Here is a 71,826-nt window from a genome sequence, read left to right as displayed (position 1 = left end):
TTAGTTTAAAGAAAAAAGTTCTGCTGGAGCTGCTGTGCACAGAGATGGTAACCCGTGTGTATGTTTGCATTTGTCTTACAGCAGATAGATCCATCCGAACAAAAGACTCTTGCGAATCTACCGTGGATTGTTGAACCCGGACAAGAGGCCAAAAGAGGCATTAATACCAAGTATGAAACTACAATTTTCTGATACAAAACTGTCCCCCTGTTCCTTGTTGTGCCTTGCACGCCAAGCAGTCACAGCACAGCCTTTCCTTTATGGCAACGTTTCAATCCAGCAGAGAGGAAGACTGCACTGTATGGTGGCCTTGTAACTAACAAAAAAGGCTGACAGTCATTTCTGGTGATGTTCTTCTTCCTGCAGCACTGACAGAAGAATGACACTATATGAAGACTTTTAAAATTACAGTCCACAAGAGGAGTGAGAAACCTTATTTTTCACGCAGTTCTCCCTTGTGACTCTGCCACAGTGCTTTCTTTGATTTCTTATTTTAGGATTCTACTTTTTAAAGAAAAAAAAACAAAAGGTCTCTAAACTAATACTAATGCTGCCTATGAGTAGAGTATTTGATTGGGTTTTTTATTTGAATCCTGGCAGTTTTTAATTGAAATAGAACCAGAATTAATAAATAGATTATTTGTGAAACCACTGAATTCATTAATAATTACTGTGTTGAATAAGGAACTCATTAAAGTGACAAGAAATTAGGTACCCTGATTTCTGTGTGCGCTGATTTTATATGTAAAAATTGATGTCCTTTGATCCTCTACAGAAATAAGAACCTCTTGCATTGTAGCAAAGGATCAGAGTTTTATGAATTGATAGAAAAAGGTATTAATAATGCACAGAAAACATTTATTAGATATTTTTATGGAAGAGAAGTACTATAGGAAAACATATGAATATTTATGGAAGGAAGCCAGATTAATTATGAGAAATATTGTTTATTTTAAAGTTAAGTAAACGACTGCTATTGCAGCATTATGAAAATTGTAAGACTTGTAGCATCAGTGCACTGGATGTTCCGTGTAATCAGTCTGGAATGAAAGTGGAATGGTCATTCTACTACACCTACATATAGTTTATGCAGTTCAACATTGCTATAGCCATGAATTCTACTAATATTTTTAAAAAATAATCTCAGTGGTTCTAAAAAAAAAGTCAAAACCATGGATTTTGCTATCAAGATTTCTGTCACAGAAAACTTGTTTGAAAGAGTGTTGATAAAATTCTATTGCAAAACATTTTCTAAATAAAAATATTGAGAAAAAGAAAAAATTCCAAAGTAATAAAAATGTTTTCATGGAACAAAAGTTAAGCATTTGCTTAATATTTGATTAAATAAGATTTACTTACTTTTTCTTTGAAGTGTTTTAATTTTTTTAATGTCTGTGGAGTATTTGTATAATACCATGATGTATATTTATGTAGAACTGAAATTATAACAGTACAAATATCATTATAGGAGAAAAATGACATTTTAACGTATATTGTTCTATCCAGTCAAATTGTGAATCATTTTGAAGTTCATTATAGAGATATTGAAAAATTGTGTGGTTGTCTTAATGTTTTTTTAATTATTATTTCATATCCAGCTGAGGTTTTTCAGTTAGAATCATCAGTTGGTATATTCCAAAAAATGGATAATTGAACTTGGTTTAAACCTGATAATTGTATATGGTTTAGTTACACCTAATCATAGCGCTGAGTGATGACATACTTTTAATACAGTATTCAATTTACTTGAACAAAATAGTTCCTTGTACATATTTTTGCCTATTCACTGTTGATATGTACTTAGTCAACTGACAGTAAAAAAAATAACACTAAAAATATGGTACCAAAAGGAAAATTGTATAGGAGAACAGTAAATAGTAGCCTCACTGCAACAAAGACTTATGTAAATATGCTTGGGCTTCCAGTTATAAATTTTGTAATTTTGTCATTTATTTATATCCTATAAAAGCACACAAAATAAAATGAAGTTGTACAGTCCCAGTGCTTTGTGCATCATTTTATCATTGCTAGAGGAAGTATGTGGCCTGATGCAAAGGGTACTGAAATGTGTGCAAGGTCCTCCCCTCCCATTTCCATGGGCTTTAGATCTTGTACTGAGCAAATCCAGAAACTGCTGTGGAGGCAGTTTTGGTTTGGAATACAGATTTTGTTTACACGTGGTGAATACTTCACACTTTGAAGTCCTTAATTAACTGGTTCTTCCATGCACTAATCAACTGCTGACTTCCCATATTTAATTGCACCCTGTAAAGACTCTTGCAGGGAGTTATGTTAAAACACGTTCACTTCAGGCACACAAAGTACAGAGTGGCCAGGTTTTCAGGGTATAAAACTGGAGCACCTCTTATGCAGCTGAGTGACCCCTAAAATTAAAGGATGAGACAGGAGTTGCAGCACAACTCTAAGCAGATGCAAAGGAAAGGTGTGAAACAACAGGAAGAACTGGCACCTTGCGGGAAGAATTTGATCTATGTTTATCAAAGAGATGTCAAGTAGGTAAGGTGGCACAGTAAGCAGCTGAACTTGTTTGAGAGAGATAATTGGGGCAAGAGAGACTGAGGATGACTAGCAAGACTGATGAAGGATGAGACAGATGAAAGACTGGTAGGGCAGGAAATAAGTGTGAAGGTTTGGGGACACAGCAAGGCACTGAACAGAAGCCCCCAGAGCAGAAAAACTGAAACTAGAAGGAAAGATAAGAATTAACAGACGTAAGGCACTTCTGTATTTGCAGAAACCTGAGACTTTAGAAGGAAATATTTCCCTCACTAACTGATACAGTGTAAGCCAGTTTGAGAGATGTCCACAGACTCCCCTCTGGCATGGGACAGTGATTCAGCAAGGGTATGTGAAAAAACTGGAGTATTAGGATGCTGTAAAACCAATTGCAAAGACTGTCTTACAGTGGGAGGGTGGAGAACAGGCAAAAGAAGAGAGGTGATAAAGAAGTAGATTGGATTTGACATGAGCAGATAAGCAAATTCAAATCAAAATGAGGTGTGGGTGACAAAGAATTTTGAGAATTATTTGGGTAGTGAGGTCTCTAATATGCTGTTGTGAATGGGTGTTTTAGGTCACTCAAAGAAACACTGGCAAAGGTATCAGCAAAAGCAAGTTTAATAAAAATGTGAAAGCATGATGAAGTTCACTGGTGAAGTGCACTCTACTGCTTACTAGATGGTTAAAGCATACAGAGAAAAATCAGACTGAAATCTAAAATCAGTCAATCTATACTAAAGTCAGTCTAAAATTATCTGCATGGAGGCTGGGGATGAGAAAAGGTAAGGATGGAAAAGCGTAAGGATAAAAAGGAATGAGTCACAAGGTTCAGAGTGGACCCCCTTGCCAAACTCAGCCTCAGACTTAACCAATGGTTTAGGCCTAAAAGTTTTAACAGCTCTTAAACATAACAGCACTTAATTGATAGCATAATTTAAACAATTTAAGAAAATACTTTGTAAAATTTACAATGAGCACAACAGTAACTCACAGGCTTAACTTATGAATCTAACCTACTTAAGAATCTAAGAGAGCAACATTCATAGTACATTTGCTATAGTGTATTCACACTTGCATGCACAGAGACCTAAAGGAGTATGTACAAGGTATGTAATACCTGTGAAAAATTCCCCTCGAGTTCAGTGAAGTACTCAGGTCGGATGCCTTTGCACCTTCTCAAAGGGCAAAGGGTTGAGCCTCAAGGAGTGGGGGTCTCAGCCCAGGCTCCGTCACTGGCTTTTAGCTGTGATCCTCCAAGTATAGCAAACTTGGGAGTTTGCTGGGTCTGAGAAGGGTCTCACTCAGAAGGAGATTTCTGGTTGCAGCCCACTGTGGTCCAGGAGAGCTCAAAGGGTCTTACTTAGGACTGCTGTTTATTGGGTCACAGGAGAGTTGGCTTTGAGTATAGTAATTTTCCATCCTGGCCACAATTCGGGTCAGTAACTTTCTGTGAAAATTCAATCCTAAAAATGTTGTTACACGTGCATTGTTATTCAGGCAGGAGAAATAAGTTTCCAAGGCTGTTCGTTAAATAACAGCAGCTCATTAGCCAACATAAGTTCCTGGGGGCAGACAGTGTTTCTGATAAGCTCGAGGGGAGCTTAGCCCAGCTATTATTTATCAAGGCCAAGGCCTAACAAGCATTTCTGAAATCATAGTGTGGGCTGAGGTGGGAGGAGGGATGTACCACTATGTATGCAAGGCAAAAAAGCTGCTGCTGGGAGAAGGATTCAAGTTGGAGAAACTCCTGAGGAAACACTATGTTTGCAGAGCTAGAGGGTTTCCTAAAGAAGATGTTGATGTTGCATTTCAGACTGGACAGAGTGACTCCTCCAAACTGGCCTGGTGTCTATTAAAAGCCAGAAGAGCCACTACTCACAGCTGGCAAGAAGAAACACTCAGCATGTCCAGTTCTGGTACCTCAGTTTGTGAGAGGCTGCTTTTCCTGCAGAAGAAGGTTACACATGCCTTGCAGTTTAAAGCCAACATCTCAGCATCAAAAACTGGCATGGCCATAAAATGGTAACCACTGGGAAGACAATTGGCAGGTTGTCCTTTGAAAAAGAAGCAGCATGCTAGACAACTAATAAACTTGCACTTCCAACTGTGAAATAGTTTATTCCTTCCATTCTAGGTTAAAACAGGCAGTCTGTGCCACGTGCAGAACTCTAATTTTGCCCTAGATTTCTTTCAACATGTCTGTTCAGCTGGCCTGCTTCACACTTCACTGGAGTACAATGTCTAAGATGTCATCAAGACAACAATCTAGAAATAGTAACTTAACTGTCTCCAAACTACCAGCCCAAAAAACAATTGACTCTGTGGAGGAACTGTGTGGCAGTGACAAGTACGTAAGTGAAAGACATGGCAAAGGGATTAGGGAAAATATTTAGATGTGGGCACTTAGATAAGAAGAGGGATAGCTGTTATGTTAAAAAACCATCTAAAGAGAGTGGGAGAAAAAAGGGCTCTTAACTGGCTGGAAATATTGACAGGATTTTCAGCTCACTGGAAAGCATAGGGGTATAATGCTCAGGCTTCTACTGAAAAGCTCTTTAATTGTTTAGTCCTCTGTAACTTCATTAGGTGAAACAGCTTCTTTGCTAAGCTAACAAATGGACTCTACCACTATCAAGTCCATGCTGATTCTAGTTAATCAAATGCTGATTCTAGTTAACTTTCACACCTGTGAGCTGATAACCCGAGCTAGACAGAGGCTGACCACAAGCTCAGCTAATTGAAACACATACACAAGCTTCACTTGTGGCCAGAGTTCGCACTGGATGTAGATTTTGTAGAACTGGTGGATGATTTCCTTCCTGCTGACTAGACAGTCACACTCATCCTCCTTACAAGCCTGAATGCAATCAGCCCAAACACTGCTGTCCTACTGAAGAGGCAGAAAATGGCCTATGGTCCTTGCCTTTCAGGAAGGCTATGCTCAAAATGCATGAATGGGAAATGGCACCTATATCTAGCTCCCGCTCTTATAAAGAGCACAAGCAAATTTCTCTTCAGTTCTACTTAATTTTTATGTAGTGCCACATCTTTCATCCTTCTCCTGTGGAGTCAGGTACCTAGATATATTTGAGAATGTGGGTCTGAGTAAAGTGGTAACAACTAGGCAACCAAAAATGCTACCAGTATGTAAAAGAAACAAAATTCTCTTTCTTTCTCTCCCATATTCTCTTGACACGGAGAGTTTGGATAGGAAAACTAATTTTTCTATCCATCAGAAAAGCCAAATTCAAAATACTTTACAACAGCATAAGAAAAAAATGAAGCTTACTGGAGATACTCAAGAACTGCTTGGACACAACCCTGTGCGACATGCTCTAGGATGACCCTGCTTGAGGAGGGAGGTTGGACCCTTCCAACCTTACCCATTCTGTGATTCTGTGAGGACCTTATAGTTTCTATGTGTGATGAAAAATCTATCACAGATTTAAATTCAAAAGCTCACTTAACTGTAAGATACATCCCTTTTTGTCTTCTTAAATGTTGCAATTCTACTTTCAAGTCATTAGAAGAACTGCTCAAATTCTCCACACCCATACACAAAGCTAAATTTGTTCTAATATTGAAAAAAAAAAGAAAAAGTCATGCTCAGTGTTAAGGATGGGCCAGTGCTTGAGAGAACATGTCCAAATTTGAAGGCAGTGTATTTATTATCATATTTTCTAAACACATAATAGAAATCCAGAAAGAGTGAAAGAAAGGAGATGGAAATATGCTCCAGTACAGAGAATACCTGATAAGCATTAACTTTATCCTATAGTGACACCATGAGGAAAAAAGAAATAGACCACACTAATTTAAAAAAATGCATTAGATGCAGTGCAGTCTTCATTCTTCCAATTGTGATTATTTGATAATGATAATTGCTATGATGCAGAATGTCAGGTTTGGGCATGTCCTAAGCAAAAATATCTCAGTGTTTGTAATTGAGACTAGCACTACTTATTTCTTGAGTTTATGTTGCAAAGAAGACTAATATTTTAAGTTACCTTCCAGACAGTATGTAAGCATATAAAAGTATCAGTGATGGATTAAGTGAACACTTCTGCGTTGGAATTAAGTGAATTTACTGAAACACACCAGTGTTTTGGAATGCTGTGCATGAGTGGAGGTTAATATGAAAAAATACTAGATAATTAACCATGGCCACCTCTCTGTCACAACCATTACATTTCACTCAGTTACACTTACATAAAACTTCAATGGTTACCTATGCCAAATACCTCAAAAACCTAGAAAATTAAACTGATTGCTACAAGAAGTAAGGAAAAAAACCTACTAAAGTGCCAACATTATCCACAGCCCATGATGTGGCAAAAAGTCCTTGGGTGAGAAGGACCTCAGAAATACCAGCTGCTGCCACATATACTACAGAAAAAGATGGGGGGAAATATTCTGCCAATGTGAGTTTGGGGAAACCTGTTTCCCATCCAGAAGTCCAGTCATTGCATGATGCAATCTGCAAGGAAACAAAAAGATAATTCTTTTTGTTGACAAGCCTAAAATGTCCTGCCTTTCTCCCACACATGACAAACATATCACTTCTCAGCCTTCTCTCCAATTCAACAAAACAAATCCAACACAAACTTTACACTGCAAGACTTTTGCCCAACCCAGGAATCATTTTTTGTGGTACTCTTCTAAATTTTGATTGAATCCATTATGTCCCTGAAATACAATTACCAAAGCTATATGCACTATTTCAACTGGTGTCTTATTAATGAAGCAGAGAACACCTTCTCACTCCTTCAAGACAGATCCTTTTTATGTACCCACAGGCCCTTTTTACATACCACTGCTGACACTTGGAGTTTGTATGAATGATACTATACACTTTCATTCCCACACTACCTTTCTCAAGATAGTGGACTTCAGAATGCCAGTGAGGCTGTGACAAAGCTATACTTTGTCCATAAGGTAAGAAAACAGTGCTGTTGGATGTTGAGAGCAGACATGAATCATATTGTGATAGCTGGTTATTCTTGCAATTCACCCTTTAGCCAATTTAATTTATATCATAGAATCATAGAATGGTTTGGGTTGGAAGAGACCTTCAAGATCATTTAGTTCCAGCCCCCTTGCCATGGCAGGGACACCTTCCACTAGTCCAGGTTGCACAAAGCCCCATCCAGCCCAGTCTTGAACACTTCCAGGGATGGGGCATCCACAACTTCTCTGGGTAATCTGTTCCAGTGCCTCACCACCCTCACAGTAAAGAATTTCTTCTTAATATCTAATCTAAACCTCTCTTCTTTCAGTTTAAAGCCATTACCCCTTGTCCTATCACTACATGCCCCTGCGAAAAGTCCCTCTCCAGCTCTCTTGTAGCATCTCTTAAGTACTGGAAGGTGCTATAAGATCTCCCCAGATCATTCTCTTCTCCAGGCTGAACAGCCCAAACTCTCTCTGCCTGTCTTCATAGGCTTTATCATCAAAGGTTTTATAGATCATGGACAAAAACATTAAACAACATTGTACCAATAATGGGACCTATATTTTAATCCATCTAATGTTCTCTACCCGTGCTATGGAATAGGAACTCTTTTAAATCAAAATATGGTGTGATAATAAATCAAATTCGCTAAAGAAATCCAAAGCTCATGTATTAACACTGATGTGTTATAAAAATCACAAAAAATAAAAATCACAAGCAAAACAGTTAGAAATCTGTCAGTAATATTTGCCAAAACCAGTCTTTCAAAAAACCACAACAGTCAATAATGCCTAGAAAAATTCTGTGGTGCTCAGAATAGGCTCTACTTTTCCATATAACCTCAAATCTGCCATTCTACTGTTTTCCTCAGGACTGATTTCAGGTCACCTCAGTTGTTGTGGTCACCTCTCAAAACACCAGAATTGTCATGGTTCACAATCCTTTAAAAATTTCTCATTTTTATAAGGTATGATAAATTTTACCAGGTGTGATTCAAAGGACACTTCATTTTATCTATCTCAGGCATATGGCTATTTATTATTTGGACTTGGCGATTCAAAATTCTATAGTTTGAACAAATGCAGCCTTGCCACCTGTTAAGATTACCAATTTCCAATCTCTGTGATTAACATATTAGAAAGATGCCATCTTTCCAACATCATATTTCACAACTGTGTCACTGGGATCAATAGAATAAGCTTCTTTTTTAATTACATAGGTTTAATATTAAACAATCTCTCATTTACTTCACTTATCAATATTTCAATCCTTGGTGTAAAAACCCCTATCCATTGCTCTTATAGTTTACTTTGTAATTTGCACTCTAAAATATCATAAACATGATCTCCTAAGATATTTGTCTGTATTGCACTGCAGCTTCTACACCTTTTTTAAAGGAATGTCATGTAAGATAACATCTCATTCAGCAGGTTTGGTGGTGTGGTGAAGATTTTTTCACATCTGTGGAACTGTGACTCCTTGGGCCCCTTTCAAAGCTTTCCAGCTTTGACATATCCCACATTACATCCGTGCTCCCAACCATGTGAAAAATTTACTTGCTGGAATAATTCCAAATCTGTAACTCCCTGATCAAGGTGATACCCTGTTACACAAGGAATATGCAAGCAGAGTACAGTCAGCAACATCTGGAAAACTGATAATTTTTTACACCTTGAAATTGCTTTCATAACTTGATTTCATAATAAAGATTTCATAAAGGTTTGCTTTTCAAGAATGTCTCTTCTGATCCAAAGCCAAGTGTGTGGGTGTTTTTCATCTTGCTGTAGTTGATTTAACTTGTAAAAGGAGAGTTAACTTCCTCTCTATAGTTTCTCTCAATTACATAAAAATTCCTGTGAGCAAGTCAGTAAAAGTTTATGACAGATTTAGAACTGCTTGGTGGTAATTTATGAGTACTTTATGTTGGCCTGATTACTGAAATGTTTGTTATATGGCTTAATTTGTTTAACATAGCAAGAATCTGTCAGGAAAAAAACAATTCTGAAAGGGAAGGACAGATTAAGGTACCCAGTTTTCAAACTCTACTCAGTTCTTAAGGAAAAATGCCAGAATTATTTGAATATCCTATTCAACATAGCCTCTAAAACTAGCTTAGAGAAAATAAAAACAAAGTCCAAGAATCTCTAAGAGCAAAACTTGTATTTCAAATGGGAAGTGAATAGTACTTAACTGCTAAAAAAAGTATTGCTTCTGTCAGTCACCACACAAACACCACTGCTACAGTTACACAGAATTTTTGCAGTCCTCCCTTGGAACTGAGTCCTAGAGTTACAATGCCTAGTTGGGATGTTCTTGCTTTGAGGTTCTGACTGTGTTTAGGAACTTTTCATCTTTTCCCTTAGAGAAATCTCAGCAACCATGAACAGTCACTTCAGAAATAACAAAAAAAACCCCAAAACCAAACAAAAACTACTTTGTTAGAGCTCAAACATTCCACAAAACACATTCAAAGCAGAAGACACTCAAGCTTAAAGCCCATTACTGTTTGTCTTAGGTATCAACTTAGACATCCAAACTTCATTTTTGTGAAAAAGATTATATAAAAGTTAAGACCTCTTGTATTTGCTGTTAACTGCTTAAAGTATTCACTGTGATAAATTTCTCATTTTCCAGATAGGTTCCTGCTTAACAAAACAAAAACACAGACATATACATAGTATTATTCTAAAACAATTTCTAATCCATGATAGAAGTCAAATAAGGAGCAAACTAAGTAACGATAAATGGAGGGACAAGTTGCATAAGCTGGAGGCACTGTAGTTTAATTTTTGAAAAGGAGATGTAATTTGTATGCCAAATAAAAATAAATATAGAAAGGATAATACTTTTTAGAGAAGGTGATTTTAATTTCCTAGATTCACATTTTAGCAAAATGATGCATAACACACATATGTAACAGCTTGTTAAATATCATTCTCTTTTTTTTTGCTAATATATGGTGAAGAAACCAGAGACCCAGAACACAAACTGAGAAAATGTTCCATTCTACAGAGCCATTTTGTGATTAAAAAAAAAAAAAAAAGAATAATGAAGTACAACTTTGCTCCAGCAAATCTTCCCCTAACATTACCAATATTAGAACCTGAACAGTGGAACCCCTCATTTAAAGAAGGTTGGAAATAGTAACTAAGAGTAAATACAAGATGTAATGAGGGGCACAAGCAGTGTGAGAAACTGCAACGTGTAAAGAGCTTCACAGCTAGTAGAAGCCTAGGAGGAAAAGTAGACTATAACTCAAGGAATAAACTTATTTTTTCCACATCTATCACAACCAAAAGTTTAACCCTTTGAACAAAGATATTTCTGGGAAAAGGAGATAAAGCAACTGAATTGGTAGACTTCTAGCTTATTGCCTTCTACTATGGTTAATATATTTTTAACCAAGTTTAAATGTTGAAGATATACTATGAAGTAAATTCCAGGCCACATGTAGTTCTATTGCGTTGTACCTGTCTCTGGCAGGTATTCACTTGCAGTGTTACAGCCTTGCTGTGGAAAATGATTCTCCCACAAGTTCAGCTTGGTCCCTTAAACATTCCTTTGAATGAATGTGTGCCCAAAAGATCTACCTCAAACCCAGTGCTCCAGAATATGAAAAACCAGCTGCTGAGCAGGACAGCAATTTAATAGCTGAATTATTGATACTGTAGAAATATTTTCTAAAAAATTGCTATCTGCTCTATAATTTTTGGGGTGGAAAAACAACAACTCTTTGGCTTTGTGAAACTGAGAGTGCCACATCTGGCACTATTATTTCTTTAAATATTTTGAAAATTCAGACACACTCAGATAGCCTTTTTTAAAGCTATTTTTGAATATATACCGAAATAGAGGTAAAATTTAAGCAACATTTCTTTTGTCCAAACTCTTTGAAACTCTTCCTCCTTTAATTTCTCACATTGATAAGACCATACATTTCCTCCAGTCTCTCAGCTGGAAATATAAAATGTATAATTGCTATCCTGTACTGAATATAAACACCACAGCACCTTGTAAGAAATCATGCAAATACACTGAAAAAATTAGGAGCTACCAACTTCTTTAAGTATATCTTACATTACCACTGAGTGCTCAACCATCAAGACATGACTATCCACTTCAGATTGGATTCTTAAGATCAAAATTTTTGATCTGTATTTAGAGACAGACTTCCACTGGCCTATGCCTATGTCTCTTCACTTATCTAATCTTTACCACAAAACCCAAACCTAAACAAACAAAAAAACACTCATGTACACCATGAACAAAAAAACTGTTAAAAAGACAAAACTCTAAGCATTTCCAATTCTCACATTAGAAGTATACCATTCCTCTCATGTATTATTTCAGTGCTGTTAAAACAAAAATACATTTTTCAGTTTTCCTTAATCTTTTTTGTCCTACACTACTTCTGCTGAGAGGCTTATAAACAACAGTCAATACAGATCACAGCATTATATTAAAAGATTAATTAAAGTGGTTCTAACTGGGAAGCACAGAGAGAAATGTCCCTGCCATTGTGTCTCTGGGACAGGAAAACTTGCTCTCAAAACATGTCAAGACTAAGATTTCTTATTAGCATGGTAAAAGTTTGAACCAGCAGGCTACAAATTCTTAGCACACATAAACCCAAATACTGACCCTAATGAGGAAGAGGAGTATGGAACAGTTATCACTATCTTTGGAGAATGTTACAGGCAAATAATATGATTTTTAGAAGTACAAGATCCCTTGTCTCATGTGCTAGAAAGTACCAGTTATCTATAGAAATTAAATTTTCTGTACAATTATAGAGAAGAATTAAAAGAGCTTAATGTCCTAGAAAAGTAACATGAAATAAAAGTTTTAAAAGGTATTTTAAATATCAAGCATACTTTGTATGCCTGTATGCATTACAAATAACACATGCTTTACCTAAGAAGCATCATGTTTACTTTTATACAGTTTGATTGGGTAAATTTGTCTTTGCCTAATTTTGAGTCATTTTAAACATCATGATTTTCAAAATTCATCTGAGTTCACATGTTATTAGAGAAACTGGACAAAGCTAAAAATAAATCAGAAAGATACACAAATAAACCGAAAGAAGTCAATACAGTAAGAAATGAAAAATACCACATAAGCACATGGAGTCTAATTGTGCCATCCTAAGTAGGTACTCAGATGAACCCTCTTGAGTACAGAACAAGAATCCTCTCTAGCCTGAAGGACATGAATCTAACTGTTCTCAGAGCACTTCTTGTACCTACAATGTATGGTTTGTTAAATGGAAACAAGCACGGGAAGCTAATTTGTTCTGTAAACAGTCAGGGCCCAAGAGAGAAACTGCTTATTGAAACACTTCTAAGATACTTCAGCTTTCCCATTCTTCTGAGCAAACACACACATGCCACTTCAATAGTTCAACTAGTCCAATTATCACAGTTGTGCTATATCCCACAAGTCTAACTGTAGGAAGTGATAAAGCTGTCAATAACACATGCAGACTTAGAATCTTACTCCTCTATATTCTTTTGGAATGCACCCTAACAGTCCCAGCTGAGGCCTCTACTAAATCTATTTGCAAGGTTTCTCACAAAAAGGCCTTTTAGAAGAAAGATGTGCAGTAAGTTACTTTGGAAAAAAACACTCTTAAAAGCCAAGAAAATCCAACATCCACATTCCAAACCCACTGCTGCCCACCTCCCCAGAAAAACCTCACACCAACACAAATGTGGATAGCAGCACACCGCACAACAGCTTTGGAAGTGCTGAAAAATACAGGTCAATCTACTGCAGAGTTCCAGTCACAAACAAGCCTAGTCTCAGTTTAACATCTTACTGCATATTGGCAGTCAGTGACTGTGTCGCATTCCTAGTCTGAAAGAGCAAAGTGAAATTGAGCACGAAAAAATAAAAAACCCAAACCACACCAGAAGTGTTCGGAGTATCTGGCACACTCCCTGTTCTCCAAACAGTAAAGGTCATTTGGCTTCTGCTTTTCTTGAAATCACAACAGAAATAAGGTGTCCCAACTCCTCACAGCTCTTGGGCATCACTGTAACCATGTATGAGCCCAAATAAATTTATGCCTCAATAGTAGAAACAAGGAGGAGGAAAGCACAACATGGACAAATACACTCAAGTGTGCTACCAGAGGGAAATACATCCCCAAGGCTGACTTTTCCACTCCTTGGCATTGCCATGGCATCTGTACTTGCTATGAAGGAGAAAGGGCAACCAAATAGTTCAGTAAGGGGTTTATGTTCTAGTAGCAATTGCATGAACATACCTGAATTCTCTGTGATCTACTGGTATTCTGGTTTTACTGGTTTCTTGAAGATGGGTGGAACTGGTCTCGCTGCAGTGTTCTGTTCCAGGAGGGCAGAAAAAAACCACCTGAGTCAGAGTGCTTTCTCAGCTTGGCTTTTCCCTGAAATCTGCAAAGGCATCAGCTTCTGTAAAAACATACTGGGAGAGCAGTGATAAGGACACAGACTATGTCATATCTAGATACAACCTGGGGAATGGGGTCCCACGCAGAGGCTTCACTAAATTTCAAAATGGTAAAAAAAAAAAAACAAAACAAACAAGCCAGCAATTTGCACAGCATTCTAAAATAGGGAGTTTAACTGTATAATTTTCTAGAGAAGGCAAAATAATTTTGGGCTGGGGGGATGTCCCTCTACTGGGAACAGGTTACCAGTTCCAGCTCTAACTCCACATTCCAGCACCACAAGAGATCTATAAACCTTTATACAGAAAAAACTCAGACAGTAAGGGCACAGTTCTATTTCAAATGACTGTGTAAGATAAGAGAGGGGGAAGGAGAACACTGTAGTTAAAGGAATGGTACACCTCCATGCAATAAAAAGCATCCTCTTGAGCAGGTGTATCACACTTAGGTACAGTTCCCAAGGAAAGAGAAAGGAGCTGTGGGTCTAATCGCCAAAGTGAAGACACTTCTACAGAAACTGATAGGCATGGTTAATAGGAAGTGTACCTAAAACTTGTTTATATTAAAGCATATTATAATTTAAGTTAAAAAACTAGATAAAATTGGCAATGCTCATTTGTTAAATTTGAATGTAAATTCAGTTTGATCTGACATTACAAGAATTAATGGAAGCACTAATGTCCAATCTACATACCAATGTCCATAAAAATTGTTTCTAGTCAAATTTCCCATTTCCTTTAAAATACATCTAACATCAAAGAGAACAGCTAAATCTGATGATACAGGAAGACACTTTTTATTACAGTAAACTGTCTTCTTAAACATTTTAAATTAAAGAAGCTGCTGTTCTGGTTCGTATTGTAATAACTTTTCACTTGAATTTTTTCATCCTCTCCCTGCGAATCAGATCTACTCTTTGGCTCTTCAGACTTTTTCATCACTATTTCTCTTCTTCCACTTCAGCTATAAACACCTACAGCCAACTCCATACACTTACATATGTGATCGCAACCATCCCAACTCAATTAACATTACCTTCTATGAAACACAGCTTCCTCAGTTCCAGCAACAAGTACAATGCTGCTGTGCTGTCATTCTTCCAGAACAATCCAAGAATGCAGTATTCATCTCACATTTTGTGCTACTTGCTTCCTACTCATTCAACATCGCAATCATCTATAAACTCTGCTTGTGCACCATTTACTTTCTGCATTAAACCATGATCAGTTTTTCCTATCAACAGGGTTTAATTAGTGTTCTCACAGAAGACAACTTTCTGCGTTGGTTCCTCATGGGAAACACTTATCCTGTCTCTCTTAACCTGGACTGGTCTCTAAGTTCAGTCGACAGGGTTCTGCGCAATAAGGACAGCACAGATTCACATCTTGGATCGAGGGATATTTGTTGAGAGAAGCTTCCTGTTCCATGATTCTTCAGCTATTCAGGGAGGTACTGATGGGCTCTGTACAAATTAGACATTAGAAACAACTCTGTCCTGAACACTGCTGGACATGTTCCAGGACCTCAGTTCACTTTTTCCTCCACACTCATTTAATACTCTGGCTCACCTGTCAAAGTATTTTTGATGTAATTTGTAAAGTATCATTAAGTATCATTATGTTTAGATTGAAAATAAAATCACAGTGAAAGACAATAAAAGAGGTAGCACTCTCTCTCCTTCTTACTATGTATTAAGAAATACTCAAGAATTCAAGTTCATTTATAACTTTGGCAAGTATTGCCTGGATTATCTTTATTGAATATTGTACATACTTAGAAAACAAAACATCACGTTCTTTTCCATTGAATTTCTTCTCTTTACATATCTGCCAGCAGTACTTTGATTATACTGACCCGTATTCAACAGCACCTTAGAAATAGCAGAATTTCAAGTTAAAAAAGAGGAAAAATTGGTGATTGTCAAAACCAGGGAAATACTAAGAATGCATATGAAATCTTCTGAAATGCACACAAAAAATACTAAAAGTGAGAATTTCATTATTCAGTATCAGTTGAGATACTTGCTACTGTACTTTTTACAATCAAGTTGTTAGACAGTGTTTTACTGCCAGCTAAAAAAATATGAAAACCATATCAATGCTTGTGCAGTTGCCTACAGTAGTTGAGGCGATTGAATAGAAAAAGGTTTACTAGGTATCTAAGAAAAAATTGTTACCTAATTATTCACACAACATTTGTCAAGTGTAATTAGTACAAAATGTCGATATTTCACCCTATACGGAATCTATAAATAGACTGTAAAAATTTAAAAAATAAATTAAAAAAATCACATATTACCAGGCAAGAGATCAACTGGGCATAGAATCCCATGTAAACAAAGCTGACGACAGCAAAGTGCCTCCATAGTATAAACTGAATTTTAAATCCAAAAGAAAAGAAAAACTATTAAATTCACACCTTTTTTATATTTTTCAATACACAGCTTTTAAGCCATTTCCATTCTCAGTTTAGCTGGTTAGCTGTAGTCATCCTTGGACTGCAAATGTGGCACTATCTCTTCCACTTCAGTTGCAGTATCCTTTCAGATTTTTCCTCCAGAAAACAAGACTCAGGATGTTCCCCTTAATAGGAACAGCTCAGACGTGTTACAAGCCACTTTATCTCCACAGATTTGAAGCATGAACATTCTTAACACAAATGGGAGGCACTGCTGCTGTAAACTGAACAGCTACTTGATTTGGTTTGAATGTCAAGCACCAAGATGGCTGGTTTCATATTTCAAATGAAGAATGCCCCTCCTTCTTTCCATTCCATACAAAGTGAAAATCTTTGCACCCCAGTAAAAAAAAATGGTTTTGCACCTTATACAGTTGTGTTCATGACTAAAGAATATTTAGCCATCAGCCTCAACACAAAATATAATTTCAAATTATTATACTCTTATTATTTTTTCAGTGATATTAATTTCAACTAATTTGAACAAATCTTAATATAATTTCCTTACAGAATTGGAAGCAACATACTTAAAATGCAAATCAAAATTTAAGGATTATAATAACGCTTATTAAAACCAAGATTAAATGCTAGTTCATTTGAAAAAACATACATAAATGTACATAAATATACAGGAAAACATCATGAATACAACAATGAAATATAATTCACAGCTTAATGAGAGCCAGACACACATTTAGCAGAATTTTGTTTCCAGCTTAAAAAATTAGTTATCTTTGCAGTGTTTGGCACACTGATCAGAATTTCTGTAATACATAAAGAATACCAAGATTATCAACAGTCACATATACTTTGAAATTAGGAGACACATGTATTGACTTGAGGTTTGTTCCATTTGTGTAGAAGGTTTGTAAGGATTCTCCAGTAGTTGCATTCCACCACTATAAAAAATAATAACAGTTTTGTTAGTAGGACCAAATTCTTTTTCAGTGAGATTACAGTTTCTAATTATTATTTTCTAGAATATGCAGTAAGTACTAATAGCAAAGAAACTGAGAAACCTTCAACCATCAGTTTACTGTAGTCTGAAATTTCACATTTCTCAGAAAAACTATAGACCAATGCAAAATTGACTTAAAAGCAATCCAGCACCAAGCTGTTACTCAGTTGTGCCAATAAGAAGTTTACCCTCTATTCTTGCAGATTTTGACTGAAGCAGCAAAATATCACAACAGATTACCGTCAGTTCTGATCACCTAGAAAAGCAGATGGTATTACTAGTTTTTAGCTTACTCATCTCATGAAATATGTAACATTACAGTTGTGTGCATAATACAGATTGGCAACTACACAGCTATAATGTTCTGATTAAAAACACTGTCCCTACGGTGGTTGCCATTTGATGAAGACACCCAAAAAAAGAAAGAAAAAACCAACCAAACAAAAAATGGATCTTAATTAGCTCCTGAACCTTTATTGGTGAATAAATGATCAGGTGCTGTGCCAGGGGGTACCACTCACACAGCAAGTTTAATGGTTCACAGCTGGATACACCTTATCTATGACTAAGATGACTCATTTGTTTAAAGGTATCGTCCACATAACTCTACAGTACAACTCAGTCCAGTTCTTAGGGATCCAGACTTCTGAAATGTTCTAGAATTTCACTGACTAGCATCTCCCTACAAAATGGTTGTGTGTTTTCAGGCACATCATACACATCCATCTGTAGATCTTGAAAGAGAAGTAGAAATACAATACTTCGAGAAGACATGGTGATTGAATATGGTCCCATGACTGGGAAAAGACAAACATCATACCCACTTTCACAAAGAGCAAAGATGGTCCTGAGAACAACAGGCCAGTAATCTTCACTCTAGTGTCTGGGATTATTACAGCACAAGTTTTCGGGAAGCCACGTCTAGTCATGTGAACAACTAGCACAAATGTACCGAAGATAAATCATGTTAAACCACCCAATTGACTTCTGCTGGCAATAACGGCAGCTCTCCAAACAGCATGGAAAGAGCAGTGCATGTGAATAACCTCGACTTTAGCTAAGCCTACAGCATGGTCTCCCACAGTGTCCCTATAGTCAAACAGGAGAGATAAGGACTGGATGAGGGGAATACAAGGTAGGTAACAAACTAAGTGTATACTGCTAGGTTCAAAAGGTAGTAGCCAGCAGATTGGTTACTGTGTGTTGAGCCCCACCTGAGTACAAGAAAAACACTGACAAACTGGAGCAAGTCCAGCCCAGTTTGTCCAGCCCAATGGTCACTGAGATGGCTGGACACCTGGAACAGATGCCATAGAAGAGAAACAGAGCACTGAATTTATGTAGGTGGTTAACTGCTAAAAAGAGGATTAGAGATGACAGAGTCAGACTCTACTTTCAGGACCCAGAGGTGACCCTGTTGGATTGGGGAACAATATTTGATGGGGCAAGGCCCTAAACAACTTTACCTAAACAACTTTACCTAACTCTGCAAACCAATTCTAACAAGGGGCTGGACTAGATGAGTTCCAGAAGTCCCTAACATCCTAAACAATTCTACACTCCAAGAAGCATCACAACACCATACTGCATAACCACAAGACAAAATGGGGAGGAAGCTAGAAACAGAAAGTATGTCTTGTTCTTTAATATGAAATGAACATCAGAAGATGTTTTCAAAGCTAAGTTAGAAAATTCAACTGTCTTTGTTAAATGATTACTGACTGACTTCAAAGAATTAGTCTGATAGCACGTCCAACAGCTAGACACGGACCAACAATAAACTAAACTTCATCACTCTGAGGTGAGAACTTCACCCCCTGTCACCTCACATACACACAGAGTTTCTAATAACTGGTATTGGCTATTACATGAGGGGAAAAAGAACAACATAAAACCTCATGAGAAATTCACAATTACAAAGAACCATTCACAGACTGAAAGAAAGGCCAACTCTTCCCCTTCCCAGAGGACATATGCCTGGTAGATGCCTGAACCAATGAGAGAGTTTGAAAACAAGCCTGAATTCTTAAGAGACCTTTTCAGGGGACTTGCAGATACGAGAAGGAAAGAAGTGAAATTGAAGCAGCTCTGTGTTAAGTGAAATGTTCCAGATTTGTTTCTTTGAATTAGTCTTCATTTTCCTTTAGAATTTACAGTGTGTTTCCATTTAATTTGGTATGTTAGGATATTTTATTATTTCAAGGCTTACCTTAAGATAGCCTCCAGATGACACAAGCATTTTACTGTCAGGAGAAAACGAGAGGTCTGTTACCCAACCCCCGTGAGTTGGTTCTCCTTCATCTACAGTAACTGGGGAGCAGAAGTGAAGTAATGCACCTGCTAAAATGTCCCAAATCTAAAAGAGAAGGAAGATTACGCAAATAAATAAACTTAACAAGAAAAAAAATCTAAAATAAGGATATCTGAAATGTATTTTTCTATATTAAAAAAACCTCTTGTAAATATGCATTCTCCTTGAAGTGACAAAATAATCAAAAAAACAATTCTCCTCTTAGAACTGTATCATATATGGAGGATTTAACCACACATGTGATTCACAATAGAATTATTAGTAAATCATGTAAATTGGTTCCTTATTATTCATAGAACATAAATCTATCAATTTGTTTACAAACTACTGCCTCATGTGACAAACTTTGTTATTTTCAACCCCCAAGGTTCACCACAATGCCAACAAATTAGACATGCAGAACACAAACTATAAGAACTTTTCTGTCTGTGAGCTGAATATCAACTGAATTATAAAGTAAACATCAAGATTAGAGAAGTACCCTTATTTCTCCTTTGTCATCTCCAGTGGCCAATAATTTGTTATTAGGAGAGAAAGTACAGCACCGCACACAGGCTTCATGACCTTTCAGCTCATGAAGAACAGATGAGCTTTCAAAGCTCCATATCTAAATGGAAAACATTACAGAGGAGTGAAAAAGACAAGTTCAAAACCAATTATGACCTCTTTCTAAAAGGCATTAGTATTCAAATATACATAAGACTTTTCATATATATGCATATAAGTGTGTGCATGTATGTAAATGTATTTTACTGTAGTCTAGTTTTCTTTTTATTATCTGAATCACACAAGAATGTGCTTGCCACAAATTACTGAATGACTGCAAGTATATATCTTTCCTTGGAACATAATTTTTAATGAACTCAATTTGTTCACAAGGAAGTTTAACACTGTTCATAGAAACAGGATTTATCAATCAATTTAAAGTTATATTTTAAAAATCTAATGGAATGCTTTTAGAATATAATGGGGCAGCCCCAGTCCACTGCTTTGTGCACCTGACTTCAGAACAGGAATACCAGAACCTATTGACAGCACTTTTCTGGAAGTTTCAGAGATTTTTCTTAACTTTACAAATTAAGAATGTCAGGCTATCAACAAATCAATACAGAGAAATAAACAAAGTGTTCTGCACAAAATTGTGCATTAAACATGCATTTTATTTGTACATAAGCCACTAGGACAGCTTCAAGTTATATCCAAGATCAATTGTGAGTGACTGTAACAGCTTTAGAAACATGTTGATGGATACAAGAAATTTAATACTAGAAATACAACAGGATAACTTGAATAATCACTAGTTATCTCAAAATAAAAAATATAAATTACATTTCAGGACAAATAAGGTATCATTTTTATCTTTGTACAGAAGGTAACCAACCTTTGCAGTTTTGTCAGCAGAAGTAGATGAAAATTTACTACCATCAGGTGAAACAGCACAGGAAAGAACAGCGCCTCCATGACAAGCAAAATCTTTTTCTAGGTTTCCAGTAGTGATATTCCAAACCTAATCAAATATACAGGAAAAACAGGTTACTGTTGTAACACAGTAAAAAGGTTAAAACACTTGCATCGTACACAATGATATGTAAGAGACAAACTCAGCTAGCTAGTTCTAATATGGCCAACACTTTATTATACTTACTGCTATAGTTAAAATACAACAACAGTGTAAATCTTACTAAAAAGAAAATTCAAAACTTTGTCTTTAAAGTCAGCTTACACTTTGTGATCAAATCAATAAAATTCACACAAAGTGCAGGAAATACCAAATGTTACAAGAGAAAGTAAAACATATTTGACGTGATTTGTCAATTCACATCCCTTTACTTACCTTAACAGTTCCATCAAATGACCAAGAGAGAACTTTTGAATATTCCAGAAGTCTAAAATCCTTGATTGCTTCCATGTGCCCTCTTAGAAACATATGTTCACTCAACTGCCAATTCCATACCTAGTTATAAAAATTAAATATTTTTTTTAAAAATTGTAACAACAAACATAAGTTAAGAAGAATAAACTAACTGATTGATTTTTATATCATATGACTAACAAAAAGTTCTTATGGTGGTGGCAATTAATTAAAATGTTAGATATCGAAGAGATCCATAGTAGAAATGCTGAAGATTGAGGGTGCCACAGAATTTATTAGTCAAGCTATGAGACAGTCCCCATAATACACATATTATTTGATTTTCAAAGTGAATTTGATACTTAAAATTCACTGGTAATTTAAAAAGAAAAAGCAAACCAATAACTTATAAGTACCCAAGAAGTCTGGAGTTTTAAACCTTTGATTATTGCAACAAATAAACTTATTTTGTCTGGCAGACCTCATATTTTGCATACTTAAGTTAACTTTCTTTAATATGTTTAATGGGAATTTCTAATGAAATGCCATTTTGCTTTGCATTTTTATAGCAAAATGACACTTGTATTTTTAATTCAACTATTCACTTAAAAATGAGCGTAATTTTGTTTTACAGGAGCTATTAAGCATCAATTTATTTTAAATGACAATGATTTAATAGTTTTCAAATTGATAGGTTTCCTGCTGCAAAGAGTGAACAGAAAGCAGCTGCGTTCAGGTGACAGTCCTGGAGGTTTAACTGAGGCGCTGCCCACAAGAGGGAGCTGAGGACTCAGCAGAAAAGCTTCCCACGTTAAGCCTGAGAGAAGGATCCTAAAGCTGAGGACCAGCACCCATTTGTGTTCTGGAGAAACTCAAGTTTGGTTGTAAGGACTGAATGCTCATTAGTAGCCGGACCACGTGCTCCAGTTTAGGAATCCCATCAGCATGCTGCAGCTGATCTGAAGCGCAAACTAAAGCACAGTAAGCATAAAATGAGAAGGATGTTCAAAAGTGCATCCCTGAGGTGAGCTAAAATGCTAACGTAGACACATCAGAATGCATCTCCGAAGCCAAGCTACCTTGCTGAGAGGCAGAGGTTACTAATTTGAGACTACATTAGTGCAGTCACTCTATTTCTAGTATTATCTGTATTCAGCACTCTACTGGACTAGGTGAGCACATAAGCCTGCTCTGAGACCAGCCTTTTTACCTCATTCCCTAAGAGAGTATAAACAAGCCCACTTGACAGATCTACCACATGCAGCCAGCTCTGGCTCACATCCCAAACCCTCACTTCAGAACTGCTGAGTTGTCTTGTTTGACAATTAATGTTCCTTTTACTCTTCTCAAAGCAGTTGGTGCTTTTCTATCATCCACAGCAGTAAAAACAGAAAATCTAATATTCACTCTCACATAAGGTATAAATAAAGGCTACAGTTTCTACACTCTCTCGTATGGAGCAATACAGAATACAGTAATAATTTACTGAGTTTACATTGTGTACAGTATAAAAGCTCTTTACTTTCAGTAAGTTACAACATGATCTTTTTAAATATCTTCCAAACCTGTAGAACTGAATCATGAGCACTTGAAATGAGAGTCTGACAATCAGATGTGAATTGACAATGCTGCACAGATGTCCTGTAGGCCTCCCAGGACTTCAGAACTTTCCCATCTGACAACTGTAGTACCTTTAAAAAGAAGAATGCAATAACTCTACCTATTTTACATACTTGAGGAAAACGCAAACATGCAAATTCTTTTTTAAATAACATGAGATTGAAAATACATGATTCTCAGTCATTGGATTAGAACAACTAAAAATTCCCATTAGCTTAGTTATTAGCTTTGAATTACTACATTGAAGAACATCATTGTACAAAGTCATTCAAGTGACATATATTTAAAAAGCACCAAGAAGAGTGTTTTCCTACTATTGTTAAAATCAAATTTAGGATTTAATACCTTTATTGTTCCACTTTCCTGTCCAAAAGCCGCAAATTTAAGATCTTCACTTAAGCAACAGCAGGAAATGGGGGATTCTTGGACTGCTGTCTGCATAATAACATTGTCTGTATTTCCATTGATAAGCTGTAAGATAGGAAGTTAATTATTACAATATTTTAAAATTTAAACTTAAATAAATTAAAACACAGAGCTAAGAATGCCAAAGGGAACAGTGTATAAATTAGAAACTTAAAATTAAAAGAATCAGTTACTCTCATAAACCACTTGCCTTGAAGGTCAGTGTAACTATTTCCACACAATGTTCTCTGAACAGGACAAGTTTGCAGAAGGAAATTCATCTCAGTATTAGAAGGCTTTTTAAAGTTTAAAGTTCCTGACTACAGGAAACAGTAACTCAAAATGCTACTCCCAAATTCCAAAAGCCATATAGCAAGCTTCATGCTCAAATTTGCCTTGCCAGCTAGATTTAACAGCCCATGTCAAATGGAGCATAAAATACTTTAAGTGCATCCTGTAAGCACGACTTCAAACTTACTAGCACACACAATACACCAAATCTCAACTCAGTATTGTCCTCAAATCAATTCCCTGGGGGGCAGGGGGGATCTTTAGAATACAGTAATCTACAAACATAGTTTAAAAAGCTATCAGTGTGAATGAATGTTTAAAAATGAACATATTGCACATCAAAAGGTGAGTAAGACACCAGTTCTGAGAGACAATAAATTACAAAAGGTAAAACATGGTTGCAAGAAAAACTTTGAGAGATGTGATAGCAGGTACACTGTTAAATCACAGTACACGTGCAATCTGTCTTTTCAGTCAATTTTTCTTCTTGTGCAAGGATAAAAAATCTATTGCCTTTCTACACTGCAGACTTCTCTCATGACTGCTGTCTACAAGTTGTCAGAATATTGTATTTAGGGCAGAGAATCTAAGCACTGTCTTTCTCTAGGAAATGGTTCAAGTAAAATTAGAACAGAAATACACTATTTATAAACATATAGATAAGGTCTACTAATTCAAATGAGAGCCAGACTACACTATTACACAGTAGTTGCTACAGATGTTACAATTCAAGAAGATTAAAAAGTATCAAATGTCCTAAACTGCTCCTGTACATAAGCAGGTATAACTCCATTTGCTGTGGTTTCTCTCAGCCCTTCATTGCAGCAGATGAAAATCCCATTAACTGACTTTATTTGATATATTAGAGAATCATGATTTAAAAAAGGGTGGTGTGCATGCACTTGCTATCGCGGAACGGAAAAATATATTTTGGATGTTGGTGTACTTAGCACTTGGTGTGGGGGGGCCCACAGTAATAAGACTGTACTCACTATTTTCTTCAGCACTAATCTAAGGCTATAGACAGTCCTGGGCTCACACCTTTCATTGCCCCAATTTGAGACAATTCCCTCAGCTATTACACAGGGATTCTGATGTGCTGTGTAACACCTGGTCTATAGATGCTACACCTGGTCTATAGGTGCTACACCTGGTCTATAGGTGCTACACGTTACACGTTGCTCTGCACATCTAAGCCACTTGGAGGGCCCAAAGCATCCCTGGTCACGAAGGGAGATGAGTTTTGTTTCTCTGCATCCACTTTCAGTTTCAACATTAGTGTAGAAATTTCCCCCCAAACTCCATTTTTCACTTACTAAACTAGGCAGAGTTTCGAGATATAAAGATGTTATCAAACATTGAGTCATCTGCTACAGATTCAACTGCTGAAACACATGAACAAGCAGCTCTTTCAGTACTTCCTTGGTTTCCTAGCAACATTTGCAGATAACGTTCAAATGTACTAACATATTGAGAAATACAGCTTACTTGTAAATGCTTCTGATTATAAATTGCTAAAATCATCACTTCACCATTGTGAAATACAACATCTAGTTCACTTTTCAGCACAGCATCAGAAGACTTGCACACCTTCTTTGTTTCCCAGATCTGTTGAAGAACACAGTATTTCATTAGCTTTATTAAAGAATTAGATATAAAACGTGCTGAGTAGGAGTACCTGTAAACCAAAGGCTTATAACTTTGGACGTAACACTGATTTTTTTAAAACAGTGAAAATCTTGCTTCCGCTATTTTTGATACTAGGGAAAGTTGTGCAATTACTATAGAGATTCCAACAGATGAAATAGGACTTTTTTTTTCAGGATGACTATGAGACTCCTCTGTGTTTAGAGTCATAGCTATGAAGTCCAAAGTTTTCTAATCCAAAGAGCAGCATTGAAATCCAATTACGAAAAATACCAAGTAGATATTTCTATACTTAACTGCTTTCAAAATTTCAAAAATGTATGTGTTAATTTGAGAGAAAGGGAAAGGTTAACATGGTAAACTATAGTTCTACTTTCCCAGGGTTTTAATGAGACATTAGAATTACAGAACTCTATCCTAAATATTAACATGCAAATATATCTAACAACGAAACTATTATCAAGTCTGCTATGATCTACAAAAATCTTCACAATTCCTGATTCAGATAAAATGTAAAACAAAATAGAAGGTTATAATTACTCTTGAAGAGCCACCAGACTTAAAAAAAATCATGTAGACACAGAAGAAATTTAGATAAACAGTAAATAAAGTAAAAAAGCCAGTTTGTTTTACTGTATATGTAAATTATTTTAATACAAATACTTAAATTTCTATTGGCTATAAGCATACAAAATACATAAGTGTGTTTTACTTATTTTATAAGATATATAATTTTATAATAAAAAATTCCTTAAACTAACAATTTTATTTTATTTATATGAATATATATATAAATAAAATTAACATATTTCAAAACAGAAAGAAGTCATCTTACGCGTATTGTCTGGTCATCAGATGATGTCAGAAATAAAGATCCATCTGGCGAAAATGTCACACAGTGAACCCAGCTCATGTGTCCCCTGCAATACGCCACTTTTGACAGAGATTTAATATTCCATAACTACAGTAAAAATACAGCATGGATTTAGATTGCATTTACAGGAAAAACAGTGCAAGTACACTTAATTACTATGTCTTCCAGTATTTTCTTAATTCTCATTCTGAAATCAGGTGTAACAAGAACTGTGTTCACTTATCACATTTCAATGGTCAGGAAAATTGAATCCACAGCCTCTTTGACTGCTATAATTTTGAAAGACAAGGGGCAAAAATAAAAGAATAGAAAAAAATCACAGCATAAAAAAACAGAAGTTCAACTTGGCCATGTAGATTGCTAAACCAAACAACAACAATCACCTCAAACCAACCCCAAACCTGATAGCTGTATGGACTTACTCTAGCCTTGCTAGTCCCAAAGTTATTCTAGATGTTTCCTTCCTTTTTATTGAGTTGCCACAGTCTGTACCAGCATATAGGAGGAGAGAGGGTTTGGTTTGAGTTAAACAATACTCCTGAGAGTGACAACAGTAACTTTGGATACATTTAGTACACTAGTATTTTTATATAAATTTATATATAAGTTCCAAAATGAACATGTAACTTCAAAACATTATTTCCCAGTTGATACTTTACATTGGAGAAGCAAATAAAAATTACAGAATGAAGCACATCAAAAACCTACATTTGTTTTATCTCTGCATACAAAAAACTATTAAGACAAATGTAACATTTTAAAATTACAAGTAGTCTTTCCTTGTATACTGCAGCAAAGACAATTGCTTACCTCAACAGAACAGTGAGACAAAGCAACTGCTACTAACTCATCACCAGGACAAAAGTCACAGTATTGGATCGTACTGTGATGACTGACGATGACTTGCGTTAACAAATCACATGTTTCAGTATCAAAAAGCTGTGAACACATAGTAAAATAGTTGGCACCCAGTCTGAATGACTTCACTATCAACAAATAGCTTATATGCACAACAGTGTACATCCTTGAATTTAGGAAGTATTTATCTCAGTCACGAGTTTGTTGCCGACATATTTTTACACACACTTGAAATCACACACCTTCTCTCTGAAACATCTTAATAGCCTGGAATTTCATCAGAAACTGTAATTTCAACCTATGTTGTAATATACTACCTCCAAATAATTATTACAGTGAGGTACTTACCAAAAGCTTATTTTTGGCTACTACCAAAATCATGTCACCATTTCTGGACCAAGAGCAACATTTTACTAAAACCTCCACGTCATCTGGTTGCTCATCTACATTTTTGAAGAAATCTTTTATCTCAATACTTTTCAGTTCATTTCCTGAGCATGCTGCCCAAAGCTGCAATAAACAGGAAATAAATGAAATCTCTTTTCACTGATGTAGGTGCAGAATACAACAGGAGAGAGCTAACTCACAATCACTTCTAGGAAAAGAGAGGGGCAGGGAACACTATACACGAAAAGCCCCTTGCTACTTTCCCCAGCCAATAAATAGCATTAGAATATTCACAAGTCCAAGTGGTTTAGACAAAAAAAGAAGAAAAAAAAACCAAACAAACCACAAAGAAAATAGGATTATGCTGTAGCAGAACCCTCTCCTTGGCTTTTTCCATCATATTATTCCAGGTACAATGCTGTCTCAACTTCTACTTAGCAAAAGAATAAACCCAAAAATAATATCTGCCTTGCAACTCTATATAAACAGTCCACTCACCATGAGAAATCTGGTATACATCTAGCTTTGTACCTTAATTTCACTGAAGAACCTACCAAAAATCTACTGAATATTTCTGACCCCTTCACCACACTTTTCCTTCTGAACAACAGCTACAGCAATCCTCCTTTCCTGATTTAGCAACTACACAGAAACATAACAGTGTTTTAAGAATTGCAGTTCTGAAATAGCACAGTTCTGTTGCAACCAAAGGCAATAACAATAATGCATTCTCAGAAAAACACATAAGCCTCTCAGTTCTCTTCTAGTGCATACATGACAACAGCACATAGAAATTGCTTTTAACTTTTATGTCTCCTGATCATTTTCAGAGATGACAGAACTTTCAGTTAATCTGAAAACTTACTACTATTTCTATTAAAATAGTTTTCACTCTCCCCTCAAGCTTTCTTAACAAAGTGCATTAGGGGGAAAAATATTCAAAATGAGGCTACATAGTATTTCTTTGAAACTACAGGCAGCCAACTTTCTTTTCTTGGTACTGGACAAGCCATTTAAAAATCCTGCATTACAAATAGGACCAACTCTTTCAGGATTTGATTCATTAAAGCTTATCAAGCAGACACAAAATTTTCTTTGCATTTTATACAAAAATACCCCCATCCATCATCAAAACAAACAGTTGATTTAAAAATACACTGTGTACCTTTACTGTTCCATCTGTTGAGCAGCTAGCAACATATTCATCATTTGGTGAAAATCTACAGTGATTGACAGAATTTTCATGACCTATCATCGTATTTCTACAATACTTTTCATTCACATCCCAAAGCTGCAAGAGAAATAAACATGTAAATATCATCATATTAATGAATTACGTAAAGACAGATCGTTCATGCTCTTCTCAAAATCCTATGCTGGCAATCAAAACATCAATTTCATTTCTTTTTTCTTAGTTTTACCCACATGCTCATGGACTGGATGCTATGCCCCAGGCTACCCCACAGCTCACCTCCATCTGCTAACATGCATGAAAACTATTAACATCAGAATTACATAGATCTAGTTAAAACTGCACTGTACAGTGCAGACAAAGCCCTTGAACAGTGCAAAGTTGCAAAATATGCTGAGTTGGAAGGGACCCACGTGGATAATCAAGTCCAATCCTTAGCCCTGCACAGGACCATCCCCAAAAGTCACACCATATGCCCAAGAGTATCATCCAAATGCTTCCTGAACTCAGTCAGCCTTGGTGCTGTGATCACTTCCCTGGGGAGCCTGTTCCAGTGCCCAACCACCCTCTGGGCGAAGAACTTCTTTCCAATATCCAGTCTAAACCTCCCCTGACACAACTTCAGGTCATTCCCTTGGGTCACCACAGAGAAGAGATCAGTGCCTGCCCCTCCTCTTCCCCTCACAAGGAAGCTGCAGACTGCAATGAGGTCTCCCCTTGGTCTCCTCTTCTCCAGACTGAGTAAAAAGCTTTCTCTTTTCAACTTTGAAGTTCAGAATTATGTAGCTTATGCATATTAACAAAAATGAAATCACTCAAGTTAGTCTTGAATAGTCTGAAAATCAGACTTGTCACATCCATACTAACAAAGTTAAAAAACCATTTTGTATGGTTTTTTTGTTTAGGGCTTCTGCTCTCCACCCTTCTCACATGCACTGATTTCCAAGTCTATAGCCCACACCTCCTTTCTCCTATTTATAACAAAACAAAAAAGAAAAAAAGAATGCAACTGAGCATTCAAGAGAGAGCTCAAAACAAGAACAGTCACTTGCACAGTGTTCTCTAAAAATTATTGTGCATACTTCAAATCTGTTATTCGTTACTCATGTAAGTCAAATTGTTTAAAATTTTAACCACATCAACGTTATAAAAATAGTAATTCTAAGCAAGTCCCTTCTAAATTTACCTGTTATAAGGTGGCAGACTCAGGTAGTAAATGCATCTCCTGAGACATTCAGGAGATCAGCACAAAAGCCTCTTCTTTCCACCTTGACATCAGATCATAACTGTATTTGACCTCCAGTTCACACAAAGTCTTGCAAGAACTCTTCAGATGAGACTTCACAACTGCACGTTACAGCTGGAAGTGACAGTTGTTTCCCCCTCACACCCCGAAAATCTCCCTCCTTGCCATCTACTTCCAACAATTCTCTTGCATTGGGACTGGGTAATAGTGTCACTACAGGGAACCAAACAGGCAGAAAACCAATCCCAGCAGAGGGTTTTACAGAGCTGGCTCCTTGAATCATACCACTGCAGAACAAGGTAAGTACATGCATTGCCTCAAAGGCAAGAATACACTGTCAGGGCATCTCTGGTACCAGCTAATGAAATTATCTGCCTATTTGTACTGTGAAATTGCACTCCTTATTTGCCAGTGTCTAGATTTTACTGATTCTTCTGGTTTCCCCTTTCCCTCAGATGTAGACTTAAATTGCCCAGCTTCTGCTCTTTCTGTGTAAACATACTGTCTCCCAGTCCAGACACTGAAGACCAACAGTTAACTTGACGAAACTGTGTACTGATTATTATTTTGCTGGTTTCCATGTTCATCTCTGTACTATGCCCAGTAAATTTAATCAAAAAATGTCCCTGCTACACTTAACACTTTTTTTCCCCCGTCTAATCTTTCAACATCCAGTTTTTTACAGTATTAATGTTTCCCAACCTAAATTTCAGCCTTCCTTTTTAATTATGCTGTTTTTAATTAGATATTTCACTCCCATTCCCATTCCCCCCTCTGTCTTGCCAAAGCCCTCATACTCTACCAACAGAGGACTTGCCCATTCTCCTTTGCTCCTATTCTGCCTTTTCGAAATCTGACTACAGAGCTGTAGTCAGTACTCTTAATCAGTTGCCATCTCTCTTCTACCAGGCTCATTAAAAAAACCCATAAATTTACAGTGTTTGGATATACTTATACATCAGTAATTATCCTGTTATGACAAGCAGCATGAGAATCATCTCAACCTTTTCCACTTACTTTGATGAAAGTGTCATTTGAGCAGGTGGCTAGAAGATACTGACCACTTCTGTTATTGAACTGGCAGCAATTGACCTGCTCTGAGTGTTCCTCGTACACACGCCTACACTGGCCTGTTCTCGAATTCCAGATCTAGACAGAATTGAAGGATGAAAAAGACTTTTAAATAAATTTAAGGTAATTAATTTAAAAAAACCTGGAAGGTATACTTAAATACAGATAAAGGCCTAAAACATTCTTAATAACACCTCAAAAATGTTTTGAAGATAAAGAGAAAGAATATACATCTGCAAAAAGAAACAAGAAGTTATGAGGGGAAAGGTCATAATTCAGACTACAATCTGATAAATACTGGAATTTCACCAAGATTTGGCTACAATAAAAAGGAATTAAAAATACCAAATATTTCACAGGTAACAGAAAAAACATTAAAAAGCGTATTATGGACAGATTCATCTCATGTTACGAATAAGATTGGACTCAAACATTATGTTCTAGTTAAAAAGAATCATATCTCATAATACAAGTAAAATAAGTGGTACTAGCTGCAAGTATGATGGTAACATTAAGCATATTTTGCATATGTAACAAGTGGGACTTTTCTGTTTGTCAAGTACTGAATTATCCATATAAGATTTAAGATAGTTTAAAACACCTTTAGTCTTAAGAATCTGCTCTGTCTGAATTGGTTAAACAGAAATTAGAATTATTAGTTTGAAAAAAAAATTGCCTGCTCCTCATTCCTTTACCTTCACTTTTTTATCACTTGAACAAGTTGCTACAAATTCACCATCTGCAGAGAAAGCGCAACAAAGTATTTCATCATCATGGGCATTTATCTCCAGGAGTCTCTCTCCACTTTCTGCTTTAAACACCTATAACAAGAAACAATAAAACCTTATAACTTGCATATAATTTTAAACCACAAATATAAGGGGGTTTTATCTCAAATAGCTCTCTTTATGTAAACTCTTCAAAAAATTGGTTTACTTTCGAAAGCACTCATATTTTCAGAGACAGTAATATAACTATAAAAATATTTAATTTGAGCTTTAATTTTGCAAGGATGATAGAAATTGTTAGGGAGAGAAGTAGTGAAAACTGATACTTAAAAATATTTCTGTTCTATCCTCACTCTTTAAGCCCAGAGCCATGTCCTTTCACAGTATTTCTTAACAGTAACTGCAAAACACTATCTATTAATAAAGTCTAAATTATTCCTAAAACTAAAAATTCCAGTTTTAAATGTATGTGATGTTCTTCTGTGGAAAGTACGAATTTCATCAGCAATTCACAATTTGAGGAAAAAAAAAAACAAAAATAAGGGAAATGAAAGGACAGCTGGGGAAGTGTCACATACTAATCAATTTCCCCAAATTCTGGGATTTACAATGTGGGGTGGGCCAGGGGGAAAATCATGTCTCCCTTTCCATCTTAGGTTAAATATTCTTAATTATTAAAACAAATCACAAGGTGTTCTTTATAGCACTGTTCAGGATACTACAACTGTGAAATCCCTGTTTTTTCCTTTACTTTCTTATTGAATGGGTATGTAAATGACAATGAAACGGTTCGTATTTTTTCAAATAAGAACATAAATACTGAAGTAACAGGAAATCTACATTCACAATAAGTTCTGCAGAATATCTGCTCTTAATCTAGCAATTGTTTAAGTAGCTTTGAAAACTGAAAAGCTTAGGCCATGATTAGAAAAAACGTGAATAAGTTCGAAGTTAAACAATGAAAAAAGGATTATCGCCAATTTTCCTATTACTTCTTCAACAAGAGTTTAGTTTAAATGCAATCACAATCCACAGGGGTTTTTTGGGTAGAAAATTAACATAAAAATAAGCAATCTGCAGTGTCAATAATGAGGCTATTAAGTACAGAAGCCCAGCACAGTAACTTCAGCACAGCAACTTCAGCACAGCATGAGTACATTCGCCAGACATCTCCTTAAGTGGATGCCATGATCATAATACTGTAGAAGCCAGCAAATAAAATAAAGAAATTAAAAGGACCAATAACAACACACTAAATAGCCAAATGAACAGCAACTAAGCACCAGTGATATTACTGCTTTAGTATTCAACTTCTCAAGCATCCAAAACAATACCGAAGGTTTGCAGAGAAGTTGTTCTTTTCCCTTACCTTTAGCTGTCTGGAATATGGATACTTTACCAGGTTACTGGCTGGCTGATTGCTAGTTCTCTCGAGAGCTGGCTGACTCCCCTGCAGGCAGACTGCTGGCAAATTTATATTAGTCACTTTCCTCTCTGCCTCCTCTAATCTGCTTCCTAAGCACTTTGGGCCCGTTTCCAATCTAATACTGTCTTCAGCTTCAGGGGTTTTCTCCACAGATATATTTCTTTTGCATAAGACATTTTATTAATTAAGCACCAAAGAGGCATAATGTCCGTTACCATCTCAAATAAACAGTAAAGCTGTAACTAAAATATCTTACTGCTTCTCAGTACTGTAGAAGGTCTACTGTGACTGGAAATAACACTTTTTGCAAGCAAATATTAAACAAGCTGGGGTGCATTACTTAGGCTGTGAGTTTTTCCATATCATTAAAAGGCATCTCACATTCACACATTAAAGTAGTAAGGGTATAAACCCTAAAATCACACCATTTGGTTTTTGAACTAGAAAATAATGCTTACTCTTCCAAACATGCAACTTGATGTTTATGCAATAATATATCCTTTTCAATCATTTGTCTCCAATTATGGTCCAGATCCAAATATTTCCACATAACATCAAAAAAAAGCAGCAGCAGGACTGTTAACAAATGTTATCAATATGGTACACAGCATCTCTTTTCACTCATGCATAGGTATCTTACCTGAAGTGTTTTATCTGCTCCACATGATGCTATTCTTTGTCTATCCTTAGAAAAGCAGGCATGGTAAACTGCATCTCTATGTGGACGAACAACGAGACGGTAGAGGTTTTTCAAGGATTTTTTATTCCTACAGGGTGAGACGATTGATTCAGATGAGTAGGATTTCTAGTGCCTTTGTACTATTCAAAATCCTCTCTAAAAAGATTAACACTTTTCCACATATCTTGAGCAGCCAAGCTTTATCACAACCAACCAACCAACCAACCAACGCACTCTATCTTACCTTTCAGCTTCCATGCTGAAGTAATAAGGGAAAAATAAATTCCAACACTCAGAGTTTTTTATCATAATCATCCTGTTTAGCTAGGTCTTAATACAGAAAGCTGTCACTGTAATAAGATGACTTTTGGTGATGAATGACCAAAACATCTCTCTCTATTCTGTTGATTTCAGTCATGTTCAGCATGTCTCCCATATCCAAGGTGAAAACCTTAAACTGACTGGGGATCAGTTCTTCTGAACTGTGCATCTTCCAAGCAGTTTTCTTAGAATTCTGCTAGCTGTGCTAAATTAAATAACCAAGTATTCAAAGAAAAGACTAACCTGCCAGGCTATTACTATAATTGCTTGATACAGAGTCACTCTGTTTTGTGACCACCAAGTACTACAAATATCAGAAGAGAAACATCAAACAGAAGAATCTAAGAGAGTTACATGGTCAGATGACTATTGGACAATGCTGGTAAAATGTTTAGATATGTATATTTTTTCCTTAAATATACTTCCAAAACCACAATAACAGCAAAGAATTATTTAAATAGGGGAAATTTCAAGATTGCGTAGAGATTATAAAGTATTTCCCACCTCACTATTTTCAAAAACTTTGCAAGTTAGCACAAATGCTCTCCTTTCTTTAGCTGTACATTTCACTATAAAACCAAAAAACATGCTGTAACATACCCAACACTTGCACTACAATTCTAACTATTAAAAAAAGCATTTAAAAAGTTTCAAAGTATCATGTTTTCATCTTTGTATAGTTATTTAAAAGAACAATAATTGAATTCAGATGTAAATATATTACTATATTTATTTCTGTGTAATTATTACTAATTTGTGGCCCTACATATCCAGGGTTCTTGAAAATTATTTCACTTTCTTTCCCCAGAAAAGAAACCTTATCAGTTGTTACAAAGGTCCTTTTATTAGCCATATGTTGTATTTAGTTGTACATCAAATGATTTCCTTGGATCAAGGGATCAGCACAGCAGATGGACTGCATCTACTTACATCCACTCCAAATAAAAAGTTCCTGTTTCTCTTTGAGCATGTAGCTTGGCTTGTTGATATACCTCTGATGTCTCTGGTTGGCAAAGACCCAGCTGTATAATGTCAGGAAATGGTTGCCGTCCAAGAAGGTGCCCATTTAAAGAGAGAAATTCCTGGAAGTTCTCACGAACTGTGCTATCCTAAGTACAAAGCAGATAATATTTGATAACATAGATTTATCTTAGTATTTATTTCCTAAGTGCCCTTTGCCTTTTTAAATTTCTACACAGTAAATACTCTCACAGAAGCACTTAGCTCTATTTTTATATTTAGTTCTATTAGCAAGTACATACAATAGACTGAAATATTTCATTATCCTACTCAGGAAAGCATAATCTCCTTATTTTTCAAATAAAGAATATTGGCAACAACGATTTATTCAAGAAGCAGTCAGTGTGAAATATCACAAAGACTATTCCAAGTGGCTAACATAATTCTACACCTCCTCAAAAGCAGAGTACCTTACGTACCCACCATTAGGTATTGATCACTTTGGTTACTGAGTTCCATGGCCAATCACTTACACACTGAAGTTAAAACTGAAACTGAAAGTTTCCTTCTTTTTTATCTTCTCCAAGTTAAAATATAATTTAGTATTGGTTTTGTGCTTCAGTTTTTTAACCTTTCTATACACCTGACATATATACATATATCCAACAAAATGCAATTACAAAATAGAGAAATATATTTGGAACAGACTGATCATTTACCTTTTAGTATCATACCTTTTGATCCAGGACTGAACTATATTCTACATATTCATGAATCAGATGAGCAGGCCCTACTAATTCTGTTTTAGCTTTAATCCAATCTAAAGAAAACATAAGATCACGGAGCTCCTACAAGAAATATAAATTTAAGTTCAGAACATAAGTTTCACAATAGAATCTACTCAGGGGAAAAAGAAAAGGACAGGAAATACATGAGGTATTTAATATGCTCTGGTATAACTGTCTCTAGTTGAAAACAAGAGACATCTTATTTAATCAGGTATGAAAATTCTGGGTTATAGAAGGCTAAGTTTGTTATTTTAATGCAAAGGACTGCTCTTTGATACAGCTACTCAGAGAAGGAATGCGAGTACAAAGCAATTCTTGACTTGTAGCACACAAAACCTGGTTTAAGATACAACTCTGAAAAAGCTTCTTCTAGTCCAATCTAGTAAAGATCATTGCTAATAGTGATTGTTGATCTTCCTAAGAGAAGCTGAATTTGAACAAAAGCAGAAAATCTGTTATAGCTGCATTTCACTTAAAAATGAGAAGACTACTTAAAAAGGTGATCTGAAACTGCAAATGGAATTATTAGAATAGAATAGAAAATTTCAGTCGGTAGGGACTTACTATGATCATCTAGTCTAACTGCCTGACTGATAGCTAAAGCATGTTATTAAGGGCATTGTCCAAATGACTCAAACACTGACAGGCCTGGGGCATTGCCCACCTCTTTAGGAAGCCTGTTCCAGTATTTGACCACCCTCTTGGTAAAGAAATGCTTCCTAATGTCCAGTCTAACCCTCCCCAGGTGCAGCTTTGCACCATTCCCTCAGTTCCTATCACTGGGTACCAGAGAGTAAGAGCTCAGAACCTTCCTCTGCACTTCCCCTGCTCAGGAAGCTGTTGAGAGCAGCAAGGTTGCCCCTCAGACTGGGACCTCCCCAGACTCATAAAACCATTGGCAGATGATCAGGAGGAGTCTTGCCATAACATCCTTTGTGCTCTTGGTTGTATCAGATCAGGCACTGTGGACTTGTGAATATTCAGCTGATACAGCCAGTCACTTACAACCTCAGTGTCCACAAACGAAAAGTCACTGTACCCAGACTCATGTTCCTCCAACCCAGGGGGCTGGGCAGCCCAAAGTCTGTCAGTATTATTAAAGATTGAGGCAAAAAAAAAACCAACATTGAATGCTTACACTTTATCCCTATTAGTTAGATGACCATCTTCAACAAGTATTGGCCCAATGTTTCCTTTAGACCTCCTCTTGCTATTAATGTACTTAAAAAAGTCTTTCTTTTAAAAAAACATACTTGTTCGAATCAGAAAAACTGCTTAGAGACAACACTGCACAGGCTTTAAGTATATTTCAATTTAAAGACAGTAAATACCACAAGGATTAAAATATTATCATGGTTAAACAAAGGAAAATAATACCTCCCAGCTTTATTAGCCTCCTAACAAATTGAAACCATGCCTAAATAATGAGAAATAAGCGGTACATAGAATGCAAACTCTAGGAAGCATACAGTCATAATGAGCCAGGCTAAAGAACTCTGAGAAGCTAATTCTACAAAATGTAGAAAGGCTGCTAATAAAAACATTTTTAAAACACACTGAAGTTAAAGAAATTAAGATAATTAAATAAATATGATCCAGAAAAACAAGATTTGTAGCCCACACTAATTATGAAGGTTCTAGTAAGATATAAATCCACAAAGTGTATTATATGATGAGTCAGATGAACCATCTCGAAAGAAGTTCAACTGAAAAGGTTTGAGTACATGTGAAATAAAGCAATCAGCAACCAGTATGAAATGCTATTCAATGCATTTGAGACTCAAATTCAAGTGAGACTACTGAATTTTTAATACTTCTGCATGATTCGCATCTTATTCTAGCTGAATATCTACAGTACAGTAGGTAGCAAAATGACAAAGTTTTTTAAAGGTGCCAAGGCAATCTTGGGAACAAGAGATTTGCCCATCTACCTCTTGATGCATTTTTTTTTGGCTATTGAAATCAGCTAATGAATTTTTACATGCAAATCCGCATGACGTAAGAGGAAAAAAACTAACAAGACTTCCGAAGAAAAAGGTAACTAATTGATAAAATTCTCTGACTGAATCAATTTACTTGTATTGTCATACAATAAAGCGAGCTTAGGTTTTCAAAAAGGTTTAGAGAAGATCTCTTATCAAAGCTTCTTAAAATAGGAAAAAGAAAATACAAGCTATTAATATATAAAATAAGAAATCTTCTCAAACGAAAAGACAAGATACAAAGGGTAGAAATAAAACAGGTTTTGTAATGGACAGTGATTATCAGTAGGTCTCCTAAAGACTCTATGCTGAGTATTCATCTAGATGCACAAAGGCCTAAGGGAAGAGAGGCTGAAGTGGGAAAAGGCCTAGAGGGAAAAGCAGAGGTAAGAGTGGGTTAAAAAGGGAAACAGAGGACACTTGACAGAACCCACCTGCTGCATGTTGGCACCAGCCATATGATATGCTAGGAAGTTATACCAGTACATGCAGTCCTCTTGGGATGGAACAGGCATCTTCAGTTTGTAATATTTCTTGTACTGATTTACTATGTTTCTATGTAGCTCCTGTAATGTGAAGAAAAACATAGTTTCAGTTAAATCTTTACCAACATATGGGTTAGTTTCAGTATTAAGGAATTATAAGTATTATTAAGATTATATTTTAAATAGTATTAAGGAATAATATCATTTCTCAATCACAATATGTCAAGAAATGAAATAAAAAAAGCTTACCTTTCCAAATTGTAGGCCCTACCTAATTTACTCCTTAAGACTTCTCCAGAAACATTCTCTGGATATTAAAAGGCAGAAAAGAAAGCTGTTAACCTTCCTTCTCAGATTGATAATAGCTATCAAATCTCTCTTCACATTAAATGTGGGTAGCTAACAAAAAAGGACCCTTATATACGTCGCTCTGAAGCAAGGCTAAAACCTTGCTTTTTCTTCATATTTACTCTTTCTGCTTTGTCCTTCAGAACCGAAATTTTCTGGTCCCAATTTATATGTCCTCTCCCTGCAGGTATTGCCTTAAATTGAAAAAAGGAAGTAAAAAAGCACTTTTCTGCATTAAAGAAAGAACCTCCTCTTCTGGTAGGGTCTTTATGACTTTGGAATCAGCAGTGGCACATTACATCTCCTGCTGGAATCATCTGATAGAGAAATAATGGATACAGTCTTCTCTCAGTTTACTCTCCTAGGTCCAAAGGGAACCATCATGAAATCATTCCATAGTTTCAAGCTGAAAATAAGTATTTGTAATTAATCAGCATTAAGCTAAACTGCATCACGGACTATTCTATGAAACTACTCGGGATATCATTTGACAACACAACATTTTCTGAAGAATACCCAGCTTTGAAGAGTAAAGTTAAAAGTAAGCAGATTCATTAATATGCTACCTGAAGTTGGTTGCGATTCTTCTCTGTGAGAAAGTCAAGTTGAAGATCGTGTAAATAATAATGGAATGACTTCCCATTACGATCACAGAACAAGAGTGATTTGTTAACAAATTCCTGCAGTATATCTTCAACTTCTTCAGTTTCCATATCCCAAAGAATACAGAGAACCTAAAAGATATTAACACAGTAACAGAGAAAAGAATGAGAACTAAGTCATAATATGACTTATGAATATCATAAAAGGCTACCAATTAACTGACAAAAAAGTGTATACTAACAAATACAGACATATTACAAATAGTAATCAATTCAATAAATCACCAATTCTTTCATACCAAACCACAGGGCAGATACTACAAGTTATCCTGTCTTTTGTCTATTTGCGCTGATTTACAGTGATCATATCTTTTTGTTAAAGGAGACAAATTTCACTTAACAGTTTTTAAACCTTCCATTTTAAACCTACTTAAAGAGCCATATGCGGAATGCACATTAAACATTATGAATACATTTATTCAGTTATGATTTTTTTAGTTTCACTACTAACAATACAAGTCATGATACAGTAATGGACCAAATCTACCTAATCTAGCAATTACTATTAAGTTACACACAACACAAGTTACACATGACAATTGTAAATTTTATGAATTCTTTAAAGTTGTTGCTTGTATCTCACTAAAACTGACAAGATTTCTGCTATTATTACCTTAGTAGGTACTTTAACATCTTTTGGGAGAATAGAGAGGTCTCTATAGTAGTCTTTGTAATTGTCATTTAGTTGCTCAACACTTATGGACATTGCTTCATCAAGGGCTTCGTAATCATAAGAAGAAGATTTTCTTATTCTTTTAAACTGTTTATTCTGCAGCTGTCTGAGATAGTATTCCCAACGACTAGGGAAGTCTCGTAATAATGCACCTATCAAGGATATCACAAGAGGAGAACCTGAAGGAAAAGATTAAATCAATTTTAGAGCTTTTCAAGGAACACGAGCCGACAGTCAAGTCATTGAGTAAATCAGGTAATTTTCCCAACACATTGATCAAATTCTTGAGTTGTGGAGGACAAGCAGAACGTGTAATCCATGTAGACATCTGCAAACTCACGAAAGTTAAGTGCAGTTGTAGCGCACGAGGAAAATACGCTGAAGAAAAATACTTGAAAATCAACATGGGACAATCCTATTTTGCTTAAAAAAACCCAAAAAACATTTGACAAGCACTTGTGTTTTACTTAAGGTATACAATATTAAAGGATGTTCCCTCTTCTGTTTGTAAGTCTAAATCTAGAAGAAAAAAATCCATTCAGTGATAAATGATATGTTGAAGAGCGACCAGTATACCTTTGCATTCTCTTACAAGGGAGTTAGCTTGTTCTGGCAGTTCTGATATTTTCATATTCACAAATAGGGATAAAATCTCCAGTCCTTTCTCATGTGCTAGTCCACTCTCCACATGAACCTCAAATTTATTGCCTAGACACAGAAACATGGACAAAAGTTAAAAGAATGTAAAAAATCCCATGGAAATTGAAGGAATTTTCCAAGTAAAACTGGGAGCAAAGGACCTGGTTCGTGATTTTTTGCATAGTATTTTATAGGCTTAACACTAAGAAGAGTATAAATTCTACTTATCAGAATCAGTTTGCATCAGCAAAACAAAAAAAAGACTATAATAATTACAAATGCCTTATGGGCAGTGACTACTCAACAGTGTAGAGATAATCAGGTTAACAACATCATTGTCACAGAGGTTAATTTATCCTGTTGAGAATCACTGCACTCTTCAATGCAAACATTTAACTTTCAGGATAACATATAACTCTTACTTCACAAACAGCATAAAGTCTTACAGAGCAGAATTCTAAAACTTCGCCACAAATTGACCAACAGAGATTCTACTAGATTCTTTTAAAAGTTCACAAGAACAAATTGTAAACACACATATACACAAAATCTGTGGTGCAGAAGAGGAAACTGTTCCTTACCAGCCACAGCATCTGTTACGCTCCTGTCCCTGCTGGTGATAAGAACCTGACATTGATTATCGAATGCTTTTAGTACCCAGGAATCCCAAATGTCATCCAGGACCAAAAGAGATCTAGTGCAAGAAGAAATATTGCAGATTACATATCAACTACTAGTGCTAAAATAAAGTATTGCATTTTAGTAATGAAAGAACATTTTCAGAATTTACAATGTATCACTGCACAATTTTTTTTTACATTAATACATAAAATATCTTCAGAGCATGTCCAGAGGAGGGTAATGAAGCTGGTAAAGGGCCTAAAAAATAGATCCTATGAGGAGCAGCTGAAGGAACTGGGGTTGTTTAGTTTGGAGAAAAGGAGGCTCAGGGAGAAACCTTATTGCTCTCTATAACCTAAAAGGAGGTTTTCGTGAGGTAGGGGTCAGCCTCTTCTCCTTGCCTCAAGTGGAAAGACAAGAGGAAATGGCCTTCTATTGCACTAGGGGAGGTTCAGATTAGATATTAGAAAAAAAAAATTCACTGAAAGGGTGGTTAGGCATCGGAATAAGTTGCCCAAGGAAGTGGTTGAGTTATTGTCTCCGAAAGTGTTCAAGAAGCATCTGAATGTGGCACTTGGGGATAAGGTTTATGGGTCATTATAGTGGTGCTGGGTTGATGGTTGGATTAGATGATCTTGAAGGTCTCTCTTAACCTTGATGATTCTGTGATTAAGCACTGTACAAGAAGCTGAATGCAGATATTTCAAAAAGTAAGTTTTTACCATTTATTATTTTATAGCTACACCTGAAGTGCAAACAATAACGTTTTGAGAAATATTTCCATTAAGAGATGCCAGGAAAAATAGAAATATTTACTCTGTTTTTCAAGTCACCAGGCAGAAAAGAGTTGTACAGGACTAGATAACAACTCTGCTTGACACAGGCTAGTGATAAGTTTTGTGGGAGAAAGCATTTCAGTTTCCTTTTGACTCAAGAGTTTTCAGTTTTATTCTTGTATCTTTGGAAAGAACCTCTTGTGAAGGAATTGTCTTGGATGATGAGGCTATTTTTACAGAAACAACATTTTATAGTGACTACACATTCAAATCCTCTGGCTAGCCACATTTGCAGGTTAATACATCGAATTTCACCAAAATAATTTATAGTAGATTTCCCTACACCTGCCTATATATGACAAAGAAGTTACTGAAAGTCGATTTTAAAAGGTTTGTTCCAAGAGAGCAAAAAGTCAAAAGTAGACGTATGAAAAGAAATGCCAGTTATTTGCATTCAGTGAGGTTAATTATTGAAATCTAATCTTACAAATTGTTTATACTTACTGCCTTTTTTTTTCTGGAATTTTCTGCTACACTAGTTATTGGTTAAGTCGTCCAATTCCCACTGAGGCGTGCCAAGACTTCCGCATTTTTGTTCAGCTAAATGGTGCTTATGCCATCGAAGCTTATAAATAAGGATCTGATCTTTCTTAGAGAAATGCATACACATCATACCCCATTTTGAAAGTTGCATTTAAGTCTTGGATACCCCATCTCATTTTTATACAACTCCTCTATTAATATCCTTTTGATAAATCAAAGAATACCGTCACAGCCATAAATGACTCATTTTGTGGCACTTTCACACTTGAAAATATGCCGGGTGGCACGAATTTCATGCTGGCCTGATTTTATGTTTTTAATTAATCTGAACACTTCAAAGTCCTCCCAATATTTTGGCACCAGCGATTTTCTCCTCCAACCACACCAACAAATCTTAAATCCTAATTAGGATTATTTAAAAAAAGAAAATAAACAAAGAAAAACCAAAGCAAACAAAAAAAACACCCTAAGCAGACAAACACAAACCCCTGTGGTAATAATGACAGGAGATTAAATTCTGTAATTTCTTACTTTAAAGTATATCATAGTTTCAATTTCTTCATTTGACTAATTCTTTAATCCCAAGAAACATAATGGATTCACAATGTGAATCCTTTGCCTAGTACTTTATTCCCAAGAGATATCCTGGGTTGACTATTTGAATCCAGAAATAGTTAAAGTGACTTTTTGTCACCGAAGAGAATTACAGTGCAGAGCAAGCTCCTCCACCAGATGCAGAAAGAGTGAAGCTTGGTTTTCAACACACTTGCACCTTATGAACTTCACTCCCCAGTACATTTCCTTCTACTTCCTCCCATGCCCACTGTGATGTTGTGCACAAATTAAACATCCAAATTCTTCTGTATTCAGGAGTTTTGGTTTGTTTGTTAATAAACAAGAAATAACAATGGAAATGTGTCAATTAAAACAACCACTTCACATATTTGATGAAAAAGTGTACTTTCAGCTGAAAGTGCAGTTTGAACTTTTCCTATAAGATTTCCACAAGGAAAAAAAAAAAAAGAAAGATTTCTTGTGGAAGACCTGGTGATATTTTTCACATCTTTTCTTCACAAGAAAAAGCTTTTTTTTTCTGTACAGAAATGCCAGTATTCTACTCTATGTCATCTATAAAGATCTACTCCATCTACAAGATTGGAGTATTATTCCCAAGATATCTCACTGAGGTGCAGGTTTGTTTACTTTAGTACAGATTTTCCCAGAGACTAATGAAATCCCCAAAAGTAAAAAAAAACTATTGCTCGAAGATGAAAAAAGCTGTGCAATGACTGAGATGCTGCTTAATTAAATCAGGCCACTTTCCCTGAAGTTTGAAAGAAACTGCTTTCTCGGTGGTAAGTGATCACATCATGAAAACCTGCTTTCACTTTAGTACCTCTAGGCCAAACACTTTTTAGACATCAGCTGTTCTGGAAAGGAAAATATTTCTGCAGTGATACACATCCTTTTTTTCTGCTGTATGATCCTCACATATCAGTAAAGCACTATATGCACACAGTGAGAACAATGAAAGTTAGAGCAATTCTTATTTCCAACGGTTTGTTCCCAACTTTCATTATTCAATAACTAATACTTTTTCAAGCAAATATGACTCCTGCACAGTCGGTTAACGTATTTTGTTAGCAGAAGCCTAATTAGTTTAAGTTAGGAAGTTGGTTAAAAAAAAATACACATCACAGAGACACGTAACTACAACACAGACATCTTAGATTATTAGATCGAAGTTACTCTGCAAAGTTTTAAAAGAATAGTGTTTGATTTTACTGACATCACCTGGGATATTTGCGCAACATCAGCAAACGAAGACGATCTTTAGCCTCCTCAATGTTAAGTGGTGACCTTTGTGAAAGCGTCAAGTCATGTTCTAATCTACTACAGAGATTCTGAAGTTTTATTAGGAGCCCTGCTTTGTCTTGTTTTCCAACAGAGATCCAGTGAACTCCTCCTGGAAAGTAATCTAACAAGAAAAGCAATATTAATTGCGCTATACATTTAACATCAGAAATATTTAATAGCAGCTTACAATAGCAATCGAGAACTCAACATTAATTAAAATATAAACCTCTAAAGTCTATTGCAAGCCATCCTTGCAACTCTAGTATTAACACCAAAGGATGATTCTACAAGATCACTATTGTTTATTTTTAAAGGAACAGGCTCTGTAGGGCAAATTCCCACAGAAATTTCACACCACCACTGATACTGCTGTCCCTCCTTTGTACATGTCTTCCTGCCTGTCCCTCAACAACCCCTTCTGTAGTCTAACTTAGTATTTATAGTTTTAGCCCTGTATTACTGCAGAAGTTCAGAGTTTGGGATGTAAAAATGATCCCAAAACAGTCATCAGAAGACACCTAGAAGAGTCAGCTGTAGCAGCAGATGCTGTGGTATCTATCCCTACATCATGATTTTTTAATGTGCAAGTCCTACTTTCTCCTCCTAGTGTACTATGCAGGGAAAAATAAATAAAATAAGAAAAATACCATTAAATAGTTTCATTTATGATCTGCTTTAAGCTAAGGTGATACTACTGTAAGCATTCCACAAATGCCTGCCATTGTTAAAATTTATGCAAAAGTCAGAGCAAGATTTTTTAAAAGAGGAGTCTAAGGACTTTATCACCAATGCCCAAAAGGAATATAACTACATATATTATTTTTCATTAACAGAAATAACAATTTCAAGTTAATTAAGGATGCATCTACTATCATAAACCAAAGCAGATTCTAAGGTGAAAAGCTATTCAAAACATTTTTGCATAAACTAGTAAAATACTTAGTGGTCCCAGAGCACTAACCGGTCATGAAACTTGTATGTTGTAAGCAAATATTCCAGAAGCAACTAAGGAATTTAGAAACCTGAATCATGTTCAAGATGACATACGATACTGCACCATATATATCCAAAACGTGTATACTTGCAGTAATTTTTATTAAAATATAGATGTTTTTCTAAAAGTACCTTCCAAGAGCTGATGATCCCTTAAAGCTTCTGCTGTTAAAACAGTCTTCCCACAGCCTGCCATTCCATAAACTGTGACCCAGCCTGGATCACTTCCCAAGCAGTACAGTTTCTTTTTAATAGCATCTACCAGTTTCGGTCGAGTGACAAACACAACTGGTCTCTGTGGTACGCCTCCTTCGCAGAGAACTGTCTTCACTAAAGTTAGAAACAAGAAACATGAAAATAAAAAGTGAATTCTAAATGCGATGCCTCTTCAAACCCAACCAAACAACTGCTCGCCCAAAATAACTAGCGGGCTCCCTCCCCACCTCATGTCCCATAAAAATGCTCTAAAAACTGCTGGACTCACAACATGAAAGACTGAAAAAATATTGCTTTTTAGAAATAAATTACTTAAAAGCCCCCTACCTACAACAGTATTCCAATTAACGACCACATGAGGCAAGCTAGTTACATCAATCCCTAGAAGTTAAAAGATAATTAACAGCTCCAGTGGAAACTGTGGCCAACGCAGGAGCTCAACATTACTATACCAACAACCAAGTCACTTTCTCAGCAAAAAGTTACCACCCTATGGATGCAGCAGAAAAAAAGGATGCTGTGTAAGGCTTTTACTTGGCACTTAACAGCACAGCACCGTGGTCCAAGCAAGACTTCCACTGATTTAAGCTGAGATAGCATAGCGGGAAAGAAAATGTACACTTTATCTGTCCACTTTGTGGCCATATGGAGTAGCATATTACACTGGTAAACTTTCATTATCTGAGTAAGATTTCCAAAACTCCACAAGGCAACTTGTCTTTACGTTCAAGCACAGGGATCGCTGTAGTTACACTGACCATATGAAGTCATTCCATCCATTGAACTCTTTCTGTTACCAGATGAGACAGCAGGGATGCCATCCTGAAGAAGTGCAGCTAGATCTCTGTACCCTTCATGAAGCAGTGCATTATAAAAGGATCTATATGAATTATTATCTTTTGTAAGAATAATGTTTATTAGCATGGCTGCTCGCTCCTTCTGTGTATTCTAGAAAAAAATCCAAACATTAAAAGATGTATTATACAAAACTAAGAGACCTTAGAAGTCATATAATCTATAACTCTGTCAAACTCTGTCAATTATAGATTATTTACAGTTAGAGAAACAGCCTTTAACTTGACCAAGCCCTTAACTTGACCTTATGAAGTGCAATAAAAACTGTGTGCTGGATTCATTTGATGAATCCAGGAATTAGATAGACAGAAATTACTATTTTTAAGAAGGATGGTAAAGCATGTGACTACACTAGGAAGATAAAGAACAGTGAAAGATGACTCTACCTGCTGTTTCACTCTCTCTTCCTCCTGTAATGTTAGCACTTCGTCAGAAATCATACGATCCATAATATAAGAAGTCTTGATGTCTTTTTCCAATGCTTGACGATTCATAAGCAAATAATTTCTACTCTTGACATCCATGTTCCTTCCATGTGAAAAAGGAAGAGGGGGGAGAAGTCAAGTAAGAACGGGAACATAATTTACAAGTATAAGGAAAGTTTTAAAATAGCTTAGGAACTTTGGTTTTAAAGTCAGAAAGAGTAGTGAAGCAGCTGCATTAGTGGAAAATATGTACAGTACCTGATACGTACTGTTAATTCTGAAAATAAAAAGTCTGAGTCCTTTCCCCCATTTCTATGAATTTATGTTTATGAACACTTGGGAGCTACAAAACCACAGACTTTGCAAGCTTCTCATATACTAGAAACTTGCTAAATGTCTCTATGAAAAGGTTTTCTCAGCACCCACTACATCTCTCAATTTTTTTCAAGTCCTTGGATCATGCGACTGGGACAACAGGATGAGAGGACTGGTCTCATCACACAAGATAAACTAATTGTTGTCTCCAAGTTCAAGACGCCATACAAGCACACAAATAGTGACACGTGATGGAAGATGGAGCGCCCAACACTACCAATGACTTCACTATGCTGATATACATACTGATCTGACACCCAACGCTATAAACTTTCATTCTTCCTCTATGTCATAAAAAACCCCACATGTCCGAAGACAACAGAAGGTGAAAACTATTGTCTATAACGTAAAGGTTTTCCATTACCCATCAGCTGCCCCTGAGAGTCCCCAGTGACCAAAATCATCTCTCCGATCACACTCCTGACAGAAAGCTCCGTAAGCAAGTTCAAACTCCTCCATGGAGCAACTACGCAGGTGCCGGCAGAAGCATTCACCTTTTCCGATTGCTCCCTCCTTCAGGAGCTGGGTAGAACATCTGCCTTTGGATAAGCCCGTGCTGGAGCGCCTCTTCCGCCGTACCGACAGAATTTCCTACTTTCACTGAAAATTACGCGATCAGGAAAGCCTTCCCCCCACCTTTATCCCACCGCACCGCTGAGGTAACGGGGACGCGAAAGCTCCCCAGTCGAAAAACGTCCAGGTCAAACAAACAAACAAACAAACAAACAAACAAAATAATAATAATACCAATAACAACAACAATGAAGACACACGTGAAGCGAATACAAAAGAAATCGCCGCACAAACACCCAAAACAAAAGCTCACACCCGAGCCGCCGTTATCAGCCGCCCGGAGAGGGAAACAGAAAGGGGAGCGCTCAGACCGCCCGCCCGTCGCCGCTGTCCCCCACCCCGCCCAGGGAAACCCCGGTCTGGCCTGGCCCGGTCCGTCCCTCCCACCCTCTCCGCTACGCCGCTCACCTGGCGGGCAGCGCGGACCCCGGCAGCGAGTCCCCGCCTGGCCCCGCGGAGACGCCACTGCCCCGCGACCACTGCGGAGGCAGCGCCGCGACGCTTCCTCCTTCCGGGACCGGGGGCGGGGAAGGGCCGGGCCGGGCCGCTGCTGCCCAGCCCCGCGTCCAGCAAAGCCCGGCGCTGCGCGGAGCCCAGCTGTGTGTGCCCAGCTGTGTGTGCCCAGATCGCTCCCGCGGCGGCGGCCGGGGGGCGCCGGACGTGGCGTACCGGGAGGCGATGCGCCGGCCCCGGCCAGGGGAGGGGCTCCGCGGCCTGTAAACGTGGTGCCTGCGGGGCAGCGCGGCCGTCCCCGCCCCTCCGCCCTGCAGCTGAGGCCGGAGGAGCGCTGGGGTAACGGAGGAGCGCGGCGGCGGCCGGAGGGAGCGGGGAGGGTGGCGCGGGGTGCTGGGGGTCGCCAGGGCGGGGTGGTGTCCGGCAGGGCTGCCCCGGGGGCGGCCGGGGTGCTCGGGTTTGCGGGGAGGGACGTGGGGGCTCTGGAGGGGAGGGGGCGGGCGGTCGCCCTCGGTGTCCCTGACCCAGCGCGGGCAGGGCTGGGGCGGCCGGAGCCGAGGGAGGGAGGCACGGGAGGGTCTCTGGGAAGCTGCGGTTCATCCCTCTGTACAGCACCGCTTTGCGATCTGAAGCCGTCCTTTTAAAGCAGGGCTTTTTGGTTTTTTTTCTCTATTAAACTATTTCCCTAACTACCATTCAGATCTCTTTTTTTTTTTTTTTTTTTTTTTTTTTACTTTAACTTCGTAATGCTCTCAATCTCAAGGTGTCTTAAAAGTTACAAAATAGCGTTTTTCTGTTTTTGGGGTTTTTTTTGAGATTAAGAGGTGTTTTTTCCTACCTACTTCAAACTTAGAGCATGCTGCCTTGTGTTTGTGATTCAAACAGCCCTAAGCTACCTGCTCTTATGACAGATTAGATTTTAAACAATATTTTTTACGTTTGTGTGTGACTATGCAAGTGTCTATAAATATTTATATTTTGATATGTGACTAAGCGGCAATACTGCAAAGTGATCGAAAAAGCAGCACAACAGTTTTGTCTCAAAGTGTGCTAAACCGAATCCACCAAGGATCAAGTCTGTTTTGAGCAGTACTGTGGAAGATTTTAGGCTTAAAAATTCCACTCTGTACTTCCACTTGGTTGGTAAAATATGAGGCTGAAGATTACTTGTTTCTATTCAGACCTTAATTTTATTTAGAACAAGTTGTAGCTTTTCTTTGATCTAGATGCATAATTTAATTAATCTTCTGAAATTTTCTGTTATTGACCTTTTATTAACTGATGTTTATGATTTTACGGATGATATGAAATCATTACAATAGAACTATTTCCAAATTAAAGCTTGACTTGCAATTTCATTTTTTAAAATAAAAAGATAACTTTCCCCCTTTAATGTGGTATAGGTAATAATTATTTTTAAAAAAAATCTACAAGTAAAACACAAGTCCATTAGTGAAATTGCTGATGATCTTGTGACAGTCATCAACTACAAAAAGAAACGTGCTTTTAGTCTTTGTGATTTTCAGTATATCTTTAAAATTTCTTATTCTACTCCAGATGAAATATTTCTGGAAAGGTGAAATTAGCTAAAGCTTGAAGAGTTTGGTTTTAGAAAATATGAAAGGTGGGCTCTATGCTATAGAAGGCAAAATGAAAGTCTTGTGACGTTTTACAAAAGTGCACATAACTAAGAAACATAGTAAACACTGAAGGAAACATTTTTAGGGGTGTATTTGTGTACTTTAAGGGTGAAAGTTTATGTTTGAGAATGATTAGAAGTTAAGTAGTCCTTTTTGGGTTTGTTTTTTATCCTAGCTTTCTCTTTTGCTTCTGCTTTTTAAAACCACAAAATGTCTGAAGTTAAGCAAAGGAAAAAAGGTATTTCTTCGTCTAAGACCAATGAAGGTTCACAAAACATTGAGAAGCAAAGTAGTTATGGGAAGCTGACAAATCCCAGGACGAGCTATAATCAGAGTTCCTTTTGGATGGACTCACGGACAAGCTTGACCATAATTTCCCTTGCTGTTTGCCTGGTGGTGACCTGGTAGGTAACCCTCTAAAGCAGGTTTTAGTATTTTCTTTTGTATTCTGTATGGTATTCAGTCACAGACTGTATGATTTATGTTTGAATGCCATGCTTGAGTTATGTGACTACATGAACTTGTTAAAGCCAGAAAGATCAAGAAAAGAATAGCAGTATTCACAAGCATGGAAATATGGATGTACAGTAAGTTATAATAGAAGCTCAATTTATTATATCATGTTGAAAGTTTAAAAGGTGCCTTCATGAATTTTAAGTACCTGCTTTGGAGACTACATCTAACTGAAGAGCAGCTTAATCTGCCAATAAGTACAACAAGGCTCATTTGGCAGGTCATAAATAGACAGTAGAAATGAAACAGAGTTTTCTGTAAATAAATTGCTCAGCAGTGTGGTAATTGTTCCTCAGGTGGAGTCTTCAAGTAAAGGTTAAATACCTTCGTTAAAGATGTTTTAGAATATCTTATCAGCATCAATACCTTAGTTCCATCAGAAACTGAGCTTCATGCAAAAATGATATGATGAAATTCTTAGAAATCTAGTGCCAGAAATTAGTTTAGGTTATTCACTCTAGACATCAATCCGAAAATTAAGATAAATTTTTTATGTTGATGTCACCTAGATTTCATTATCTAAATTTTTGTGAAACAGAACAACGTAGAATAAAATTATTACTTATGCTTCTGCTTACTGTTTTATGTATGTCTGTTTATGTCTCTTTTGCATATATCTATAGCTTTTATTGCCTAACTTAATCTTACAGAACATTTTATGTATTTTGAAACTTCTAATTGTAAATAATAATTAATTTACCATAAATTATAAATATAAATTTATGAAAGCACAAGCATTTGAAGTAAGCTCTGTTGTTCTAGATAAAATTGTTCTAATACAGAGAGGACCCTTGCATAGTCTTCAGAAGACCTTGTTTGGGGATTAATAAGCATCCAGCAAAATTCAGGGGTTTTTGCTTGGTTGTCTCATTGCCTTTTTAATTAGACAAAGTTCAGAAAGCATCCAAGTTCACAGTAAATGAATCTAGAATATGTATAAAGTACAGGATTGAGATCTTCACTGCCTGTTCAAAGCTGGCATCGTCATTACAGTAGCTGTACAAGCTTTGCCACCATGTGTTCTTGGGTGGTTACAATTAAACGGAAACTAGCCTTTCTAAATTCAAAGATTTCCATGCATGCTTTTGTGATGTTTTGTAAGAAAGTCCAAATTTCTGTGCGTGTGGTTTATTTCCACCAGTTAAATAATACTTCATCAACAAAATATATTGCGAGGCAGTGCATCATGAGTGTGTGACAGTCTTCTTGTGCCAGTACTCTGGACATTTTTTCTGTTTGAATGGCAGTACAGTGTAAAAAATGAAGTAAAAATGAAAACATCTATGGATGTTTCCTTCTTTTCCTGCCTCTTTAGGAAGATAACTCCAGTATGTAGACAGATCAACTTCATTAAATCCTGATTTTTATTTTTTTTTTCCTCTTACATATTGGTCTAGCAGATTCTGTGAATAGAAATCCCTCCAGTAACAAATTGCTGTGAATCAGGTCCTGGAACACTTAATATCTGCTAATTATGTAGTTACGTTTTCTGTTTATTTACTTGCAATTTGCAGGTTTCTGTTTCAGCAGTCAGTTCAATTTACTGATATGGAAAGAAAGTACAATTTCCTACAGCAAGAAGCTGAAAAAATCCTGGATGTGGAAAATAAAGTAAATTTAATTTCTGAAAAGGTAATAGTCATTAACATCTTAATTGGAAAATCTCTCATGAACATTTACCATCATTTTACATTGTTGTTGTCAATTTCTCTGTTTTAAAATAAATTTTCATAATGTGTTCTACTTGCCTGTGAATAGGCCTTTAGAGAATATTTCATGTGACAAAACAAGTCTATCCATGCCATTGTTCAAGTATGTAGATGTAGTGGTTTTATCTCAGTATTATTTTTTAAACTATTTTTAAAAACTTAACATTGATGCACGTACTTCAGTCTACCAGTACTTTTTTGTGTACGATTTCAACATGTGTTGATTTGAAGAAAATTTACAGGCATTTTTATGCAGTAGACCTGTTCTAATAACATGAAAACATAATGAAGTGATAGATAAGAAAATAAAACAATGAAAAAATATTATGATGTGTGACATTATCAAGTAGAAAACTTGTGCTGACTGCCAAATTATCCCCAGTACCTTACAGATAATGATGGGATCACAGCATGGCTTATGCCAGTTATTTTGTTTTAGCACTGATCTCAGAATGATGTCACTTATACATGATGTAATTTGGATATTTATATGCTACACTTAAGATTGCAAAATGTTGCATGGCATTTACTGTATTCTACACGCAAAAAACAAACATGGAGACAAGGGACTGACAACAAAGAAAATGGCATATATTCTATAGAAATGCAACAATAGACATACCTTTTTACTTGAGCTTTTCGTGATAGGTTAATCAACAATATTTTAAAGATGAAATATGAAAACAATCATATAGGTCCTTTGTAACAAGTACAGTGGCTTTTAAGGGACTTTATTCTCTCTTAAATAAATGGAAATTGTTTTCTATTCTTACTTTTGTTAAGTAGACATGGACATTGTTTTGTGTTATAAATGCAGCTTGCGTCTTCTGAAAGTGTCCTGCAAGAAGCTGCTTCATCCATCTCTGTGATGACTGATTTTGAGCAGGAAATATCCTCTCTTCATAACATCATAAATGATATTCAGAACAATGAACAGACTCTTTCTCTAAAGATGCAGAGCATTAATAAGAAGTTCCAAAATGTTACAAATTCCTGGAGAAGAAGCTTGGATGAAATGAATACAAACACTAGTGGTTTAAAATCTGAAGCAAAGTTCATACATACAGAAGTTACTTCCCAAATTAATGAAGTCGACCAAAGACTTAAATCCCTTTCAGAAAGAGTAGAAGATTTGGAAGACAGTACAGCCAGAAATATTAGAACAGTAAAAACGCAAGAAGATGATGAATTCTCTAGAGTTGAACACAAGTTGGACTTGCATGCAAAGGCAGTTGAAAAGCTAGAGGAAGAACAGAATAGTCTGGTAGCCAAGGACACGGACCTGAATCAGAAACTTGCAAACTATGAACCTAAAATTGAGGAGTGCAAGACTCATTTGCCAACAATTGAAAATGCTATTCATTCTATTCTTAGATTGTCGAGTGAATTGCTAGGTATGGAGAAAAAGATACAGGACTTGACAACACAGCTGTTCACTGTGGAAAATAATATGTTGAAAACGGTTTCTGATACAATGGCGATGCAAAAGGTTCTCGAAGGCATACAGTACAATGGCAGCTTGTTGAAAGTGCAACATGAAATAGCAGCTTTAGAAACAGTAGTGCCTGACATAACAGTATCTTCAAAAGCAAAAGGAGTAACTTTAGAAAGCTATAACGTAGGAGATGACCAGAAGGGGGATAAGTAAATTTGGACTTAGGTTTTTCATTGATGAAAAAGCACTTTATTTTAAATAATGTGATTTCAGTGTATGTTAAGGATATGTCATTAATTTAAACAGACATTGGATTAGCCTGAAAGGCAAACTTATAATAAAGAGGCTAGAGAGCAAGCCATACTGTGTTGAAAAAGGAAAGAAATATTTTCTTAACTTAAGGATTATATTCAGCTTATTTATTAAAAGATCCTTTTCATTTAAGGAATTTGAAGCAAAGTGTTTAGATTTAAGGAAAAAAACCCTAATATTTTTAGTTTTCACTACTTAAGTTTCTGTTGTTATTACTTTTTGTATTATTTTCCATGGACTTGTAACACAATGAACAATTAATCACGTATTTCTCAGTAGAGAAACATGTACCTTCCTATAATGTATTGTATACCAGAACGGTTTGGGGCTTATGGCGTAGGCTTCTCAATGTGAGAATTGCTATTGGGATCTATGTATTTTATTATGTGCAGGAAAGCACTGAGTACATTTTTAACAGCTGAAGCTTAGCTACTACAGCATTACAGAAAACAATAGTGAAGAATCCCCTACTGAGAACATTGCCTTGTATTTATAGGCAGCTGGTATTTACATAGCAGCTGGTGCTATCATTTATTTCTTTGACCCCATGAAAATATTCTCCTTAGACCTCATTTCCAGCCTTTTCAAATGTCCTAAAATCACTGGCATTGCTTTGTTCTGCCATTGAAGTCACTGAACTACATATAGACTAAAGTTCTTATTAACAGATATTCCTGTTAGATTCTTCTTCCATCATTTAATTTACAAGTTTGGTGTGATCAGTCACTGGATTAGTTTGGGGGTTGTTTGTTTGTTTTGGTGCTGTTAGAAACAAATTTTAACCTTTTATTCTGTAGAATGTTCTCTATTAGGCATTACATTATATGTCTAGTATTGCTTTGCATTTCAAAGGGAAAAAAAATTAACAGTGCCACTGACATTGTTTCCCAAAGTTTGCTGAACCAAGAGCTGCAAAAGTAATTAATGAAATCCACGGAGTTAAGTACTTGGGATCAGGGAATATCCAGTTTATCCATAGATCTACTTACACATATTATCTAATAGGTCTGATAGCTGTTCATTGAAATGTGGATCTCAGGGATAATATAATTTTTTTGTCTACAGATTTATATCTTGCTAATTTTGTATTTTGGAACTCAGGAAAGTAGTTTGCTTAGTTGAAACAGTGTGAACCCACAATATTTATGACTTAATCAGACTTAAGTTAAATTATTCTGGTTTTGTACATTCGTTTCTCTAGAACTCCACTGAAATCTTCACTAAAGAGGTAAAAGTGCCCATTCAAGAGACTATGAAACCAGCATTTCTCAATGTTATAAAGCTGTATCAGTTTTGTATATTTATTGCTTATGTATAAATTTGTGTCTGTTTACAGTCATATTCAAAATAAAAATACATTGTAGTGAATTGTCCTGTCCTGGTACATAATCTAATTCAAAATAAACTGCTCCTTTGGAAAGGGTACAGAGTAAATACTTTAGTGTTCCATGTCCCATTAAGAAAAACTATTCTGTAAAGAAATGTTTTTTAAATACTTTTCTGAAGTGTGTTCTAGTTATAGTGTTTCTACTTCATATCTTTTTGGGGAAGGGTGGCTAGATTATCAACCTTAACATTATTGAAACCTGAATGTACAGGAATTTGAACAGGAAATCTTGATCCTTAGAGGGCATTAGCTAGGAAACAAGCACAACTTTCCACAATTTTGGTCTTTTGCTTTTGAGCAGACAGTTCTGAGCTAGTGAGGAATGACCAACACTATTGAAGAGCTAAAAGTATTTGTTTCTTTGGTGGTATTTTTACTGCTAGCGTCCAGAAAAGGATTAATATGAAACTAATGATAGCCTCTTAGAATGTGTTTCAACTTGCCCATTTGGTGTTTTTTTTCTCTCCAAGTTCTACCCTGATTTTTTGGGGATTGAACAGGATAGTATCACTCACATATTTTCCTTTCTTCCTCTCAAATTTGAAAACCAAGAACCAGTCATTTAAAAAAAAAAGTGAACTAGCAAATCCAGGCAAAAATCCAACAATAGCATGAGTGTTCTCTCATTAAAGTAGCTTTTACGGAGACTTACTACAAAAATTCCTATAAATGGAAAAAGATTGCATTTGATGACTTGTGTTTTCAGAGGTCATGTGGGAAAGTCATATAGCACCTTCCTGTAATTTTTTGTTGTAATAGAAAAAGTAGTAACATTTTTTATGTATACTGTCAGGAAAAAAAAATTTTGGTTGTGTTGCAACAGAAGCTGATTTCCTAGAGACAGGATTTGCACTCAATTTGAATATCAGAATAGTAAGATATTTCATTTGAGTATAGCTTGAATTATGATGTGAGTTGTTAAGCTAGATATATTTTTGTATCCCTCTAGTGTGAAAAGACTTGGAACTTAATGGAACAGCTGGAAGATCTTGAAATAATTTCTCACATAAAGCATCTGCAGGAAGATATTTATACAATGAAAACATGGTCTAGCAGCATAATTAGAAAACAAGAAGAACTGCAGAAGAATTTAACAAGCCTTTATCATGCAGTTTCAAGCATTGAACAGAATGCAGCTTCTGTAGCAAAAAACATAACGTTGACAATCGTGACAGTAAAAACTGACATAAGGCGCATTTCAGGCCTAGTCTCAGAAATGACTGCACTGACAGATTCTTTGCAAGCACTAGAAGATAAAGTAGAAAAAGGTGAAAAGACGACAGTAAAAAATATAGGTGACCTCCTTACCAGTAGCATTGACCGAAGTACAAAAATACAAAGCTTGGCATCCAGTAATGCAAGAAAAATCGAGCAAATGAAGATGGCATTGTCTGAGTTAAGGAGTGATTTTAACAAGCACTCAGATAGACTTTTGAATCTTGAAGGTGACAGAGCAAAAGTTCTGAAGACGGTTACATTTGCAAATGATTTAAAACCCAAGATGTACAAAGTTAAAAAGGAGTTTGCTGTCTTGGAGCCATTAATAAATGACCTAACGCTGAGAATAGGAAGATTAGTGGAGGAGGTACTACGACGGGAAAAGGAAATTGCTTTACTGAATGAGAAACTGGCCAATCTAACAAGAGTTCAAACCGAGATCAAGGATGTGAAAGATGAAATAACCAAGATCTCAGACTTGAACTGATCACTGAAAGACCACTGCCTAAAGAATAGTGTTTGAGGAGTTGTTAACTTCATCACATGCAGTACTAAGAAGACAGACAGTATTTAAAGGCTTCATTTAGAAGCACACTCAAACTTGAGGTTTGTCCTATTCCTTTGAAAAGGACAGGAAAAAGTCATACTGATTTCAAGGGAGAAGTTATAAAGTGAGCAAAAACCATGTCTCTCTGCATGTATTTGTCTTTCTGAAGAATGACAAATGCTACATTTAATAAATTGTTTTGTGCAATAAAGCAGTGTTAAAACACAAAATTATGTTCTTAGCTTTGGAGTTTGCTTTCATGAAGAAAGCGGGACACAAGACTGACAGATCTTCACTTTTCCTTTCCTGCTCCAAAGGAGGAAATAAAATTGTGGCTTCCAGCAAAACAAGAGTTAGTCAAACAGCAATAGCAATTTGTCTCAATATATTCAGTCTATGATTTTTGTAAACTAAAGTGTTTTCTTTTTTAATAATATTTAATGAGGTAAATGCAGTGAAGCAAGCAACGCCCAGAAGTATTGCTGATGCCTTGCAAAGAGTTTGTCACACAGTTAGATAGAGTAAATTGTATAAGGTTTCCTGTGAGGCTTTATAGTTGTAAATCGTAATTACTGTGCAGCACCATTCATCTTTAAAACACAGAATCTCTATAGGGACAATGCTCTGAAAGACCTACTAACCCTGCTGATGGCTTTATCACCAGTGTCACGGTGTCTGTTCAGGAATCCTAACAGTTATTCATTCATTATTTCTTAGTCTGCAAAATACTATAGTGAGTAGCAGAATTGCAAAGAGAAGCTACTTACATCCCCCAAAAGGCTACACTGATATGAGCCACTGGCAGTATTTCTGTGCTGAAGAACAGGAGATCTGGGACGTTTGAAAATGCAGTAGGTAGTAGACTGAAGTAACAACATAGTGAGAATGCGTTTAGCAGACGAAGGGCAGGGGGAAAGTACATTCAATAGGAATAAAAATGACTATAAAAACCTATTAGGAGCAATACAGCAACTCAAAAAATCCCTGTAAATGGAATTATATCAAGAAGTGTCAGTATATGGTAAGGCCTTTATAACTTCTCAATTGTTTAGTTGGTCATACCTGAACATCTTACAGCTAGTAGACTCTTGATTGAATGGAAAATATAACCATTCCTCTCCCTCACCATTCTCATCCTCATTCAGCATTCCATATCTTTTGGTCAGCTTCATGTTGCTGGTCTTCCATACCCCTTCATTGCCCTCAGTCAACCTCAAATACTTTGTTTAAAATCTTCCTCTTTTTGGTAAATGTCTATTGCTCCCAATTTTTTTTACCCCTTTCCAGTCCACCTGACAAACCACAAAAATAAACCTGTCAAAAGACAAATGTTTCTAGAAAGCATCCACAGACACCCTTTACCTACTCCTGACCCTTTGCTCTTTCACAAAATTCTTAAGTGAGCCCCTAAAAATAACCAAATGGCATTTAAAGGAGACAGAAAAATCAACAGCCAGAACAGTCAGCCATGCTAAAGCATGTGGTGTATATACCTCAAAAAATATATATGCACATACACCATGAGAGTTTGAGGATTACATAATAAATATATCTCATCTGTATATTAAAGCCTGCTCTTCAGTGAATCCACCAACTCCATTTTGGTTATTTTAGTGTGCAAGCTCATATTGCATCAAGGAGAGCACTTGGCACAACAGACATGGTTACAAAAGGAACACAGATACAGCGGAGTGAGAAATGCAGTTCACAGTTACCAGTGGATTAACAGCATCATGGGCTACAGTAATTTAATTTATTTTGTTTTCAACGTTATGAATGCACCATTTGTCGTCAGTAGCCAGCAAAAACCTGGAGAGGCAGAACTGGACAACCAGCAGAGTGCTATCTACACAAGTGATGTGGAAAATACGCTCCAGCCGCACAGTTAATCAGAGCACTCTTGACACAACAGAGGTCTGTCTGCATGAAAAGAGCACTCTCTCCTTGGAACATTAACCAGAAAATAAGCCAGGATAAACAACCGTGGATTTCAACCCGCAGATGAATAACCTCCAAATTCTAGAACACATCTACCAGGAAAAAGCAGAATAGACGGCCCTGTGCATGGTCTCTACGGCAAGTTCAGGACCATTAATTTCCCTTTCCCTTCAGATGTATGCAGACCACCCACCCTTCCTTCCCAGGAAGTGCAGGTCTAAAGCATTATGATCCTTTCAGAAACCTTTCCTGCTGCAAGCAAGAGAAAAAATTTAAGTCATAAAGATTACTTGGAAAAAATATTTTAAAAAAATGTTGGCACATCCACATGTTGTCCTCATACATAAGGAGAGCAATCAGTAATTCTGCCATAATCTGCACAAGTATTACAAATCTCCATTTGCCCTTCAAGCACACACCTCCACTGTACCAAAAAAACTGAAGAGTTTTGCAATTACACTGCCCTAAGGACAAAGGCAAAGCTCTTTCTACAGCAGAAAAGGTGAGGCAGAGAGTGAAGTATTTTTCAAAAATTTAAAGCAGGCTGCTACTCACCTTATTTTAGTACTGTCAGTGATGGGGAGAGTTATCAGCTCAGGAAAACTACAACCCCTTACTAAGTTTGTTTCTAGGGTCATTCAAAGATACTCTCTCCAATTTTACCAAGTGATTGAGAGATTCAGATAACAATGAAAATTACAGCTATGGTACTTAAAACAGATCATCCCATGGAGCCCAACCCGTGGTGACACTCAGGAGATCTTTGCTTTTAATTTAGTTTGTAGGCACAAAACTGGTCAATTAATATTCTTGTCAGCAACTTGCAAGGAAAAAACCAACTCAAAAGCCAGCAACAGCATCAAGTAATCAACAATGAAAAATTACATGAGCAAAGCAATCCCAAAACATTAAAATCTACTTTTAGACAGCAGAACACCTGCTCAGCCAAGAATTTCCTGCTAGCAACATCTTTCTCCCCATCATCTGGAGTTACAAAAATTGTATTCTGTAACAAAGCCACATAGCTACTAAGCTCATCTCCCCAAGGTACTCATATTTGCTATAAAAAAGCAGGATGTTTATTGTTTTCACTGTGAACCACATCATTTCTATATAGAAATGTAAATTAATTACAACTATTTGTATTATTACAGCCCATTTTAAAATGATATGCAACAAACATTTCAGCAAGTATCAGACATTTGATCTGTGGTACAACCTCATACAAATACTGTGTGTGAATGGAGTTGTTATTCCAAATTTATATAACTATATGCTTTAAACCAGAAAACTCAGCTCCAAAACCATCAAGGATGTTTTGTCATTCATAAAATATACACAAGCAGCATATATATAATCCATGTTTTACAAAGCACTTTGGGGTTTAGTGATGGGTCTGGAGTTATCCAAGTTCAAAATGGAGTGCTCCTTTTCGATACAGGACTTGCCCTGCAATGGAAGAGCGAGTCCATCAGAAGCACCACTGCTCCCACGCCCCAGCTTCCCAGACTTCGGAAAACGTACCAGGCATTATGCACAAAGCAGTTATCAATGACAAAGTTGACCTTTTAAATGCATTTTAATACTACATTTTTCCCACTGAAGCTTATTTAAAATACCAGCAGGTATTTTAAGAAACTTTAAGAAACAACATTTTATATGTCGAACCCTTTCCGAACAAGCATCTGAACAAGCCTATGGCTGAATGTCAATGAAGCCAGCACCTGCAAGACAATTCTCTCCCCCTCTTGAGTTTTCCACTGAAACACAACACTGCAATGATCGCTATGTATATTTTCCCTTTCTCAGTTACAGAAGAGGAACTGCTGGCTGCTTCTTGTAGTCTCAGATCTACTTTGATAAATCTGAGCATCTTTACAAGGACAGTTTCAGGTCTACCCTTGAGCAATGAGAAAACAGACTTAAGATTCTCCTATTGCTGCACAAAACAACTGTGCAACATTGACCCTATTCTAGGGAAAAATTGTGCGATTTTGCTCAACATATAGAACAAGAAGCAGTCTTGTGAAATGTAGCTCAGCATTGGATTGTTAGACAATCAGGCTACCTCACTGCATGAGCCAAGCTTGTCTCACTCTTCTGCCAGCCTTAAAATTTGACAGAAGTGCTTCACTTCCCCCAGAATTAGAAGGAACTTGAGATGTTTTACAGCAAACAAAGAAATATCTACTGAGTTAAAATATGCTTTTAAAGAAACTGATATTCGGTACACAAAAGTGATACTGTTTTTTTCTAACAAGTTGTACCACACACATAAGTTAACTTCAAAAGTTGATTTAACATCTATGGTCTTGATACAAGATCAAGTCATACTAAAGGTTCTTCCCCAAGAAAGCTCTTAGAAGCATTTAATGACTCATTAAATAACTTCAAAGCTTCCCACTCACTACAAGGAAACAAGATTTACATACTTTTCTCATTAAATAATTCTAATTCAACGCCAAAGTACTTGCACAAATGTTTTGTTTAGACTTAGGGAATTTGACTTTGCTGTGTAACGCAGTTAAGATACCAGCCACTCTAAGAGTGCCTTTATTAGTGTCCTGGTGACAGGGAAATGGAGAAGTTTTAGATTTTATTCCACATTCTGAAAGGCAGCAATTCAAAATAAGGCCCAGCTTTCTTGTTCAGTATAATCATCAAAATCTTGGAAGTTGGAGGGTTTTCCCAAGGGGTGAGAAACTTGATGCTAAGCAAAACAATAGCAGGCACATCAGACTCCAGCAAGAAGCAGCAGTCAGTATATTTATTTATGCTATTCCAGTGGCACCTGCCTTAATTGTCCTTTTAGCTCTGAAGGAACCAAGTAAAGAGGAAGGAACAGTACAACATACGTGAGTGCCAATGTAAGTTCAGTATCATCAGCTCACGTGCTGTAAGGCAGATAATATCCACAGTTTTGCACAAAAGAAATTTCAGCTCCAGCTCTACTATTTGAACAAAGTAGTACTGGAGAGGGTGAAGTGATTATCTGCTGTGGGTTACTGAACAAGTGAAATGCAGAGGGCAACGTTATCATCCTTCAGTAAAAGACTGCATGACTGTCTCCTCTTGCATGCCTAGGAACCTAGATTTCTTCACATCAGGGTCCAAAAAAAAAAAAAAAAGGTTATGACTCCTTGCCCTGCGTTCAAGGGCACGGAGTGCATGGTTCAACCAAAGCTCAGCATTAAACTGATTCATAAAAAAAAAAAAAATTAAAAACTACAGCCATAGCAAACATAGGGAAAAGCTGGCAAGTTTTTCCAACTCTCGAATAAAAGACAAGCCATTTTTATCTTATTGGAAAGCTGAACTATGGTTTTAGTGGTTAGATATATTTGAAAATCTTTATTAACATCAGCATTTTTTTAGTTAAAGAGGTTTAATTCCACAGGACAACCAGAAGGACCAAGTTCTTTGGTGTGGTTCAAAGCCAAGAGAAGCAAAAATTAGTCAAGTAAGCATAAGTTAGTTAAGTTGGGATGACCATCCAAAGGCAGAAACAGCTTTAGGATGTATAAGATTCTTTTTATCTCTGTGGGGAACACCAGTATTACGACCAGGATGCCCTATCGGACTGCAGTCTCATCTCAGCTACTCAGGAGTTCAGGTATTCTACAGTAACAGCTTATTATAGGCAAATGATCAGTGGACTCAAAGTGCACAAGACTGCAGTTCGTTTCTGCAGTTCTACAAGGACACGTTTTGGCACTTCTCTGGAAACAGTGAAAGCCTAGTCTTGTTACAAGTGGAAGAGTAACACTTCTCTGATTCCTAATGTGTAGAAGAGAGTCATTTTTTAAACTTTTTTTTGTGGGGGAGAGGAAAACAGGGAGAGTATTTGACATATTTGCTGCTATGAAACGAAGCTTACATATGCAGTAGTAAACAGACACTAAGCACTCTGTTTCTCATTTATTTCAGGCAATGACAGTGGTTGAATTTAAACCCTCATGTGAGATGAGGGCACAGCCAATAATGACATCATATAGAGTTTGTTTTCTACATAGTCAAATATATAAAAGTTTCATGAAACTCATCACTGGGACAGCCAGCAGTCAGTCCATGAGTTGTCTATTCAGTTAGACCAAGCTTTTTCTTCAGAGATTCTGGCATTTCAGGTGGAGGTGGGCGAGGAAGTCTGAAATAAACCTTGACAGAATCATAGATGAACCACTGTAGTGCAGTCAGGGTACCAATCATAATGATACGAGCAAACAGACCTTTCCATACACCTGCAGAGCAAAACATTAAGCATGAGTAGCATAAAATGACAGGAAAAATAGAAATCCTCCCCCAAAACACCACAAACACTTGATCCAAAATATATGAAAGTAAGGATGTACCTTTGAATCCAAGCCTCATAAGAACCTGTGAAGCAGAGCTGCCCTTTTCTTTGTTCAACACAGACACCACGGAGTCAGCAGGATGGGAAACAATTGCACAGAACACGCCAGCTGAAAGAATAATTTGACATTAGTTGAGTGGTGTTTTAGCTGTACCATTACTGTGTACACTAATTACAACCAGCTGAAACCACATCTAATGAATTGCACAAGACATCATGTTCTGGTATCCTAAAAGGACTTTGATGAAAATCTACAGGTCTCATGAGGAGCAACTGAGGGAGCTGGGACTATTTAGCCTGAAGAAAAGAAGGCTCAGAAGGGACCTTATCACTCTCTACAACCACCTGAAAGGAGGTTGTAACCAGGTGGGCATCCATCTCTTCTCCCAAGTAACAAGCAACAGGACAAGAGGAAACAGCCTCAGATTGCAAAGGGGGTGTTTAGATAGGATATTAGGAAAAAATTCTTCACCATAAGGGTTGTCAAGCACTGGAACAGGTTGCCGAAGGAAGCATTAGAGGTACCATCCCTGGAGGTACTTAAAACAGGTGTGGATGTGGCACTTGAGGACATGGTTCACTAGTAGAGTTGGCAGTGCTGGAGTAATGGTTGGTCTTAATGATCATAAAGGTCTTTTACAACCTAAATGATCCTATGATTCTGTGATAACGTGATGTGAATAGAAAATACCTCAGTTCTGCTATCGCAGTAACTCTTTTGCTAAAAAAATCCTTCTGAGTCTTTGGATATTGAAAAGCCTTGTTCCATCCAAATTTACCTTCCTTTCAACCTTCCCGACACTAACAAAGATGCAAGTTTTTCACTTAAATTAGCTGCAGTTCCTAAACCTGGGCATCAACACTGGTAATATACAGAACAATTAAGAGTATTCTCCTATTACAGACTCATTTTTCACTAACAGATCGAACATAGTTTTTTCCCCTGCATATATTTAAGTTCCAAGTAATTTCTCCCATGCTAGTGACGTTTATTTAATATTCTGAGAAGAGACAGGACTCTAGAGTTGCAGTAGTCCATTAATGAAGTGTAGGACTTAAAGATTCCTTACCAATATAGCCTGCAACAAATGTGACTACCAGCTGTTCTCCTTTTGTACATTCACTTCGTGGCTTGGGAACAACATACTTGTAGAGAGCTTCTACAGTACGTTCAAAGCAGGCAAATTTCATCATTGTGTATGGAATCTGTCTCATCCATAGTGGAGCAACACCTTTATAGAAACTTAATCAGAGAAGAGACAAACTCAGTTTCGTTTTCTTCAATATTTAAGGTACATTTCCAACTTGAAATAAATTAACTTATTGTTATTATCAAGAATAAAGCTTCTAAATACTGATATTGTAAGGTTGTCAATACCTACAGAACAGAAATTTAAGTTGGATTAGTTCCTGAGTACTACCTTAAAATAGCAACACAAATTAGACTTTTCCTGATACCCAGGCTGCACAGCAGTTTCTGTAGTCACTTTTCAGATTACAATGCACCGCAGTAATGTAGTACTGATACTACCAGTGCAGTAAGGCTAATGTCTGCATACCAGCCAAGTCCTGATAGTGAGAAATGACTGGTATATCTACAGCCAATTCTATCAGAACAGAAAGCTAACATGCAGTTATGTTACTCTCACATGCCAATGACTCAAGCATCTTTGACTGTACAACCAGAAAGTTGCTGAATATCTCTGACTGGAACTGCTAGAAACTGAAGTTATCCAGCAGAACTCAGCACAAAGATACTCACAAAGATGGATCTAAGGAGCATGTGGAATTAACAGCCAGTTCAACACAGATTCCCTGAAGTATGTTATCTTAAAATACAAAGACCAAAACGTATTATAAGCTAAAGCCAGAATTAAAACAACAGTTCTTAAGAAAAAATATTCAACATCAAGAACCTGAATAAAAATTAAAACTGAGAGATACTTACGCCCAGATGCCTTCTTCTCCAAACATTTTAGGCAAAGCCTGACGCAGAGTGTTTGCATATCCAGGCTGTGTCTGAATACGAACTTTAGCAGCTTCCATTGGAGCCAGAGCAATGTCAGCAAAAAACTCTGCACTGGCAGATGCAGCTAAATATAGCGAAGTACGCCACAAATAGGCATTTTCCTGAAGTGAACGTGAACACACATTTTTATTAATGAATCATGCTTCTGTGATTACTCCACATTACTATTATATTGTAGATATACAATATCTACAATACTTACAAAAACTACTTAAGGCTTACCTCTCCCAGCATGTTGCCATACAGGATTTTGAAAACTTCATAGAAACCAAATTTACAAAGCCCTTGCATGGAATATCCAATAAAGGTTGGAGCCCATCCCTTAGCCAAGCCACGAACGCCATCTTCATTGATTGTCACTGAAAATCCATTGAAGATGCTCTTGTATTTTTGTGGATCAACCTAAACAGAATAGGCAGTTAAATACTTGATATAGCTTACCATTTCCCTTCTCACACCCCCATCAAAAATTTAAAATTTTTAAATTCCTCAGACAGCTGGCTTCCTAAAATTCCCTGGACAGATGATATACTCACCACAAGGTTACAGTAATGTAACTTAATGGTTACTTGCTGGTCTCAAACCCTGACTTATTGTCTGAATTTTGTTTTATGCTTATTCTCCAAATCAACAATACAACTATAACTAACAGATTTACTGAAATCACTATTCTAATACTGTCAGAGGTAATATGGTGCAATTATGTATAGATCAGATTCTTTAAAAATTTGATAGCTCCTGTGAGCAATCTCATCCACTCTACATGTCACACCTACATGTACTCAAGTGTCGCCACAAACCAAACTTGATGATTCACCTGATTCCTAATCAGAAAAGGTTCTCTGCCCACCTTCAGTTTGATCCCCCCCCCCCCCCAGTCAAAGCCAGATGGAGCAATGGGGAACAAAGAGTATTCGACAACTTCTACACTTTACTGTGAAGCCAAAGTACAAGGCTACATACAAACTGTTTTCTGCCCACAAAACTTTGGAATTTCATTAACTTTTCAGAAATTAAAAAAAGATTGACTTGAATAGTTTTGTTTCATGTGAAAGGAAATAATTTAACAGAAATTCTTAAAGAGGTAATTAAGTCACATCACACTTTTACTTTTCATATTTGACATCATCCAACAGTTCCTCAGAGCATTAGGAAGGGAGGTATCAAACCGAAAGCCAATCAAACGTTTCAGAAAAAGCTATGGGACACACATGCCAACCTGCAGGTGTCTTGCAGTCTGGCAGCAACCTACTCAAGAACTACTTCACCTAAACATGTCAATTTTGAAAAGAGACATTATTTCAGAAAACTGGATATATCATCGGGCACACTGTAAAATGAGGCTATGTTCAAGTCAGAACCATGCTTAGTTATTAGCTATGTAACAGGTGTCCTGGTTTCAGTTAAACCATAGCAAAGGTGACCTCTTCTTAAAAAGACATGGGAGGGCAGGCAACAGGTTTCTTCCTGGAGAACTTAGGAAGGATTAGTAACATGCTTTGTACTGGATCTGTAAAGAGAAATGCTGACAGGTTTTACAAGATCATACCTGGAATTCACATGGAACCCGCCCTCCTGAACATCCCCTTAAGTGCTGGAGAGGGAAGTATCACCACCCTTACCATGTAAGAAACCCAGGACTGGTAAGCCCAAGCCAAGCATGTCTGATGTGTTACAGAATTTCTAGTTTGAGACCAGAATTTCAAGTGCTTAAGTATGTGAAAAAGCATCTCTGGTAAACAATGCTAAATAAAGGCCACAGAAGAACACAACTTTAAAGAGTATCATCCAGTACTCCTAGTGTGACCAGTAGGTCTGACTAATTCATAGTTCCCTCCTAATTTCAAGAGTTTCATAATTACAAAATTGGCAATTTTTTTAAATCAGTGTCAGCCTAGGCTACAAGGAAGTCATTAACTACCGTATTTCCAGAAATTTAGAAGTGTGCTTTAATTTGCTTCATTCTTGTAGATTTGCCTGAGAAAATCCATTTGTATGCTTTTAGCCATGGCTGTTCACTAAATGATTTTAATGCAAAGCTGGTATCACAAATTAAGTGCTATGCAATGACACTCCTTTCAGGTCAATCAAGAAGCACTTCAAGGAAACCAACTGCAAGCACCAATGGCCCTACTGATACCAAATCAAGTTTTAGCCATTCTGCTCAAAGTGGCATTGTTAGAAAATATCCAATCCATAAGCCATGCATTGATATCCACAGTGTTAATGGATAAAATTACACATGCATGTCACTCCAGGCTAAAATCCAGATCTGCAGAACACCAAAGATACTATTTTCCTACTCCAAAAGCACTGGAACAGTGCTAGACAGCAACCAGCCAGCCAAGAGTAACACTGTGCTGGGTTCCTTTTAGCAAATACAGTCAGTTAAATGTGCCTTAAAATGTCATCAAAAATAATTCATCCAGATTATCCTAAATACCTTTGCTTCTCTCAAAAGTGGTATTTTGCTAGTCTCACAGCAGCAGATTTGATAAAGTAGCGTTCAAGTTTACTCACTTCCTGTCATCCCTACTGCAAACTGTTAATATTCTGTCTATATAGAAGAAAAAGTTCAAGAAACATTTAAGTTTATACAAACCTGCATACGACATTTCACTAAATCCAGAGGGACAACACCAGTGTGTGTCAGGCCACAACTTAGGACCCCACCAACGCCACAGAGAGCATAAAACTTGAGCGAGCCATATTCACAACTGTATTCTGCAGCAAAAAATAAAGACACACCATGCTTTTATATAAACTCCATGCACTGTTGGACAGTGATGTCCAAGGTATAGTTTATGCCTCCAATTCATTAGTAGATTAAATATACCACACTAAACATGCTTTTTCAATGTCATCACATACTGACATGCAGAACAAACCTGCATTCTGCATTTAACCAGGTCTAGGGGAACCAGTGCCGTATGTGTCGTTCCACAGCTAATAATCCCACCAAGGCCACAAAGCATAAAGAATCTGTTTGAGCCATAGGCACAGCTGTATTCTAGTTAATTGGAAAAAATTACATACATATGATCAATCACAAATGGTAACAAAGATAAACAAAAAAAACCAAAATTGACTGAGTGCTACTTTCTCAGAAGTATTAAACTGAAATAAACTCCCATTTAAGTTTATGGGAGTATAAATGTACTGTCATACACAGAAATAATTCCCTTGCTTTAAATTACCACCTTTTAGACTGGCAAGATTTGATTCCAAACCTTCCAAATGGAATTTGTTCCTTTAAACAAGCAATAGAAGAAAGTGAAATTTTAGTTCACAACACACTTAAACCACAGAAATTAATCCCAGTAGCTGCTAGTAGAAATTATGACTCAAAGTTGCAATGTCCAACAATTCCCTCTAGTACTCAGGAGACAAAGCTTCTTTGGTTAAATACTGTATGACAGTGTAACTTCCGTATTTAAGTAGAGACTTATAATGATCTACAAGATCAGTGTTGGAATTTTGTTTATGCAGCTGTATTTTCAGGTATTTTTCAGATTATACAGGTTTTATTTTCTTTCAAATACAGAATCTCAAATTTATATACAGCTTGTTCATTCAAGTTTAAATTTAACAGTACAAAATAAGGATAAAGTAGCAGCACAGTTCTGCAACCATGCTTAACATCTTAAATATATAAGTAAAACCAAAACTAATATACTTAATAAGCATCCAGAAAACAATACACTATGTAGAAAATATTTCCCTGAGTAGAAGGGCATAATCTTTTGCTATTACATCCATTGCTGTTACTTGAATATAATGGAAGTCATTAAAGTTACACCAACTTAGTAAGAACTATCTCCACAGAAGCACTAATGAAAACCAAAAGACAGCGAAAACCTCTCTCATGCAAAGCTTCTTCACTCTCTTTTTGATTCTGAAATAAATTCCTTTACGAACATCAACAAAAATTTACAATTATGTTTAACAGTATCAATAGAGCAGCAATTAACACTAGCAGGCTTATCCAGCTCATAACTTTGCTATTTTAAGGGAACTTCTTCCTCCATATCTTCCAGATATATTACATTTTAAATTCACATTTCTCACTTAACTCTTAAAAATTAATTACCAAGTCAATACAATATCATTTTTTCTTTATTCTAAAATAACAAATACCAAATCACAGACAGCATATTAAGCCTAAACTTAAAGTTAGACATCAGTTAACAGTCAATTGAGATACTGCTCAAGACTGCAAATATGCCGATCTGGGACTTACACAAACCTCCAAAATAGCTTGGCTAAGCTGGCAGATTTGCAGACAGCAGTAGTCTGTTCACAACTCTCCAGAATGACAAGTTAAACATACACAGACCAGGCATTCTGTGCAGGTGTAATCAGGGAACAGACTCTAGATCTGTATGGGGCAGTTCTGTCCAGCTATCCTTCGCCTGCAGCACAACAGCACTTCACTAGTTACCATACTGCCCAGACACCAGAAGTGTTTGTTCGCAGTCCCTTCTTCACAGTAATTTACTGTTAGAAGTCACACTCCTGAACTAACAGAGACAGACCTTTGTAGTAGCCACAGAAAAGTAGAGCTTTAGGTATGTAATGTATCACTATTCAGGCTGATCTGTCAGCTCAGTGTTCAAAAACAGCAATTAAGAAAAGCAAGCCAGTATCAATCAGGCTGGAGCTCTTTAGAGGTATCTAAGTTTGTGGTGGCACATCTCAGACTTTCTATTTTAGAGGCAGAGTCAAATGTCCTAAAAATCATTACCTGTGAAGAGACCTCTAAACACGTAGTACATAGAGCAAGAAAGTCATTCTAACATACCCAGGCACTGACTTAGCAGAAACACCACAAAGCTACTCAAATATAAACACACAGCATAAAAATATGCCTACTGTTGGGACAGCTACATCATAACTACTTTTTATCTCTGCTGCTGATCTGACATGTTAAGGACAAATTCCAAGAGCTGATCATAGAACATTTTGCCTCTGAGCTGGGTTATAGCTGATGCCCTGAGCTGAACTCTTTAAAAGGTCTTGTGGTTTGTACTGACTTTGTGTGACCTTGTGCAAGCTCAGATATCTTCCGCAACATGTTCTTCCAACACAAAGGCCAGAGAAGCAACTGGTATGTGAAATAATGAACCCAGCAGAAAAGACTACAAAGATTAAAAACTACTGGCCACCTTTGACCACAACTGCCTACAAACAGGATGAAGATTAAGCATAATGCTTTTAAGAAATAAGTGCACCTACTGAATATATTTAGCATACCAACAAGCGATTTAGGGCTTTAGTTAGCTGGCAAAAGGATTACTACACTAAAAGCCAGAAGTAATTTCTTGAAAATTTATTAAGTAACATCCAACACTGAGTTGTCTTTCACATATTATGTGAATGTCCATCTAAGTGCTCTAAAACACTTCAATAATCACGGTACTTGAAAAGGTGGCTTGCTGAAACCATTTAGTTCTTTTATGAAAAGATGTTTTTAAGCTTTTAACAGCTTGAAAGAATTTTAATATATACCTCAACTATTGTGCAGCCCTTCAGAAGCACCTCGACAGGTTGGAGAGATGGGCAGAGAAGAACTGTCTGAAGTTCAACAAAGGCAAATGCAAGGTCCTGCACCTGGGAACGAATAACCCCAGGCACCAGTACAGGCTGGGGGCTGACCTACTGGAAAGCAGCTCTGCAGAGAAGGATCTGGAGGTCCAGGTGGACAACAAGCTGTCCGTGACCAAAACTGTGCCCTTGGGGCCAAAGAATGTCAATGGTATCCCTGGGCTGCATCAGGAAGAGCACTGCCAGCAGGTCAAGGGAGGCAATCCTGTCCCTCTATTCAGTCCTAGTGAGGTGCATCTGAAGTGCTGCATCCAGTTCTCAGCTCCTCTGGACTAGAGAGACTTAGAGCTCCTGGAACGGGTCCAGCAGAGGGCAACAAAGATGATTAAGGGATTGGAGTATGTCTCTTGTAAAGAAAGGCTGAAAGAGTTGGGCCTATTCAGCATCAAGAAGAGATGACTGAGAGGGGATCTTATCAATGTCTGTAACTATCTGAAAGGAAGGTGTCGAGAGGATGGGACCAGGCTCTTCTCTGTGGTGCCAAGTGATAGGACAAGAGGCAGTGGGCAGAAACCGATGTACAGGAAGTTCCACCTGAATATGAGGAAGAACTTCTTTACTGTGCAGGCGACCACAAACTGGAACAAACTGTCCAGAGACATTGTGGAAGTCTACCTCGCAAGAGATATTTAAGAACCATTTGGATGCAATCCTGTGCCATGTGCTCTAGGATGACCCCACCTCATCAG

The 71,826-nt window shown here is 36.8% G+C and overlaps 4 protein-coding genes and 1 non-coding gene across 15 annotated transcripts in view; 2 read left to right on the top strand and 3 right to left on the bottom strand.

Moving 5' to 3' along the window:
• Positions 1-1,998, top strand: part of LOC113993801 (ankyrin repeat and sterile alpha motif domain-containing protein 1B-like) — a 195,472-nt gene extending 193,474 nt beyond the window's left edge. For all 4 annotated transcript variants that reach the window (XM_039387706.1, XM_039387705.1, XM_039387704.1 and 1 more), the window contains 2 exons: positions 82-170; positions 367-1,998. In XM_039387706.1, coding sequence (XP_039243640.1) covers positions 82-170; positions 367-403 — 126 coding nt within the window. In that variant the 3' untranslated portion in view covers positions 404-1,998. The remainder of the gene's footprint in view (positions 1-81; positions 171-366) is intronic.
• Positions 1,999-15,622: 13,624 nt separating this feature from the next.
• On the bottom strand, positions 15,623-48,632 carry APAF1 (apoptotic peptidase activating factor 1). 5 transcript variants are annotated; one of them, XM_039387708.1, is made up of 28 exons: positions 48,410-48,632; positions 47,923-48,028; positions 47,015-47,156; positions 46,532-46,721; positions 45,690-45,887; positions 44,502-44,685; positions 41,349-41,461; positions 40,705-40,836; positions 40,069-40,307; positions 39,360-39,527; positions 38,395-38,526; positions 35,925-36,038; positions 35,161-35,339; positions 33,871-33,997; positions 31,772-31,897; positions 31,023-31,154; positions 28,733-28,858; positions 27,529-27,690; positions 27,133-27,261; positions 26,284-26,409; positions 25,290-25,409; positions 23,451-23,576; positions 23,051-23,176; positions 21,468-21,587; positions 21,015-21,140; positions 20,115-20,240; positions 19,532-19,678; positions 15,623-17,263 (listed from the first exon to the last, which is right to left on the bottom strand). In XM_039387708.1, exons 2-28 carry the CDS (start codon positions 47,961-47,963, stop codon positions 17,120-17,122), a joined length of 3,795 nt encoding a protein of 1,264 aa, XP_039243642.1. In that variant the 5' UTR covers positions 47,964-48,028; positions 48,410-48,632; the 3' UTR covers positions 15,623-17,119. The 5 variants fall into 5 exon arrangements, with proteins under 5 accessions (XP_039243642.1, XP_027588046.1, XP_039243643.1 ...); XM_027732245.2 differs by lacking the exon at positions 47,923-48,028; XM_039387709.1 differs by lacking the exons at positions 15,623-17,263; positions 19,532-19,678; positions 20,115-20,240; ... (9 more) ...; positions 31,023-31,154; positions 48,410-48,632 and adding an exon at positions 33,174-33,268 and having other exon boundaries at positions 31,816-31,897; positions 47,923-48,289.
• LOC113993773 (IKBKB interacting protein) lies at positions 48,326-57,448 on the top strand. Of its 4 annotated transcripts, none has more exons than XM_027732254.2 (5): positions 48,326-48,793; positions 50,270-50,498; positions 52,122-52,239; positions 53,134-53,710; positions 56,400-56,472. In XM_027732254.2, the coding sequence occupies exons 2-5, from the start codon at positions 50,305-50,307 to the stop codon at positions 56,402-56,404; spliced, it is 894 nt and encodes a 297-aa protein (XP_027588055.1). In that variant the 5' UTR covers positions 48,326-48,793; positions 50,270-50,304; the 3' UTR covers positions 56,405-56,472. The 4 variants fall into 4 exon arrangements, with proteins under 4 accessions (XP_027588055.1, XP_027588052.1, XP_039243644.1 ...); XM_039387710.1 differs by having other exon boundaries at positions 48,338-48,793; positions 53,134-53,934; positions 56,400-57,448; XM_027732251.2 differs by lacking the exon at positions 56,400-56,472 and having other exon boundaries at positions 48,327-48,793; positions 53,134-55,431.
• Positions 57,449-59,899: 2,451 nt separating this feature from the next.
• On the bottom strand, positions 59,900-68,326 carry SLC25A3 (solute carrier family 25 member 3). The gene is made up of 6 exons (XM_039387711.1): positions 68,136-68,326; positions 65,756-65,935; positions 65,453-65,634; positions 64,575-64,747; positions 63,503-63,613; positions 59,900-63,391 (listed from the first exon to the last, which is right to left on the bottom strand). The coding sequence occupies exons 1-6, from the start codon at positions 68,139-68,141 to the stop codon at positions 63,231-63,233; spliced, it is 813 nt and encodes a 270-aa protein (XP_039243645.1). The 5' UTR covers positions 68,142-68,326; the 3' UTR covers positions 59,900-63,230.
• On the bottom strand, positions 65,051-65,290 carry LOC113993804. Its single transcript, XR_003542780.1, has one exon. It is a non-coding gene; the product is annotated as a small nucleolar RNA SNORA53 (small nucleolar RNA).
• Positions 68,327-71,826: the final 3,500 nt, after the last annotated feature.

The sequence above is a fragment of the Pipra filicauda genome, unplaced genomic scaffold (assembly GCF_003945595.2).
Source record: "Pipra filicauda isolate LSUMZ 115617 unplaced genomic scaffold, ASM394559v2 scaffold583_size265894_pilon, whole genome shotgun sequence".
Classification (NCBI taxonomy): Eukaryota; Metazoa; Chordata; class Aves; order Passeriformes; family Pipridae; genus Pipra; species Pipra filicauda.
Note: the sequence above shows the minus strand (reverse complement) of the source record. Positions and strands in the feature narration are given on the sequence as shown.

Coding starts and splice junctions, on each gene's coding strand:
- APAF1 (XM_039387708.1), bottom strand. CDS start 47,963: ATGTTCTACCCAGCTCCTGAAGGAGGGAGCAATCGGAAAAG. Junction 26,410..27,132: donor TGTCTCACTGTTCTGTTGAG/GTAAGCAATTGT, acceptor TTTTTACTGTAG/TTATGGAATATTAAATCTCT. Junction 17,264..19,531: donor CATCTGGAGGCTATCTTAAG/GTAAGCCTTGAA, acceptor TATTTTTTATAG/TGGTGGAATGCAACTACTGG.
- LOC113993773 (XM_039387710.1), top strand. CDS start 50,305: ATGTCTGAAGTTAAGCAAAGGAAAAAAGGTATTTCTTCGTCTAAGACC. Junction 50,499..52,121: donor GTTTGCCTGGTGGTGACCTG/GTAGGTAACCCT, acceptor TGCAATTTGCAG/GTTTCTGTTTCAGCAGTCAG. Junction 53,935..56,399: donor TAACTTTAGAAAGCTATAAC/GTAGGAGATGAC, acceptor GTATCCCTCTAG/TGTGAAAAGACTTGGAACTT.
- SLC25A3 (XM_039387711.1), bottom strand. Junction 65,635..65,755: donor ATGGCAACATGCTGGGAGAG/GTAAGCCTTAAG, acceptor CGTTCACTTCAG/GAAAATGCCTATTTGTGGCG. Junction 63,392..63,502: donor TATGAGGCTTGGATTCAAAG/GTACATCCTTAC, acceptor TTTGCTCTGCAG/GTGTATGGAAAGGTCTGTTT.